The sequence below is a fragment of the Mustela erminea genome, chromosome 5 (genome assembly GCF_009829155.1).
Source record: "Mustela erminea isolate mMusErm1 chromosome 5, mMusErm1.Pri, whole genome shotgun sequence".
NCBI classification, from domain to species: domain Eukaryota; kingdom Metazoa; phylum Chordata; class Mammalia; order Carnivora; family Mustelidae; genus Mustela; species Mustela erminea.
Window position 1 is genome coordinate 79,807,715 of NC_045618.1, and position 72,089 is coordinate 79,879,803.

The 72,089-nt window shown below is 39.0% G+C and overlaps 1 protein-coding gene, 2 long non-coding RNA genes and 1 pseudogene across 5 annotated transcripts; 2 read left to right on the forward strand and 2 right to left on the reverse strand.

Moving 5' to 3' along the window:
• Positions 1-13,294: 13,294 nt before the first annotated feature.
• On the reverse strand, positions 13,295-20,908 carry LOC116591229. The gene is made up of 3 exons (XR_004285888.1): positions 20,873-20,908; positions 18,899-19,013; positions 13,295-14,086 (listed from the first exon to the last, which is right to left on the reverse strand). It is a non-coding gene; the product is annotated as an uncharacterized LOC116591229 (long non-coding RNA).
• Positions 20,909-21,894: 986 nt separating this feature from the next.
• FOXG1 (forkhead box G1) lies at positions 21,895-27,441 on the forward strand. The gene has a single exon (XM_032343990.1). The coding sequence runs from the start codon at positions 23,847-23,849 to the stop codon at positions 25,317-25,319; it is 1,473 nt and encodes a 490-aa protein (XP_032199881.1). The 5' UTR covers positions 21,895-23,846; the 3' UTR covers positions 25,320-27,441.
• Positions 27,442-29,263: 1,822 nt separating this feature from the next.
• On the forward strand, positions 29,264-48,153 carry LOC116591226. 3 transcript variants are annotated; one of them, XR_004285885.1, is made up of 5 exons: positions 29,264-29,594; positions 30,076-30,146; positions 30,667-30,791; positions 37,620-37,763; positions 47,771-48,153. It is a non-coding gene; the product is annotated as an uncharacterized LOC116591226 (long non-coding RNA). The 3 variants fall into 3 exon arrangements; XR_004285886.1 differs by lacking the exon at positions 30,667-30,791 and having other exon boundaries at positions 29,272-29,594; XR_004285884.1 differs by lacking the exons at positions 30,667-30,791; positions 37,620-37,763 and having other exon boundaries at positions 29,324-29,594.
• Positions 48,154-68,275: 20,122 nt separating this feature from the next.
• Positions 68,276-69,121, reverse strand: LOC116590197 (annotated as a pseudogene).
• Positions 69,122-72,089: the final 2,968 nt, after the last annotated feature.

The window sequence follows — 72,089 nt, forward strand, 5'->3', positions numbered from 1 at the left end:
CAGAGAGCCCGATGCAGGGCTCGATCCTAGGACTCAGACCATGACCTGAGCCGAAGGCAGAGGCTTTAACCCACTGAGCCACCCAGGCGCCCCCTCCATTCATTTTTAATTATCACTTAAGGGACTTTCATCTTCACCATTCTATGAATCTGTTCCCCTCATGGAGGTCCCCATGACCTCCATTGTGCCAAGTCAAATCAGTTTTCTGTTTTTATCTTACTGGACCCATCAGCAGCACTTGATATAATTGACTACCCATATTCCTTTCTTGGCTTCTAAGTCACTGTGTGCTCTTGGTTTTTATCTAACATCAGCTACTGCTTTTTCTCACTGTCCTAGTCATTCTCCCCTTTTCCCTAGCTTTTACTATTAGCATCTGAGGGACTCAGTTCTTGGTCTTCTTCTCTATTTACTACTCCCTTTGTGATCTCATCTAGATTTGCTGGCTTTAAATGTCTTCTATTTGTGCTAAAAACTCACAAATGTGTATCTCCAATCCAGAACTAATTATGAAGTCCAGACTCACATATCTGTCACTTGACATTTCTACTTGGATGTCAACTATACATCTTAAACTTAACATAGCCAAAACCAATAATCTGATGTCATGTCCAAATCTGATGCCCCAAAGTCTCATTTTCAGTAAACTGAAACTCTAGTTTCCCCATTGTTCAAGCCAAAGTTTTCTAATCAATGTTAACAATGTTGATACCTCTCTTTCCTTCACATCTCATATTTATCCCATCAGGCAAATATATCAACCCTGCCCTCATAATACCTACAAAACACAAACTTTTTTTAAGTTTAGATATTTTGTTTTCAACTTTTATCTACCAAAATTATTTGCCATACTTAAAAATACATATATATAAATCACATGCAGGAAATGCTATGAAAATAAGGAGCCAAGTCTTAAAGAACATATTTTCTTCCCTTATCCTGCTTCTAAACTTGACTTTAAAAATTAATATGGTTAGCAAATATCTGCACCCTACAGATGGAACATTTAATAGCAAGACCAAATAGACAAATGCTCGCCACCTGCCCATGCCCTCTTGCAATCATTCAGGACTATCTTAACAAAGCAACCAAAATACAGTGATTAGTTAAAGGAATTAGATCACCCGAGTTATTCACCGTATTCTGGTCAAATGGGTCGAAAACAACAGGATTGTGCCTGCCTAACCCACAGACTTTTTTCTTTTAACCATTTCCACCGCTAATGACCTAGTCCAAAATCCCCATAATGCTCACATGAAGTTTTGCAGTATCTTCTAACTTGTCCACCAGCTTCCCACACTGATCCTCCATAGTTTATTCTCAGTAGGGCAGCAGCAGGAATTATTTTAAACTGTTAGATTATATTACTCAACTGCTCAAAATCCTCCACAACGTCCTCATCCATGCATCAATTTTAGTCATATTAAAGTTGAAGTCTTTACAATGACCTACAAGAGTCGACAATGTCTCTTATCTCCTCAGTGTTTCTATTATGCTACACAGATGTCCCTCTCCAAACTTGCTGTTCTTTAAGCATGCCACACCCTTCAAATTCTTGGTCCTGCGAGGGTTATTCTTTCTGCCTGGAATACATTTCCCCCAGTTACACACATGACTCATTCTAAATCCCTTAATGTCTGCTCAACTATCATTTTTAGGCAACTATCATTTAGTTAGGCAACTATCATTTAGTTTAGGCAACTATCATTTAGGCAAGATTCTAAGAAGTCCCCAAGACTTCTGCCCCCTGGAATAACACCTACTGTGTAATTGCCTTCCCTTGAGTGTGGGTGGATTTATGAATACAATGAAGTATCACTCATGATTGAGTTTTTAAGCAGTTGACTATCAGTTAATCAAGAGTGTTTATTCAGATTATGAGATGTGGGCCTAATGTAACAAGCTTTTTAAAGAAAGTGAAGTGTCAAAGACATGCTCTAGCAGGCCTTAAAGAAGATACAAACCATTGTCATGAATAATTGCCCATGAGAGTCGCATGCCAATAAAATGTGGGTGGCCTCCAGGAGATGGGAGTGACTTCAGTCAAGAGATGGCAAGAAAACAGGCACTTCAGCCCTACAACCACCAGGAACAGAATACTACCAATAACCAGAACAACCTGGGAAAATGACCCTGAGTTGAGGATGAGAACCATGAGAACCAGAACACAGTTAACACCTCTATTTCAGCCTTGCGAGGCTTTGAGCAAAAGATCCAGGTTGCCTGTGCCTGAACTTTTAACCTGACCCACAGAAAATATAAAGTAATAGACTTGTGTTGTTTTAAGCTTCTAAGTCTGTGGTAATTTTTCGACAGCAATAGAAATCTAATACAATCATGGTCACTCCTGCCTAACCTACTAGGGGGAAATTATATATTTATTTACTTGACACAGAGAGAAAGTGAGAGAGGGAACACAAGCCAAGGGAGATGGAGAGGGAAAAGAAGGCTTTCGGCTAAGCAAACAGCCTGACCAGGGGTTAGATCCCAGGACCCTGGAATCATGACCTGACCCGAAGGCAAACACTTAACAACTGAGCTACCCTAATCTACTGAAAATTTTAAGCACTCTCTCTTACACTCCTTATCCCCCTCTATTCTTCATTACATGTTTCATGACACTAATTCATTTTGTCTCTCCTAAATAGAATATAAGCTCCACAAAAGCAAAGTTGTTTATCTGTCTTATTCACTATTTGTTCAACTGGTACATAGAAGTTTAATAAATATATCTTGAATGGATGAACAAAATTGTTAGACACATGAACAAAAAGACATAATAGTATTTCCCCCAGAATAATCAAATTAAACATTTATTTATTTAACTCAGAAGACTGTATCCAAGGGGTAACCTGAATGGCTCAGTAATTAAGTCTCCCCCTTCAGAGCAGGTCATGATCCCAGGGTCCTGGGATCTAGCCCTTCATCAGGCTCTCTGCTCAGTGGGGAGTCCTCTTCTCCCTCTACCACTCCCCATGCCTGTGCTCCCTCTCTCATTGTGTCTCTGTCAAATAAATAAATAATCTTAAAAAAAAATAATCCAAAACCTCAGCTAAATTTTAAGTTTAATTAACAAAATGTATTAGTACTTAACTTACCTCTGGATGTGTGAAATATTATCTTTTATTATTGAAAGCAATGAAAAATCTTTAAAATCATAAAGTTGAACACTATAAGCAATAATGCAAATGACAAATGCTTATTTTGTGCTCACCATTTCCCTATTACTTACTAAGTACCTTCTTTATAATTTTTAAGTTATTTTATCCTCATAAAGACATCTTGAGATAGTTACCATTATTATCCTCATTTTACACTTAGTGAAACTAAAGCACAGAGAGGTTTAACAATTTACCTAAGATCACATTCCAGTGATGGAATCAGACTCAAAGCCTGACAGTGTAATCCTAAAGCTTGAGCCTTTTAGCCACCATGCTTTTAAACTTTGAGGTTTTAACCTCATTAAGTTTTGAACATCTGAATGCACATAACACTCATATTTTTCTATAACCAAAAGTATAAATTGAAAAGACCAATGAAAATTTGTTAAACAGATTTAGGCTAGTTGACAAAGGGTTAATATTCTTTATTAGAAAACCCTTAAAAATTAATAATGAAATCATAATGTTTTAACAAAAAAAGACCAAACAGCACAAAAATAGACAAAAGATATAAAGATAGATCACAGAAAAAGAAAGAAAAATGTGAATAACAATGGAAAAACTTTATTTAATCTTTTTTTTTTAAAGATTTATATATTTATTTATTTATTTATTTATTTGACAGAGATCACAAGTAGGCAGAGAGGCAGGTAGAAAGAGAGAGAGGAGGAAGCAGGCTCTCCGCGGAGCGGACAGCCCGATGCGGGGCTCGATCCCAGTACCCTGGGATCATGACCTGAGCCGAAGGCAGAGGCTTTAACCCACTGAGCCACCCAGGTGCCCCAAACTTTATTTAATCTTGTTGGTAGGGAAAGAAATACACATTAAAACGCGTTTTAGAGGGACGCCTGGGTGGCTCAGTTGGTTAAGCAGCTGCCTTCGGCTCAGGTCATGATCCCAGTGTCCTGGGATTGAGTCCCACATCGGGCTCCTTGCTTGGCAGGGAGCCTGCTTCTCCCTCTGCCTCTGCCTCTGCCTGCCTCTCTGTCTGCCTGTGCTCGCTCGCTCTCTCTCCCTCTATCCCTGACAAATAAATAAATAAAATCTTTAAAAAAAAAGAAAAAAACACGTTTTAGATATTTTTCCCTCTTAAACTGACAAGAGTTAGTATTTAATAATGGTTTAATAAGACAGATACTTTGATAGATTGCCAATGTAAGATACATTAGTGCAACTCTAATGAAATATAGTTGAACAATATGTGGCAACTGTCTTTTAAAAATTCATACTGTGAGACCCAAAAAATTCATCCCCTAAAAAAATCTATTAAAAAGAAATAGAGTTGTAGAAACATCTGTAGTCATTTTTAATGATGAAAAAGTAGAAACAAACTAAATATGAATCAATGGTAATACTATCCATTTCCAATACATAAATTAATGTAAACATGCTAAACCATAAGTTAATAGTAGTTTTCAAAAATGAAAATAGTGATGGGGAAATCCTCATAAAACACTAAATGAAAAAAATGGAACACAAAGCATATGTAAAGGACAACCAAATTATTTAAAATGTACCACATAGTATGATACACCTATACATAGGGAAAGGCCTGGGTTTTAAAAATTATGTAGGGGCACCTGGGTGACTTAGTGGGTTCAAGCCTCTGCCTTCGGCTCAGGTCATGATCTCAGGGTCCTGGGATCGAGCCCCGCATCGGGCTCTCTGCTCAGCAGGAGGCCTGCTTCTCTTCCTCTCTCTCTCTCTGCCTACCTCTCTGCCTACTTGTGATCTCTGTCTGTCAAATAAATAAATAAAATCTTTAAAAATTATGTAAAATGATAGCTGGGTTTGTTTCCATAGGCAATTTATATTTATTTATATTTATGTTCTTCTTCATAATATACTAAAAACTTCTATATAGCGAGTCTGTGCTAAGCTGAAATCAGAAGTAAGCAAAAATGAAGATTTAATAAAATAATTTATTAAAAAATATACACTTCTAGGGCACCTGGGTGGCTCAGTGGGTTAAGCCTCTGCCTTCAGCTTGGGTCATGGTCTCAGGGTCCTGGGATCAAGGCCTGCATCGGGCTCTCTGCTCAGCGGGGACCCTGCTTCCCCTTCTCTCTGCCTGCCTCTCTGCCTACTTGTGATCTCTCTCTCTCTGTCAAATAAATAAATAAAATCTTTAAAAAATATATGCACTTCTAACTCATATACAAGGACAGAAAAAGAGACTTTAGCTTCTTACCTGCTGCCCTGATCCACAAGTTGCAGATAGTAGCATGTCTCCCTAATAGAAGACCATACCATAAACTACACCATAATAACAAACCCAGAAAGTTCCACTCAGAAAAACCTCCAAGGGGAGGATGATGCTTCTTACCCAACAACCCAGAATCAGTTTAATATTATGAAATATGGATAATTTTTTCTTTTAATGTAAAGATATTACTTAGAAACTCAGAGATTTCTCAGAATTCCTATTAAGAATTAAAGATTTTCCAGCAATTATTTTTTTATATGTCTGAGAACATGCTGAAATTTATAATTGTCATATTATGAAGATTTTTTTGTTGTCATAGTTTGTGGTTCTTCACATTGTTGTAGTCAATATGCATTTTTACTAGAAATATCTTCCCAAAAAGCTATGCTATCATTGTACCTGAATCCATCTCAAAGCAGATAAAGAAATACCACACTGCATGCTGTTATGAGATGTACATATTTTAACATCTATGAAGTGTGCATGCATCTCATAATTTATGGCACATCACAGATAATTTGCAGCACTTGTTTTTCTTTCTTTATGATCTATAAAACAATGGTGCACCTTACAATGGACAATGTATTCAGTTCAACTAAACAAATGAACCACACTTCAAATCACTAATGTAAAACCCTGATTATCTAAACACCAAACTGCCAAGCCCCCTATAATTTAAGAACATCTTCTAAGTTCAGAGCTCTTTTCTCAAAAATAATAAACTACTTAACTTGACCAAAAAGTACTGATTTCTGGTACAAAGAACAAGGGGACATATACCAATATGTTGTTTCACAGTCTCTGCAAGGAAAGTGCCCATGCAGCTATATAAACATTAGTTTTTATAAGTTAGTTATGAATTATATGGAAATACCGTTAATATCTATGGCCAAAGACATTTTGTAAGTGTCAAGGCCAGCTCTGGCTGAGACCCTGAAACTGAACAGCTATGCTCACTAAGAAATAAGAGTATGAAACCATCTAAATTTCATATTCAACTAGGAGAGCTACAGACTGCTTTTCTGACAAGGAGTTGATGCTTCTCTGGCAAATCACTCAGAACCTGGGTGAGGGCTATAGCGTTATTTCTGAGGAAGGACAGCAACTTGTTGCAACCCTGGGCTCCTGATACCACAGTCACAAGAACTCTTCAACTAATGTAGCGTTTTATAAAACATGTATGTGTAATCAATGCCAATACTAGTTTGTTTACTTTGTTTTTGTTTTGTTTTCTTTCCAAACAAACTGTTTTTTCCAAACTTTTCACCTGGGAAAAACACTCCTTTCAAACAGACCTGGTAGGATGTGAGGGTGATCTGGCTGCTACATCTGTCACCGCATTGATCGCCAGGGTTGATTTTGGCTGATCTGGCTGGCTAGGCGGGTGTCCCCTTTCTCCCTCGCCGCTCCGTGTGCATCCCTCCCGAAGCTGCATGCTCTGTCAAAGAGGACGACCTTCCCTGATAGAGGAGAGGACGGTTCTTCGGTCAAGGGTATATGAGTAGGTTCTTTGGTCAAGGGTATATGAGTAGCTGCATTCCCCTGCTAGAACCTCCAAACAAGCTCTCAAACAGACCTGGTAGAGAGGAGAAGAGGTAATTGTACCTGCTTCATTGTGTTTGACAGTTCTGCCGTATAGGCAAGGAAAAACTTATTCTGTTTGGCCAGTGGTATCTATTAGAGCTAATCTGTGAGAAAAAGTAAAAGACATAGAAAGAAAATGTAATAAAAACAAAGGGATAAAGAAAGACGGTAACAGAGCCCACCACGGAGGGCAGCAATAGCAGGGGCTTCCCTGACAGCTATTACAGGGGCTGACAAGGTGGCGATCACCAGACATTTTAACATGACAGAAGATTGCAAGAGCATCAAAAGATGAAACATCTTCACAGCTTGAGAGATCCATATTCTCATCTGCATCAATTACTTTTATAGGCCCATCCTATATACACAGTAAATTTATGAATGAATGAATGAATGAATGAATGAAAAACACTGAACATTTGTAGCATACAGAGCCCCTGTCTAGCCTCTGATCATGCCTCTCTTAATCTTAATACCAACATTCTTAAAAACATGGAATCATTATTGTGCATTTACAATAAGAAAGAAATATGGTAATACTGTATTTCCTTAAAGAACATTTTCCTTATATTAATTTGTTTAATGTTTATCTTTCCCAACTAAGAAGCAAGCTCAATAAAGGCAGAGCATTATTTTGCTTTGTTTTGTTTTGTGTAGGTGTTTTCCTTTTTTTTTTTTTTTTTTTGTCTCCTTTTTCCAATGCTGTATTCTCAGCACCAAGAATAGTGCCTGGCATATATCATAACATATGTAGTGTCTGATAGATGTTTGTTGAATAAATGAGAAAGTGTACATATTACTTAGGGACTTCGTAAAATTCACAGCATCTTTATAATGTTAAAGATAAAATGTTTAATATTCCTTATGTCTGAGTAAGTACAAGTTCAGAAGTTTATGGCCTAGTCTTATGTCAGCTTATGTGTATTTCTGCTTGACAAATGAAAAAAAAAAAGGTTTATGCTTTCAAGAAGTCCTTCTAAATACTCTAGCACAATTCCTCAACTAAAGTCAGATACACTCCTTCACATCCCATCAGCAAACTTGCAGGATGTGAGAATGTGGGGTATAAAAAGACACAGACGGGCCTGGGTTCTATATTTTAGTGCTACAAAAGCCACGTATAGTGTGGTTAGTAAAGCTCGGGTCTCTCATTTGAAGCCAGGGATGCTCTGAGTTAGTAAACAGGAGTATAGTGTGGTTAGTAAAGCTCGGGTTCTCATTTGAAGTCAGGGATGCTCTGAGTTAGCACAGATGCAGCAGGCTAGCTAGCTCTAGTGGCTGAATGCCAGTGGAGGGCAGCAGAGAGCTACTTGAGAGACAATACATTCAAGAGGAAGATTTCACAGCTCCCAGCTGAGACTACAGTCCTTAGCCAGATTTACACAGCGCTACTCAAGAGGCGGCCCTTTTGGAAAACCAGACCACAGGGCAGCCAGCACGAATGGAGTTCCCAATTACATTAATGTAGGAAGCCAAGAAGCAAAGGAGATGGGCAGGAAACAATATCGGGATACTCAGGATAATCTGGATTCCATCTAAGCACAACTCCCAGGAGCCACTGATTTGGACAGTGATCTCTCTGCAGAGCTACTGAAACAGATGATCTCTTACATTCATTCTACCTCCAAAATCTTGGGTCCCAAGACATTAACAACATGTTTTGAGTATAATATTTTTACAAAAATTTCCTCTCCTGTAGAAAACATTAATATAAATAATACAAAATTGTGAACATTAAGAGGATAAAATCATACATGAATGAAGAGTAGCAAGCACAGACTCTCTCCTGTTCAAGGAGTTCCTAGAATCCTCTGAACGTTGAAACTTCTCAAATATCTGTGGCGGAATCTTAAGTGGCCTGATCAGTTACCCTGGTCTCGGTGAGAGGGCCCCCACCCTGAAGACAACGACAAGTGAGATGCAGCCTCTCCAAGGCCAGGACTCATGTTCCTTTTCTGTGTTTTCCTAGTGGTGTGAGCTTATTGTGAGTCATTTAGCCTCTCTAGGTCAGTTTCCTCACTTCTAACATAAAATAATACCTGTCTCTACTGGTCCTAAAGGAATTCACAGAAGAAAGCATGCTTTGTTAATTTTATACAAATACAGTATTTTGTATAAATACAGTATCAAATACAGATTGTTTATCAACAGTCTGAGTAGTAGGAAGAGCAGGAAGATATCTGGAGAACAGAAAGACATCTACAAACTAAACCTTTGGCAGATTCAGAATCTTCTTTGTAATGAACCCTGTTCCTTCTACAAATCCAGGTCAGCATAGTTCTGATTCTTCTTGCATATATGTCTTCAGCCTCACTGGGACTCACATTAAATGAGGAGTACAATTGCATTACGGAGGAATATTTGCCTCCTGTTAACGGTCTTCTCCTTCCTAAATGTGTGTAACAATGTGGTAAGCCAGAGAGAAGTGGGAGATATTTTTTTGCCACCTCCTGAAGGAATTTATTCATATGGCCACAGAAACAAGGAGGAAATGTAAGCTGCTCACAGCCAGAAGGCTTTGGCTCTGGTTCCCCCCCACCGCCACCAAAAATTAATAGTAATAATAATCATTACTATAAGGATATGGGAACATGTTACAGAAACTCAAATACAGCTGCCTCATCTTTGTCTTCAGTTTAGTCCCATTCCTATGCTGTGATTTTTCTGGATGCGCAGCAAGAGAGAGCTGAGTGCATGCCAATGCCTGAGTGAATGTTAACATGAAAGTCTAAGATTTCTGTCATTTTTATCAAACAAAGGGGAAGATAGGAGGGACATGAAGAAGATTTCGTCAATTCTTCGATTCTTATTTCTGATGGAATGCCTAACTAGAAATATCAGAGTTGACACTGAAGAGTCACAAATGACAACAGAGCCAACAGCAGAGGGGCTTGCCAAATAAAGGTTGATGATTTATTGATTTATAGGTCTTTTGAGCTATAAGGGACAATGAAGAGTTCAACTTTCTCATTTTGTATATGGGGAAACTAAGGTTAAGAGAAGTGGTATGACCAGCTCAAATTCTCCAGTTATCTTCTTATTTTAGAATACTACCTGGCTGAGATAGCTAGCACAACACTCAGTGACCAAACTCCACAGGAAAAGCAGAGAAAATGTTGGTCAAAAATAAGATGGAATAAACAAAATTGGCTTCCTTAAAAGTTACAAATATGGATCCATATATTCCAATAGTCATCAGCTGCTTTGCTACTAGGAAATTAAACACACTTATGCTTCAGTGAGTGCATGTACAAACTACGCCTACACACATGGCCAATTTATAAAGTCATAGGGAATGAGATGAATTCTTCCTTTACCTCTGTCTAAAGTGTTAAATGCCAAGCAAGTGCTAAAATTGCTATTCTGAAAAGTCTTGGACCATCGCTAAGTCTCTGCCATTGTTAAAACTTCACCCATGCCCAGATATTCCATTTAATCTTTGCTATAAAAAGAAGAGATAGAATCCATCCTGGAATGGAAATCCCATTTCTTTGAATTTCAAAAATATTTTGAGCAAAGGTGATACAGGCAGAGCATACTTGGGTCGACTTAAAGGAAAGGTTATCTTTAATCAGTTTCCTGATATTGGCTAGACAGTAATCTCAAATCAACTAAATGATAGATCCTGACAGAAGGAAATCTCAGAAATTTCTACCTTTTCCTATTTCACTAAGTATTTATGCATTAAGATACTTGATTATAATTTGGAAAATTTGTTAAATAAAGTACAACCCACAAAATTATTTTTTAGAACTAGTATCCTAACATGGAATTTAAAGCATGAGAACAACACAAATCGTTCATACAAATTATAATTGCCCAGTGTGCAGACTTGAGGTAAACATCTTTTCCTTTCTTTATATTATTACCATAGTATGAGCACAGTAAAAGATCCTTTGATATCAAGAGAGTACTGTTTTTCAGACAATCAAGATTTATTAGAAAAACTATGATGTCTCTCTCCTGCGAAAACCCATTCCTGGGGTGCCTGGGTGGCTCAGTTGGTTGGGTGTAAGCTCAGGTTAGGATCCCGGGGTCCTGAAAATGAGCCCTGCATCAGGCTCCTTGCTCAGCAGGAGCTGTTTCTCCCTCTCCCTCTGCCTGCTGCTTCCCTGGCTTGTGTTCTCTCTCTGTCAAATAAACAAATAAAATCTTAAAAGAAAAGAAAACAAACAAACAAACAAACAAAAAAAAACATTTTTCAGTTAACTATCCCACACCTTCATCACTACTGTTGAGTATTACGATCACTAGATGTCGCTGCTGTCGTTTGAATAAGATTTTCTTCAGCTTCCTTGCACATTCCGCCCCCCCAAAAGAATTCTTATGGTTTTGGGAATTGTTTTTTATTGTTGTTGAGATTTTGGTAAGTGGATGCTATTTTATATATTAATGGATACAGCTCACTTACTTCTCAAATGAGGAGAGAAAGAACTAGAATGCTGATGTAACTTGCCTAAGAATCCATAGGAAGAGAGTGGTAGACCCAGTGTTGTAGAACTGTGTTCTCATGTCTATTATAGGCTTTTAAAGAGCAAAAATGTTCCAGATGGGAGCCATGAAGACAATCATCTTTTTAAACTAAGACCCAATGAATAATACTTACTACATATTAAGTTAGTTTTGTGGTATTTTTTTCCCTGATGACCTTCTCCTTGGAAACTAGATATGTATGAATCATGAAATCACAAGATTTTCCCAGGCCAGACTTTAAAAAGTAAGAGAACATGACATAAGCCATCATCTAGGTTCAGGTGATTCCTTCCTTCAGAGGTCTCCTTTATAAAGTTATTAAAACTAGACAAACATACAAGACACACACAATCCTAGACAGAGAACATCTCCAATCAGCCTTTCCAGCCAGGAGGAAAAAGGAAACTAGCACTTTTCTTCAGAAGACTAGAGCTAAGAAGGATACAGAGGCAGCTGTGAGAGCAATCCTGAGCTGCTTTCACAAGCTGAAGTGAGGAGGAAAAAAGGAAAGATGAAGGCAACTTAACTGACAGGCAACTAAGTGCCATGGCTGAAGCTTCCATTTATTCCTGCTCCTAAGGAAAACCAAAAATTCACAACCCCTTGGGTGGGTTGGCAGGCAAGAGATAGAGGAGGGAGCTCTCACACACTTGCTCAAAGTTGTTGGACCCCCTTTTTTCAGACTCCGAAGTGGGAGGGAGGAATGGACGTGCCCTGAAAAGAAAAGAAAAAGGAGCCGGCATCGCTACCAGCCTTGGGAAAATCTCCACAGATGAGCATTTTTGTTGCGTTAAGTGGCCCGCATTAGCAGCCTAAACACGTAGGGGAAGGCTAACATCGCCTGTTAATATGATGCGGGAGAGCAATGACAGACCTGGCATTTGAGAGTGGAAGCGCCAGTTTTACATAAAACAAAATGAAACATTTCTGAGGATTTAAGTTCTTAGGGTTTGGGTGGAGTGAGTTTTGGGGCATGCCTCATTCCATAGGCAAGGCATGTGCTGGGACATTCGTTTGAGAGGCTTGTTACATTATATATTACACACACACACACACAGACACACACACACACATACTTATTTCAACTATCTTTAAAACAATAATTTCTACAGTATGGAAAAAGCTTCTCAGTCGGTGGTTCTGGGGTTGCCACTAAGAGAAAGGATAGGAAGAGTCATCCCCCTGATGTCTCCTTTAAACTCCAGCGTGGGGACTGAGAACTGACAGGGCGATTCTGAAACCCCGCATGAAAATGGTTACCTCCACCCTTCTCAAGCTGCTGGTTTTCTCTCTCACGCGCAGAGATACGGATAGGGATAGGGACAGGGACAGGAATACAGATAGGGATAGGGGATGGGGAAGCGGAAGAAGTGAGAGGGGACAGAAGGGAAAGGTGAAAAATCAAAAAAAGAAAGTAAGAAAAAGAAGGAAGGGGAAACTGAAGAAATTAAACCCAATTGAATTCCAATTATTTATGAGGTTTTTTTCCTCCCCCCCAAACTATTTAAACTTGCTTGTTCCTTCCTCGCCTTTCTAGCAAACTTCCAGCTTCCACAGTGTTCCAGATTCATGAACGCAAAACAAAACAAAACTTTGAACGGGCTGGGGGGGTGGGGGGTGGGTAGAAATGACTGAAAACCCGCGCGCTGATGTCAACAGTCTGCTTGCTGCTCGGATGTCAACCAGTCGTGGAGCGCACGGATCGTCCTCGTTACTTTTCTTTCCAGAGCCCCTTCACCCTCCCTTAGCATCTCCTTTCTCCAAGACTGGCTTCGGAGCAGCCAGGCAAGGTCTGGAGTGAGGCCGGCTTTTTCTGCCAAAGAAGCCGATAGGATCCACCGGGACTAAAATGCGGAAAGGCCTCCTCGTCCCTGCGGGCCCAGCCTCAAATTTCCCCGCACGCTGTGAAAGTTTTTCGAAACTCCGCGACTCAATGTAAAGACCAGGGGTTTCTCCTGGGTTGGTCTCCCAGGCCACAGGGGTCACCTATCCAAATCTAGTCTCCCCTTTAATGCCTTTATCTCAGTACATCAAGCAACCCATTTGGAAAAAGCGAAGACCCTTTGGGCTCCAAGAACTAACTGGAGAGAGCCGGGATCTCAGATCTTCGTGTCTGGGAGTGGAGGGGAGCATGGACGCACGAGAAGTCGGAAAAAGCCCCGCAGTAAGCAACTGGCCGACAGAGGAATCTGGGCTGTTTTCTCTAAGAGAGCCCTAAAAAAGCACTGGAGTGTGGTGGTGTCGGCAGCAGACGCTGCTTTATGAGACCCGAATTCAGGCTGCTCTAGACGAATTTTGGATAAAAATGGTTTATGGCTTCAGACCCAAATATTCCCTGACCTGTTTCCCAACGCGCTCTGGCGCTTTGCTGGGAGAGCGCCGCGCTGCCGGAGACTTGGCGCTTCTGTCAATTGCACAGAGCAATTACTAAGAAAATATTGTGACGATGTTGTAGGGCGGAAGGGGATGTGAGGGGGTGTGGGAGGGGGGAGTTAGTTTGGAGAGCGATTTGCAAAGGAATATTAAGTTTGATTCCCGAGGTCACCGCGGGAAAACGGGTTGGCGTTGGGTGAGCTGCAGAGCTCTTCCTCTAGGTGGCGGACGTTGGTACCCAACGACAGTTAGGCGGGTGCTGACTCCAAACACAGGATTAAGCTTCTTGCTGGTTAAAAGAAAAAAAAAAATAAATAATAGTAATAATATAGAGGTGTGGGGCTGTTTTTCCCCCTTTTGGATATTTATTTATTGTAGGGAAAAGTCATTGATTTTCCTAAGCAAACTGTGTTTCTCCTTCACTTGGTGGAAAATAAAAACTGTTTGAATAAATAAGTTATTTCTGAACATTTTGTTGTCAAAGTGTTAAATGTTCCCGTCATTTTTATTCAAACACTAACATGATTACAGCCAATTATATATTCACCAGTGTTCTTTATTTTAGAGTAATTGTACTTGTCACTAATAAAACAGAGGCATAATGGATCGCTACTGTTCTGGATTTTCAAGCAATTTTGTGTAATTTGATTGAATTATACATCTTATCTGCTACTTTTTTATTTTTATATTTGGGGATCCTATTTTCTTGAAAATTGCAGCTCTATGCTTGGTTTGTTGTTTCTCCAGTAACGTACACTTCGGTAACACTGATAAATAGAAAGAGTCCTTTTGAAATGTCGAAAATCAGCTGTTTCTTTCGCCATCCCTATCCCCACCCCCTCTCTGCACTTCAGCTCGGGGAAGACCTGAACTGTGGCTGCCAGGCAGTCAGAACCAGTGGCTGCGCTTACCCAAAAAGTCCAATGCCAAGACAAACTCCCCATTCACCCCAAAGGCAGCCATCTCCCTGCCTGGAGTCTTTGGGGTTTTGTTTCTTTCCTGTAATGATACTGTTGGGTGTCTGGAGCTTCAAACATGCCAAGACAAGCCGACCATGGGTTCAGTTCGTGTGCAATATGTATCAAGGGAAAGAGTATGCACAGCACAGCCGAAGGATAAACTGTATATATTACTCTAATTACACAACCCCCAAATGTCTTACTTACCCAACAAGCACCACCAGGAAACCCCTACCCAGCCCATAATTACAATTATCTGTCTATTCGCCTATGTTTTTTTTGGTTTCAGATATACCTAGAGAACAAGGATCAATAGTTTCTCCCTCTTTTTTAAAAGACAATTTCAATAAAAAGATACATGAAAAGACACATGCATCTACCCAATGTTCACATATCTGAACAAATCAAGAAATAAACGTGACAGCAGACAGGACATAGGATTTTGAGAGACCATCTCTGCAACTGAAGAAACAGAGAATGTTCAATTCTTCTCCCAATAAATCCCTTCAGTTCCCAGGACACGACTCAAACGCCCCGCTAGGAGCTGCAGCTGCGAGATTGAGCCAAAGTCTCTGACAAGTGCCTTGTGTATGACCCAATATTTATCAATAACAACAACAACAAAATCAAGTGAAACCAAGGCTGGGGATTTTGAACTGTTTCTAAAACCCTGGCGGGGATGCGCACGTGGGCGAAAAACATCGCTGGAGAGGAGTTGGCTCCATTTGTCCGCCCTGGGGAGCAGTCTTGGGGCAAAATCCACTGCTAATTGATCCCAACCAGCTACACTATCAGCTGAGAATGCTTGAGGAGACAAAGAATGAGGAGTGTGTCCTAAAGATACTCTACGCATTTTTCAAGTAAATCGCCGTACCTAATCAATAGCGTGTATATACATATAAATAGAGAAAGGGAATTACTTCTAATTAATGAGGAAAATAACGTTTCATGTGTAACTCTAGACTTTTCGAAAATCCAGTGCCTCCCATCCTTTGCTTGTTTTGTGGTCGGACTTCCACCTTCCTCCAGGAAAACCTGCGGGCCCAGTTTAGTATTCGGAGCTGAAAAGCAGACACTCAGCCCAATTAGGGGCCTTCTCGCATCTTCTGGGTTGTTTACTCCAAGGCCAAAGGGTAGGCTGCTTGGGCAGCGATCCCAGCGCAGTGTTGGGTGTCGCCCGCGGCCGCGGAGGCAGGATTTGGGACAGCTCCTGAACAAGCCCTGCGCCGCTCAGCTCCTAGACAGCGCTCCGCCGCCTGCCAGGCTGCTCTCCAAAGGAGATGGGCTTTTTCAGCGTTTCCACTTCCCCGTGGCCTCATCTATCTTATCTAACAAGTTCACGCTCCAAAGAGAAAAGGAAACAGTGAGGGGGGGGGGGACCTCTTCACCGTGGTGATTCATAGTTCACACGTTCACGAGCCCAACTTTGCCGACCGAGCTTTTTTCCCTGAACATTACTTTCTCTCCTGCACGCCTTAGGACAAACCCAGAAGGAAGATACTAAAATTGGTAAACAAGAATCTAGGATTGTCTTTAAAATAAAAGTGACCATCCCCACCCCCCACTACCTTTGTTGTAGATTCTGAAACGGAGGAGTCGGGGTGTTTTGTCTTCACACGCTAACGGAAACTTGTTCCTGACGCGATTCTGCGTCTAGCTTGCCCTGGCCGCTCCTCTCCTCCCTGCACGCGGCTCCTTCCAAAGGGCAGGAGAGAAATAGGAGTATAACTGGTCTCCCCTAGTGGGTTCAACACCCCCTCCATGAAACTGAATATTCGCATTAACTTCACCTGCACGTACCCTGGTCCTTTAACTCTGAGCTGTGCTTTATACAAATAACAAGCTTAAAACCATTAACTGGTCTCATTTTTTTTTTCTCCGCGTTCGTCGTAGCACATGACCTCTTAGCCCAAAAATATTGATCTGTGTGCATGCTTTCGGCGTGATGAGCAAACACGAGACACCTCGTCTGGAAAGGTAACTATAAAGGGGGAAAATCTAGAAACGAAACCTAAAAGCAAGTCCTCTAGCTTGATTGCGCTCGGCAGGCTCCGCGACAAAGGAGCTTCGGGCAGGCGCGCGGGTGTGCACGGGGAGGAGCGGCGGGCCCAGGACTCCGCGACCCTCCTCACCGGGAACTGTCCGGGTTAAAGCCTCCCAGGGTGAGCGTGGGGGGGGGGGGGAGGTGTGTGGAGAGGGGGAGATCGGGACCTTTTGGGAAACGCTGCTCCAATAGATATTCCTTCGCTATTAGGAGGGGGAGGAGGGAGACTACAGGAACCGCAGTTCGAGAGTGAGGGGGCAGGTGGGTATGAGATAGGCAGGAAGTCAAAACTGGCTCATGGGTTTGTCCATCTGGGTTTTTAGAAAGGGAGTTGATGTACTGGATTAGCAAACAGTTTACTTTCTCTCATTTGACTTTCCCCATGAGAAGAGCGACTCTGTGATGGAGGGTTCTCTGCATGCCTTCTGCCCTGCCCACCCCAACGCTTGCAGTTTTCTCTCTTCTCATTCCTTCACAGACCATTAGTGGGCATGAACAGTTTCTCAAATACACTCATCACTCTCCTATAGGGACCCCGGGCTGTTCAGTGCTCTCCTTGTACCTTTGAGAGTGGACCATCTAAAAACCTCAACTAGCACCAATCCACACACCAATCCTCTCACAACGACTGGAGTTTGGGGGGCCTGTTAGAAGGGTGCTTCAAAATAGTGGAGACTGGATGCGCCACATTCTCCGAAGAGTGCTATAACACTTCCCAAAGTAGATTATTCAGGCTCCTATGGGAAATCAAATTGAAGCTCCAACTAATTAAGGAGAATAGTGACAGGATAGTTAGGAGCTCAGCATTTTGAGGCCTGTAAGTTCTCCTTTCAGCCTGATATATATTTATGAAGTCTTTCTTTTTCTCCCTCTTTTGGTGTCCCACTGATGGAAAATCCATTATCTTGTGTGCTGACTTTTGCCAAGTCTCAATTCCTCCCTTTTCAGATAGATTCCAGGCTTAAAGCTAAAGACCTCCATCATTCTCGTCATTCTCCTTTACCATAACCCCTCCAACTCTTTGTTTTTCCCTTTAGCATTTCTTGACCCCTTTGAAAGAAGAGCTGTGCCATTTCCTTGGGCAAGGAGAGGAGAAAAACCTCTCAGAGCACCTTGCCCAAAAGGTGTAGGATCAGACCTCCCAATTGGATCAAGTCAAGAAATGGAACTGGCTTGCCCTTAAACTATTAGAGACTCAACTCCTTCCAAAAATTGTCTACCCTGCCCCCAAGGTCTTGAGGGGCTGGCAAAAAAAGGGGAAACAAGTAAAGGGTAGTGGGCATTTTATTTACAAAATACGTGTAGAGTATTTGACTGAAAGGCTCCAAGAGACTTTTTAAAAGTCCTTGGCCCTGGGGTGATAATATTTCATTGTCCTTCTCTCTGCCTGGCTCTCCAATGGGAAGAAGCTACTCCCAAGCGTATTTTGTTGCAGATCTCCTGCGGTTTCTTTGGATGAGTATGTACTTGCCTTCAGAGAGCTTGGGACCTCTGACAGCATCTCAGAAACCTGTCTGGGGAGTCACAGGGGTCTCTATGCAGGCCTTCTTCTTTCTCCACCTTGGACTTTCTCGCTTCCGAAGCAGCTTCGATAGCTTATACCAGTTAAACATTTCGATTCTCAAATACGGGGCTCTCCCATAGTTTTTTTTTTTTTTTTTTCCTCAAGGTTCTCAAGCAAAATTGCCGGTGCCACAATGTTATGATGGAAGGATGCTGAAATGACAGGCCTAGTAGACGCTTGTCTTAATCATCGGCTTCTTAATTTAGTTTTAGTGCAGTGTGTGTGTGTGTGTGTGTGTGTGTGCTTATGCGCGCGCACACATGCTCGCACACATGTGCGCGCCCCCGGAGATATTGGGGGTGCGCGCGTGCGTGGTGAGAGCAACCGCTTGACAACCTGCAGCTCCCTAATGAGTGACGAGGCAGGGCTGCTGCAGAAAAGTAACACTTCCCTGGTGTGAAGACCTCTTACTGAGAAGTTTAGTTCACTACTGTTCTCGCAAACCTAATCGTATAACCTGTAACCAAAACCCACAGAACAAGGATACAACACGCTAAAGAGTAACTTATAATCACTAAATGTTAGCACCATTACCTGCTGTTAGGAAGGGATTGCAGACCTCTCTCTTCAGTCTCTGGAAATACCTGGATGCCTCTGCATGAGTTCCACTTGTTCCCAAACGTCACAGGGCCAGGGACTCCCTATGCATCTGCAGGAAGAGAGCTTTAGCCAGAGCTTGGTGCCACTCCAAGGACACTCTGTCCAGGGAGCTGAAAGCAAAGTGGATTTTAGGTTAAGAATGGCCCTCCCTTCTTTAACCAGCAGGTAACACGGGAAAAAAGAAGTGAAAAACTGACAGAAAGCAGGAAAAGGGCCTTAAGGAAGACTTAATGTAACACCGCCAAATGAAAAAAACTAAATGTGCGGCTCCCTACTCAGATACAATAGGCTATGGAGCCTTGGTTATTAATTAAAACTAGAGATGAAAAAATCTAACTCATTACCCAAGCAATTCTTCTGTTGGAACTTCTCACTCTTTACAAGGCCTGTCCTCTTTTGGGGGGAGGTGGTCGGGTAGGACAGCAGACAGAGAGGGAGAGATGTTTACCATTTTATATACCAGAAAATTACATTTGCTCTGACTTATGCTTTGATTCATTAACAGTGTACATTTATAGATGTTCATATGTGAGAGATGAAGATTAAGCTGATGATGGGAAACTAGTAGAATGATATAGAATTTGTTTTAGATCTGAGACCACTGGATGCCCTCTGTCTTCTGAAAGTAATCATAGGGACTGAGTGAGGTAGAAATAGAGTTGGGGCTTCATATGTTTAGGACAGAAGCCCGAGGTGGACGTGGGCAGTCCTTCAAATCCAATTTGCACCCAAATTGACCGGTAGGATTTACAAAGCTCCATCCAGGGACTTTCAACTTGCACAATGCTCTGCCCAAAGTACCCCCTCCCCCTCCATTTCATCTAGTAGCAGCTCTAAAAAGAAGCCATTGCTGAGACAAATGTGGGCTGCTGAGTAAATAGTGCATGTTTTGTTGAACAAGCCTACCCCCACACCTATATATATATAGTACTCTATCTCACCATGAAGTCCATTAAAATTATTAAAAGGATAATAAAATCATTTCCCCCCAGATTGCAAATGACCTCTGTTATTAGGGAGAATAGATCTTTACAGTGATTGTATTAAAGTATAATCTATTTATTCTTACAAAAATATCCTATTCTGAGACTTGCATCCATGTAATCCTTAAAATAATATAACACGTTCTTAATTTGCATGCAAAATATTTTCCCAGTCAATATAAGCTCCTGGCACATCAAACAAGATTATTACAGCTCTCATTAGCAGACCCCAGTTTTTGCTTTTTGAAAGTAAACAAAAGAAAAACTTATTTTCACCTGCTAAAATTTTATGCAAGATTACAAAACAATGCACACTCAGCTTTGACCTAAGAAACACCTTTAAAACATTAAAAATTCATCAGTCAGTGCTGGTGTTGTATTCAAGGAATGCTCCTCCAGTTTGCTGCTGAGCTCAGATTTGAATAAAATGTCCAATGTTAACAAACAATACCCACGTTTGGCACTTTGTGTATTAAATTGATCAAACAGATTTTAGGAGGCACAATGCACAATTTGTACAGACCTGATTGAGTTAATATAATATCAGCAAATTTTACATCGAAATGATTCTGTTTCTTTTCTTTGTGTTTAAAACCAGCACAGATTACAAATTTTAATGATCTGAAAATGTTTGGTATACAAAATCATGCTTATTTCAGTATTAGCAAAAACACAAGAAATTTTTCAACACAAACACCCAGCTGTGTCTATTTTAAAAGCAGTTCAATGACAGCTTGCACTTATGAGCATGCAATCAGCTAATTTCGCTTTTTTTTCTTCTGTGTTAATCAACACTTTCCTTCCTGCATATCAGAGTACAAATAGTATAGTTACTCCACATCAGTAAATGTTTACGTAACCTGTCCTTTCCCAAGAATCCGGTTACACCGAATCATTTCACGCTAGACCGACTACGAAAACGTACCGGGCCGTCCACCTCAGAGGGAGCCCTTGTGTGCCATTATAAGTGGTGATGAGAAGGGGGGTTGTGGGGGGAGAAATGGGGAGGAGTAGGTGGAGGAATGGAGTGAGGGAGAGGAATAGACTGAGGGGAAGGGGGGGTAGTGAGTGGGGAGGAGGGGGAAGAAGAGAGGAGGGAGGAAAGTGAGTTGAGGAAGAGTAGCAATAAGAGGCCTGGGGGTGGGGGGGAGAGTGAAAGGAGGAAAGTAAGCAGAAAGAAGAGGAAGGCTCACAGATCTCTCCAACCAGTCCCCAAAGCCCATTAGCTCACCCAGCTCTGTAAGAAATTGGAGCTTAGAAGTCAGTGTTTGGGGCCATGTCACTATCAAGGTTTATAGTTGGGACCCTTGAACTTTCCCACATGTAAATATAGCTTAAGTAAGGTAATATGTAGAAATGGGAGGGGGGATACATACATACAGTGGAAGGATAGATGAGGTTAGTCCAATAGTCAAAGTTTCTTTACGGTATTCCTAATAGAGATTTTAAAAAATCACTAGCTATTTGTAATTGTTTGTTATTCTCTTCAGATTTTATTCTCGCTTACTCTTCCTCTCGATTTCAAGGCAGGGAGTGGGGTGGGGAGAGTGCAATAACTCCATATTAACCTGAGTATTCTTGTATTCATCAACTGCATTCTTTATATTAGAATTGAACTTTAACATCACACATAGGCATTGCTTTTTCTTCCTTTTCCTAAATACTAAATCTGCCAGACAATTTGATAGTTTATCAAAGTTAGTAAATGTTTACATTTTATGATTATCTTACAGAGGAGGGGGAAAGTGCCTTTCGTTTATACTTCTCCTCCACCTCCCTCTTCTCTAGGGCTACATCCTCCGTAAAATGTGGTATGTTTCATACCCATGTGGGATGAAACAGCCTTTGATCAGTGTGCTCCGCACCAAATTCCAATCCCTGGGAAATGCTGGGCCTTAGCCCTGCCCCTGGCCACGGGATCCTTTTAAAGCCCCCGAATCACAATCTCCCCACTCACTTCAGCCCTCAACCGAACCTTCCCAGTTCTAAAGCCCAAGAAGCTGGGATTGTGGGACCCACGTACCCAAGGCTTCTAGTTGCCTTCCATCTGCATTCAGAGTGGGAATGGGCTGGCTTCAGCATGCGGTTATTTCAGCATTAAGGCCCCCAAAAATCAAAAGCATTTGAGAAAAGGAAAGAAAAAAAAGAAAACGGGGGGGTGAAAACAGGAAGGCTTTAAAAAAAAAAAAAAAACGGAAAGAAATAGCCGCCCACCCTTATTTTCCCTCCAATGTCAACAAGCAAAATGAAACATTTCCAGGGTGATCGCTCGCGGCTACTCGCTTCCAATTCGGATTAGAAGCTGAGGAGACGCTCGAGCGGCGAAGAGAAAACGACACCGAGTCACCCAGCGTGTGAGCGACGGTCTGGAGCAGGAAAGAAGGGGAAGGAAGAGACACATATACATAGCATGTGTTACCTGGTTTATTTCGAGATTGTTTGGTATTGTTTTCTCTCTGAGCACCCCTCCTTTCGGAAGGCTCTCATAGGCGCCCACCACTGAGCCGCCCCCGCCCGCCGCCGCAGCGCCGGGACCCCAGGCCCGGCTTCCCCGCGGCGCCCGAGCTCCGAGCTCGCCGCCGCCCGGCCGCAGGAACTGAGTAAGTAACCCCTGTTTGGCCCCCGCGCTCGCCAGCCCACTTCCTCCTCCTCATCCCTTCGTTTCCAAACCCCATCCAGACCCTCCTCCCCCCAAGGTGCAGGACACCCCCCTCCCCACAGCAGGGGTGGGCCTTCCCTCCCCAACCATCCAAAGCCTCGCTGGAGTGTTACCTACAAGGGGCACAATTTTCCTACGGGCTCAGAAATGCCGCCCCGGGCCTGCAGGGCCGACTCGGGAAAGGAGCGCCTCGCCTCTTCCTCCTCCATTTCCTGCCCTGTCCTTGCATCCTCTCCCTGCACTCCCACTCTTCGCTCCACCACCGCTGCCGCCGCCGCCCCCGCTTTAAAAAAAAAAAATAAAATTGAATACAAACTTTAATCAATAACGACAAATATTGACGCTCAAAAGAAAATGACCCAAGACAGTGAGAAGGCAGCCAGAAGTGTGAGATATTTGTCCTAAGAGGGGGATTTCGGTTGGGCAGACCCGCAGGGTGGAGGGGGTGGAGGGGGCGCAGAGAAGGGCCGCGGCGCAGCGTGCTCCCGGCGGCGTATCCCTGCGCGGCTCCGCGCGGCCGCGAGGCCCAGGCCCGCGGTGAGGGGGAGGCGAGCGCCGAGGGGGCGGGAGCCAGCGGGCGGGGCGGGGGTGGGTGGGCCCAGATCCGCCGATTGGTCGACGGCAGGAGAGACGCTCCCGCACGCCGCCAGCTCTGATTGGCCCAGCGGTAGGAAAGGTTAAACCAAAAATTTTTTTACAGCCCTAGTGTGCGCCTGTAGCTCGGAAAATTAATTGTGGCTATAGCCGCCTCGATCGCTGTCTCCCCAGCCTCGCCGCGGCCGCTCCGGGACGCGCCCGCCCGCCGCCCGGCTCTCCCCCCCTTTGGGCTGCTGCTGCTGCTGCTGTGACTGCTGCTGCGAGAGGAGGAGGAGGAGGAAGCAGCAGAAGGGGGGGGGAGCGGGGGGTGGGGGGGAGACCAAGAAGTAGAGTTGGGAGCGAGGGAGCTTCACCCCCGGGGCGGTGGTTGTTTCTTTTTTCTCTTTCTTTCTTTTTTTCTTTTCCTTTTTTTTTTTTTTTTTTTTTTCTTCTAATTCCTGAGGGGTGGTTGCTGCTTTTGCTACATGACTTGCCAGCGCCGGAGCCTGCGGTCCAACTGCGCTGCTGCCGGAGCGCTCAGCGCCACCGCCGCCGCCCGCGCCGCCCGCGCCCCGCTCGGCACCCACCGGTCGCCGCCGCCCGCCGCGCCGCTGTCCCGCTCCCGCGCCGCCGCCGCCGCCGTTTCCCCCCCGACGACTGGGTGATGCTGGACATGGGAGATAGGAAAGAGGTGAAAATGATCCCCAAGTCCTCGTTCAGCATCAACAGCCTGGTGCCAGAGGCGGTCCAGAACGACAACCACCACGCGAGCCACGGCCACCACAACAGCCACCACCCCCAGCACCACCACCACCACCACCACCACCACCATCACCCGCCGCCGCCCGCCCCGCAACCGCCACCGCCACCGCAGCAGCAGCCGCCGCCGCCGCCGCCGCCGCCCCAGGCACCGCAGCCCCCCCAGGCGCGGGGCGCCCCGGCAGCCGACGACGACAAGGGCCCCCAGCAGCTGCTGCTCCCGCCGCCGCCGCCGCCGCCGCCGGCCGCCGCCCTGGACGGGGCCAAAGCGGACGGGCTGGGCGGCAAGGGCGAGCCGGGCGGCGGGCCCGGGGAGCTGGCGCCCGTCGGGCCGGACGAGAAAGAGAAGGGCGCCGGCGCCGGGGGGGAGGAGAAGAAGGGGGCGGGCGAGGGCGGCAAGGACGGGGAGGGGGGCAAGGAGGGCGAGAAGAAGAACGGCAAGTACGAGAAGCCGCCGTTCAGCTACAACGCACTCATCATGATGGCCATCCGGCAGAGCCCGGAGAAGCGGCTCACGCTCAACGGCATCTACGAGTTCATCATGAAGAACTTCCCCTACTACCGCGAGAACAAGCAGGGCTGGCAGAACTCCATCCGCCACAACCTGTCCCTCAACAAGTGCTTCGTGAAGGTGCCCCGCCACTACGACGACCCGGGCAAGGGCAACTACTGGATGCTGGACCCGTCGAGCGACGACGTGTTCATCGGCGGCACCACGGGCAAGCTGCGGCGCCGCTCCACCACGTCGCGGGCCAAGCTGGCCTTCAAGCGCGGGGCGCGCCTCACCTCCACCGGCCTCACCTTCATGGACCGCGCCGGCTCCCTCTACTGGCCCATGTCGCCCTTCCTGTCCCTGCACCACCCCCGCGCCAGCAGCACTTTGAGTTACAACGGCACCACGTCGGCCTACCCCAGCCACCCCATGCCCTACAGCTCCGTGTTGACTCAGAACTCGCTGGGCAACAACCACTCCTTCTCCACGGCCAACGGCCTGAGCGTGGACCGGCTGGTCAACGGGGAGATCCCGTACGCCACGCACCACCTCACGGCCGCCGCGCTCGCTGCCTCGGTGCCCTGCGGCCTGTCGGTGCCCTGCTCCGGGACCTACTCCCTCAACCCTTGCTCGGTCAACCTGCTTGCGGGCCAGACCAGTTACTTTTTCCCCCACGTCCCGCACCCGTCAATGACTTCGCAGAGCAGCACGTCCATGAGCGCCCGGGCCGCGTCCTCCTCCACATCTCCGCAGGCCCCCTCGACCCTGCCCTGTGAGTCTTTAAGACCCTCTTTGCCAAGTTTCACGACGGGACTGTCCGGGGGACTGTCTGATTATTTCACACATCAAAATCAGGGGTCTTCTTCCAACCCTTTAATACATTAACATCCCGGGGACCAGACTGTAAGTGAACGTTTTACACACATTTGCATTGTAAATGATAATTAAAAAATAAGTCCAGGTATTTTTTATTAAGCCCCCCCCCATTTCTGTACGTTTGTTCAGTCTTTAGGATTGTTTATTATTCTAACAAGGTGTGGAGTGTCAGCGAGGTGCAATGTGGGGAGAATACACTGTAGAATATAAGGTTTGGAAGTCAAAATTATAGTAGAATGTGTATCTAAATAGTGACTGCTTTGCCATTTCATTCAAACCTGACAAGTCTGTCTCTTAAGAGCCACCAGATTTCCATGTGTGCAGTATTATAAGTTATCATGGATCTTTATGGTGGACGCAGACCTTGAGAACAACCTAAATTATGGGGAGAGTTTTAAAATGTTAAACTGTAATTTGTATTTAAGAAGCATTCGTAGTAAAGGTGCCCAGGAAATTATTTTGGCCATTTATTGTTTTGTCCTTTTCTTTAAAAAACTGTTTTTTTTTCCTTTTGTTTACTTTTAGACCAAAGATTGGGTTCTAAAATGCACTTGGTATGCTAAGTATTAAAAAAAAAAAAAACAAAAAAACAAAAAAAAAAACAAAAAAAGGAAAGTTGTTTCAGTTGGCAGCACTGCCCATTCAAATGAATCGGAAGGGGACAAAATTAATGATTGCCTTCAGTTTGTGTTGTGTATATTTTGATGTATGTGGTCACTAACAGGTCACTTTTATTTTTTCTAAATGTAGTGAAATGTTAATACCTATTGTACTTATAGGTAAACCTTGCAAATATGTAACCTGTGTTGCGCAAATGCCGCATAAATTTGAGTGATTGTTAATGTTGTCTTAAAATTTCTTGATTGTGATACTGTGGTCATATGCCCGTGTTTGTCACTTACAAAAATGTTTACTATGAACACACAGAAATAAAAAATAGGCTAAATTCATATATATCTTGATACTTTTGTCTCTTTTATTAAATAGAGCTAATTTTTAAAAGACCATTAAAGTTCTAGGGAATTCAGAGGCTTTTTCAGCCAACTAAAATTTAACTGCTCCTTCATTTGAATTGAGACTTTAAAAATTAAAATAGTATTTTTTTCCATTGTGGAATCAAATTTTACAAGGAGCAGGCTATTTAATAAACACAGCTTTAAAGAAAGTATAGGCTTTTCAGCTGATATCTTCAAGTTTCTGTAGATATACAGCAAAAAAAAATGATAATTTTATGTGCATAGCTATTTACCTTGTGTTTATTTTCAAATCAGTTGATAGAATGCTTTTTATATATTTTGTTTCAGGTATCTTGTTTATAGCATTTGGCAAATTATAAATAAATATATGTATATGGTTAGATAGAAGTGAATATAATGCACACATATGTAATATATATATAGACACACAGAGCCCTTCAGTTCAGGTACAATTTGCGCTATGAATGCTGCAAATATTTTTGTTTAAATATTTGTATTTATACTTTCTAAGTCAGCATTTATTTTTGTGGCTGTTTACCCACAATGAAAGAGTTCTAATAAAGATGTGCTGAAGTTGCAATATAGATTTGCTGAAGTGATCACCTGTTGTAATGACTTTCAGATCAATGTTTATATTTTATTTTTAATTATAACAACTTAAAATTCTAGATGTTCAGAAGAAGTAAAATGCCTCTCTCTCCTTTTCTTTCATTTTTACAACATAGAGGTATTTATTTGATTCCCTTTTAAATGTCTGTATAATTTAATCTAGAGATTTGTTCCTTTTGCTTACAGTCATAATTTTGTTTCAACTTACAGTATACATATGCATGCATATATATGCATATATATCAATCTGAAACAAAAAACATTTTTTGAATTGTTTCAGCATCCCAATTGCTATGGCTCCAGAAAATAATTAGAAAACCTAAGTAAAAGGTTTAGTAACTAATTGGATCCTGTGGAGAGTCTATGGAGGACAAGTTGTTCATTTGTTACAATTGTATAGTCTGAAATGTGTTCTGCAGTAATGCAATAAGCTGGCTACTTCTTACAATGGGCCCAATGAAAAATAATCTGTCCCCAAGATGTTATCGGCAAACACTTAAGAGAGTTGCTCAGGGGGAAAAAAAAAAGGAAGAAAAAAGAAAAAGCTTAGGAGAAGCAAGCTGACTTAAATGGATTGAAATAGAAATGCAGAATAGTTAATATTGGGACATAGGGATGGGTGGGTTGTGGAAGGGAGAGACAGAGGAAGAGAGAGACAGAAGAAAGGGAAAAAGGATCTGGGGGGGGGCATCTCCTACTACCAAAAAGAAAGAAAGAAAAAGAAAGAAAGAAAGAAAGAAAGGAAGAAAGAAAGAAAGAAAGAAAAAAAGAAAGAAAGAAAGAAAGAGGAAGGAAGGAAAAGAAAGAAAGAAGGAAAGAAAGAAAGAAAAGAGTGCTCTCAAAGAAAGATAGAAAGATAAAGTCCAGGAAAATTAAAAGAGGTGGAACCAAATATACACAAATGGGAAATAGACTAAAATATACCAAGACAGCTAGTTTAATTATCTCCTTTAAGCAGACTGGACATGATTTTATTTTCTTAGTAAGAGAGCAGTTGCAAGCAGAGGTCCAACTTCTTGATATCTAACAGTTCTTCAAAATGAAGCATAAAAGAAAATTCCACAAATAAATTGTTTTAGAAGCTAAATTTATGACTGACATTAAAAATAGTAATAGAGTCCAAGTGAATGAGGTTAGGCAAGGGAAATCCCCATTACATATTTGTGAACCAAAACAGCTCAACGAAAAGCATGTGTTTACACTAAAAAAGGTGATGATGTATTGTTTGCTATTACCATGGATTTTATTTGTGGAATAAGAATGTATTGGCACAGAAGAAATAGTTTTTGCCTATCAAAAGTTAAAAAGAAAGTTTAACTCTTGTATTGTGGTAAAAGGGACATAGAGAAGAAAGAGTTCCTCCATGAGTGTTTTTTTTTTTTTTTCCTGGCCATATTAAATGAGTATACTTATTTGTGATAAATGTTTATTTGCATGATTTGAGAAATCGAATTTCAATGACAAACTTCATACTTTGAGGTCAAGCTTAAAACTGACTTCTTTGAATTCATAGGACCTAAAGACTGGAGTGGAAGTTCTCTTTGGATACATCTCCAAGTTACATATATAATGGATGAGACTAGAAGTAAAAATAGCTTGTTGAATAGGCATACAAGATAGGAAGAAGGATATACAGAGAGAGAAATTTATGAAGGCCTCCTGAAGCCCAATATGAACATTTCATTTATCTCAATCTGTTCCATCATCTCTCAAGTTATCTTTTTCAAAGGCATTCAGTGTTCTAGCATGACATTTAATAGGTTCTTTTTTTTGCAACAAATTGGTTGTAATGTTGTGTTGATATTTGTTATCACCAACTTTTTCCAGTTAAAATTAGCTTATGCCAGAAAAACACTTCAAAACTTTTAGAAGCTTTTTTTTTTTCTTCTTTCATACTAATGATTATTTTTAATGAGAGGAAGTTTGCTCTTTTTGACATTTTGGAACTGAAAATGATCACAGCTTAAAACTTGAATTATCAAACTGCAGTTTATCTCCAGGTTAAAGTATTTTACTTGAATGTGTCTGATACAAAGTTAATATAGATTATTGATATATAAAACATTGAGAAAATCATTTAAACTAGAGCAGTGAGAGAATTCTTCCAAATACGTTTCTCCAACTTGTTACAAAATTGGAAGTCAAGTGAACATGAAGTCCAGAACTAATAAAATTCAATTCAAGTATCTTTATGGCAATGGAAGATTTCATGTGGTTTATATGACTTGCATAAAATCAAGTGTAGAGAGACCAAAAAATGAGTCCTGTATTGATATAATTGTATATATTTAAGTTGGTGGATATTTCACCCAAATAGGTGGATAAATTGAATATATTTAGAGCTCTAAATATATAAAAGTGGTTTTTAAAAACTGTTTCCTACAACATTGTTGAGGAATTTGTGTTGAAATAATTTTGCTTTTGAGATATTAATTTTATAAATATCTAAAATGGCTAGTTGTGTTTGGAACTAAATGCCTGCTGGAGAAATAGGCTAACAAAGGGTGAAGGTGAAGATCATTAGAGGTTTTAGAGCTGGCTGAGACGGGTTGCTGGGGTTGTATAACTGTGCCTAGAGGGCGGGGTTCCTGTACATTCCTACTTCACCAGATAACCTGCCCCCAACACCACTCCAGCTTCTGCCAGACAGATGGAACTCTCCAACGTGAAAATCTGCGCAGCCATTCCAACAAGCGGGGTAGGTGAAATTTGAATTAAAATTCTCCCCTTTCCCACTCCCCCCCCCCACACTTGAAGCCAACTGAGGCCAAATCCTGGAGATAAGGAAAGAATAGGGGTCATCTAGATTTTCCTTTCGCGAGTACACACGTCTGCATTCTTCCTAAAAACTACCTACCTGTAAGAGTTCAAAAGGGCTTTCATTCTCGATTTTCTTTTGCGTGTTTTTCTTTTTGCGTGTTCTCATCCCAGCCATCCGCCTTTCCCTACCCTCCTTTTAGGGCCTCCCCTCCCCCAACCACCAGCAGTTAAAATAATCCACCTCTTAGGTTTTTGGCCCCCAAACCGACCTTTTCCCCACTCCAGCGGTCAGTTTGCCTGGACCATGTCCTGAGGATGTAGGCCAAAGTGGCTCTGGGGAATATACGGTGTAGTGTTGTGTTATGTTTGAGTCTCTTTTCTCCCTTCCGATTTCTGTCTGTTTTTTCCCTTCACCCAAGACTGCCTGGTGTTGGCCGAAGGATGCCGAAGAAAAAGATTTAAGGACTGGGACACTCTTACCCCAAGATTGGTAAGTGCAAGTGCTTTTCGGAGGGAGGAGAGCTATGCCAGATTGCTTTTTACTAAGGCTTAAACCGCGTCTTTGAGGTCCGGGGCTAAAGTGCTCTTCTTTTGGAAAAATTTTCTTAGCGGGCGCGCTCTCAACAGAAGTAGATGAGAGAATGCATGATTTTTCCACGTCGGCAGAAAGGCACCGTGGATCCCTAAGTAAAGAGGATGAAGAGATGGCAAAGAGGGATGAAGAGAAAACGAGTCGAATTTATGCGTAGGAGGGGTAGTGGGAGACTGAAATAGGTCCCAAAGTGCGAGTAATTCAATTGGTGGAAATAAGATTTCTGAGTCTTGCCGCAGCTTCCAGAATACCCTAACGGACCTTTCTTAACGTTCAAACTCTTAGGCATTTGTTCTCCCTATTTGAGACAGAGCTCTTTGCTCCAGAGCCAAGGACTTGTCTAATTCTGAAGTTCTTTTTTCTTTTCTTCTCTTTCTCTACCCACCCCCCCACTTTTTTTTTTTTTTTTTTTTTTGAGTACGCCCCTCCTCCCTCTATTTTCACACTAACTTTGCCAACCTCTCCCAGATCTGGCCCTCCGCCCCCAGCTCCTTGGCCTGGGTCAGGCGAGGGTCCCCGCGGGATTTAGCGGAACAGCTCCAGGTACAGTGCGGCGGGACCGGGGTGGGGGGCTACTCCTCCGCCTGTTCGGAGGACTCGGGAAAAGCGCACCGTTCTGGGATTGACTTTGTCCCTGATGGGAATATCCCAGTTCCCGGCTTTGGGAATCTCAGGCAAATAATTGATTCTTAATGCACACTTAAGAGATGGCAGTGCGAGCTCGAGAGCCTGGCTGTCCCGAGAGTGCCCGGGGCGCGCCAGACACAGGTTAGTTTCACCCGAAGTGTATTCGGGGCCCTCGCCGAGATTTCCTATTAGCCTTCCCGGCGCCTCAGGAACTCCTGGGTGAAGCTGGAGAAGGGCACGGTGGCGCGTCAAGAATCCAGCCGCGTTGTTTTCTCGGCCTTTGGAATCAAGTAGAAAAGTGATTTGGGCTGCTGAGTCCGGGCGGCGCTGGCGGCCGGTAGCCGGGTAGGAGAGGCGCTTCGGGAAGTGGCGGCCGAGATTCCCGCGGACGCGAAGCCCGACGCTGAGCAGGGAGCAACAAGGTGAGGGCGCTCTTGCCCAGGACAAGGAGAGCTTAGAGTTTGGTAGCTCACACTGCCTGATGCCAGGAAAATTGACTCCACAGCCTTGGCTGGCGCGCTTCCCCACCTTTTTTCTTTTTATTCTTGTCTGCCCCCCCGCTTTTCCTCCCTGAAAGTTGTTTCTTTTTATTTACCTGGTGCGGTTTCAGATCTCAGCACTTATCTGCTAGTTGATAAAACTGTTTTCTCTGTAATAGACATCTTTTCTCTTTTCCACTCCCTACTCCTGTTCTATTTCGCTCTCTACCCCATTTTCCCTTCTGCCCAAGCCTGTGGTCCAAGGTGAAGGGTTCTTAAAGGAAAAGAGCTAGCCTTGGATAAGAGTTACCTTAACATTAAGGGTTGGAGAGAGGGTGGCCGGGGTTTGGGTGGGCAGAGAGCATCCCGTGGGAGATTCTCTGGGGGTGCTTCAATTTGGAAAGACGATGATAAGAAAAGGACAGGCAGAATAGAGCTCGTCCACTTCCAGCTGCCCCCCGCCCAGACCCTCCATAAGACCTAATTTCGATGCTTTAACTCCACCCTCACCTGACCCTCTATTAAAACTTGAGGTAGGCAAAATCTTGAAATCATTGTCATCAGAAAAGGCATTTAAAATAATATTAAGTAATTCTCAAAATTGTGTCTGTAGGGGTGAGAGGGGAGATAAAATGCCCCACGTCCTTTTGGCAGTCCGTTGCTTAACCCATGTGATCCTCTCCCCTGGTCTTTGGCCTTGCGGAAAAGCTGCCTGGGAGGAAAGCACAGCGCACTTTGCGAGATTTGAGGATTCGTGTCCGAATGAAACAGTGTTCTGTTGCCAGACATGTTGGGGTATTCATTTTCGCCTTAGGTTGAATTTTCTTACAGAGCTAGCACTCCCTGAATTGTGTTGTCTTCTTCAGTTTGGCTACCCCCCCCTTTCTGCTCCCCTTACTGTCTCATTCTTTGAATCAGAGCACTTTTAAGGTACAAACATATCTTACTCTAGGTCTGCAGGGCAGACGTTGTTGATGCCGTTGATTGGGCAGAAAAACCCAAAACTGTAGTGGAGTTAGGGAGAGTTGTTTCTGGGTTCTTTCATTTTCTCATTGCTCTGAAATGTAATGACCTGATTGTTGTTGTTTGAAGTTAAATTATCTGTTAAATTAACCCTAAACAATAACTGATGATATTTTTTCCATTTGGGTCTGGTTGCCCTTGGATGGGAAGGAGAGGAGTTAGAGAATGCTTGGTCACATAGTAATATAACCAAAACCCATATTTAGGTGCTATTATGTAAGAAAGATCACTTTCAAAGAAGCTGAATTTCATAACTAAGAAATTCTTTTAAAGGCCTGTGCTCCAGAAGGACTACAGTAATTCAAGGATGAATGTAAATAAGCATCTTTGTTGATTAAGAGAAAAATATGAACACTGTATTTCATTACTCTTCAGAACCTAAATACTCAAAATCATCATACACTGGTTTTTGCTAACCTAAATTAATTCTGCCCTCCAAAGATAAATAGTCCCAAAAAGGAAATTTGATGTTAAGCAAAATCTGAACCATTCTAGATATCAGTTTCTAGAAATCTAAGGCATGTTTATTTCTTTTAGTCAGACACTGTTTTGCAATCATTGTAAGAAACAATTATGGAATAACGCAGATGCTTTTTCCCCCTTATTTCAGATTGCTTGTGTATGCAGGCATGGGTGTGAGAGCTTCAGGGTATATTGAAGAAATTAAATTTTTCTTATTTGTTTTAACAAAAGGACCAAAGAATCTTTAAACCCAAAGTGTCATAGTAGTTGGGGAAAAATCTTCAAAAATAGTAAGCACTAGTGTGTGTTTTTCCTATTAAAATGTGCTGAATAATTAGAGGGTATGATAAAGGTTGAAAAATTCAGAACAAGAAAAAGGAGGGAATTTTATTATTTGATACTTTTATGATTTTTATAATTAATAATGTTTTAAAGTTTGACAAAGCTTTCCTTAAAAAGTGGAATATTCCCACCCCTTCAGAAATACTCTAAATGGAATAAAGTAGGATCAGGTAAAACTGGCAGCAAGCACGGCTTGTTTATTTATTCATTTATTTTCCCAGTAGTAGTAGTAGTAGTAGTAGTAGTAGTAGTGGTAGAGTTGAAAATTTTACTTTTAATTATACGTTGCAAGCTCTGATTGCAGGTTGGAAGACTAAAATCGATCATTCCTACATCGATAGTGTTGTCTATTACTGCATTGATTTGTGTTTATTTATGCAGAGACTTTCAGTTATTTACTTACATATTTCAGCATCTGCCTCTTGATTATTATTGCAGGTTGGTTTTAATGAAAGAGCTTGTACAGGAAACACATTTGACAGATCAATTTTAAGTAAACTTGATAGTGAATTATAGCAACCCAAAGAGTTTACAAAATTACTTATCGTACTTGCTTTTTAGCAATTAGAAACCTGTTTCTGATTAGAACCTCATGATACTTGAAAACTTCCATTCTTCTCTTCACATATTATATGGATGTTTCAGTAAAATAGAAAAACAGATGATTTCATTATGTCAGATATGATAGGGTGAAACCAATGAGTGAGCCTTGCCTTTTTCTGTTGGCATAACTAGGTTTTTCTCATAATAAGCTGGCCGCTGGGTTTACTAAGGATGTAGATGAAAAATCAAGGGGCAGCGAGATTTGGATATAGAAATGGTATTGTTAACTTTAAGTTATTGGGGCTTTACTTCTTGTTAACTGGATATTTCAGAATTCTTCAGTATATATTAAATGCATTTCTACATTCATCTGTTGTTTTATTTAGTGTATATCTACAATCACACCTTAGGAATATAGGTCTTCTCTTGAACTAACAGCCCACATGTGAATGTTATATATCAAGGCTCATTTGAAGAAATACAACAGCTAAAGACCACGGGGTGTGTCTTTTATAGGTACAGGCAATTGTGAGAGATTGAGATTCATTCCTGTTTGTGCTTATTATCATCACAAAATATTGAAAGATGACTTGGAAATTGGGAAAAAAAGGTGGTCTAATTTATCGAGGGCTATTTACTCCTCGTTTTATAGAATTTTGCTTGCAGTTTGGAAGAGGAGTCTTTCTTCCCTAGTAATTTGGAAGACATCTACCAAATATGGTTAACAGTCATATTCTTCATCTCTTGCACCACCACCCCCCTCCCCGTTCCTGCCACCCCCTCCATTATTTAAGAGAAATATAGAAAGGAAAAGTAACCGAATTCTTTCTTGAGAAGGAAAGGGCATTGGGAGATGGAAAGGGAATTAATCTCTTCACCCTGGCGAGTGTTCCAGAAACTACTTATCCTCAGCTTCCGCGACGTGAGAGGTGGAGCCTCACAGTCCGGCAGCTGCAGGCAGAAGGTGGGCGAGCCCCGGGGACCTCAAGCTTTGCAGAAGGTTGAAAGGAGTGAAGGGAGAGATTTGAGTTTGTTTATTTGGTTTATTTTATTTTTCTATCCTGTGCCAAGCCCTTGAAGTTAACACAGCGACATAGCCTTTTAAGACTAAGCACTCTTGGCATTCTTTCGAGACTGAGATTCCAGAGCATCGAATGAACAGGACTTATAGCTAAGGCGTGTTCACCCACCCCTCCCTCCGTCTTTTTACGCACGCACCAGCTCGTCCTCACGTGCACGGGGTAGTGGACAGTGTTGACTTGAATTGCTCTCGCTTGCTCCAAGACTTTCCTGTGAATGAACCCGAAAACACTCGACAGGTCGTGAATAATCGTTTTAATGAGTGTGCAAAGCGTGCGACGGAGTGCACCGAGCTGTCGGGTTAAACAAACAACTTGTACCCTGACCAAATCCGATTGTTAAAGTGCAAAGTGATGTCAGTACCATTTCCATTGCCCTTCGGAAAACCACAGATCTGACACGCGGGAGTCCAATTTTCCCCATTAAAGAAAAATAACAATATTTTCCAACCGTGTATGTGATCTTCTTTAATATTAATCTGAGCCAAAGGAAACCTCATTTGAGAGTCAGAAAAGTAGTCATGTCACTGTTTCAAAAACAAATCAAAAGGGAAAATGAGGAAGAAATTAGAACAAATATAGTCTCAAAGAGGATTTCTTTCTGATAGCTCACATGTCATTACTGATCAATACTGTAAAAATCTTACATATATAAAAAATTTTACAGCTCACCACAAGCAAATATCAAGTGTATCTAACCAATTGGAGTTGGTAATTTGCTTCTGTACTAAGACTGAATCTCTATACCTGTAAAAACTTTTTCTACTGAAAATGTAACTAAAATATTTGCTGTTAAATATTAGCCTGTGAGAGAATGAAGGGACAAATAGTCTCCACATTTATGCTCTCAAGGAAAACAATTTGGAGGAAAGTAATGGGAAAGGAACCCTGATGGGCCACCATCTAAAACAATAACAAAAAGCACAAGTGAGCTCTTGATGGATCACACACTTTTCCCTTTCTTTGTACAACTGCACCGGGGAAATATTTTTGTTTCTTCCCATCCAGTTAAACGATCTATTTGGAATCAGCCACATGTTCTCCTTTCCTTGTTCATTCTCTTGTCTTCTTTCACAATTCCAAACACCAAAACCTACATGAAGAGTAAGAAAATTAAACCTCGAAAGATGTAAGAGAAATCCCTTTTACGTATGCCTTCTAAAATTTTTGTGGAAAAATGTGTAAAATGCTTCCCCTGCCAGCAACTCATACACACTTATGAGTCAAACAAAATGTCCAAGATGCTTGGAAACCAGTGTATTAGTTCCAAATAACTAGCTTCTTCAACTCAGTAACAATATGGGAAGATTAAAGTTTATACTTTCATTGGATTAAGAAATATAGGTTATGTATTTTTCTTTATTAAAGACTGAAAGTATATCATGTCCTATAGTCTGAGAGGTTATTTGTCCTCTTATAATTGTAACCAGCTTGTAGAAATGATATGGTAGGGATATGGCACATTTGAATATGGGAGTTCAGCAGCATTTGCTTACTTAACTTCTACTAGCCATATTGTCAACTACATCTTTCTTTCTGACCATCTATTTCACATATGAATATGTTAATATACAACCGATTGCAATTAAATCCACCTAAAACATGACTGAGGTGTTTGGATTAAAGAATTTCTATGGAAGTCATTGTAGTTTTGCCTATTATGGTTGCTAGTTTTTATACATCTGTGTTCATTTAGCACCAATTGGATAAAATGGAAGGTATTGAAATTCAGTTTCCATCATCAAAACTTGGAAAAGACAACCAGTAGTTTAGGACCATGTTTTTGTTGATTTTGACTGTTATCTAGTGAATGTCTGTATCAGAATATCAATTCAGACTATCCTTTATTTTCTAGGAAATTTGACAAAAAATGACTATCAAAATCTAGGGGCTTGCATTTTTTATTGTTTTAAATATTTCTGGGCACACAACAGACTGTGCAGTTATTACCTAAACAGATTTCTTCTCTGTGGGCTGACTGAGTTGAGGAATTTTAGGAGTCACTGAAAGAGCCACATCCATTTCTGTTTTAAATGTACAAACAGCAAAGCTAGAGGGTGCGTCTGTTTTTGTGTGTATATATGTAGTTAAAGAACTACACTATCAAAACATTAATTATATTTGAAAGAGAGCAGAGAGCTTGTTGTGGAGAGAATTGCATTATTGAATTTATATTCCATGGAATCTGTCTGTGGAGAGGGCTGAAATTGTATACCTGTCTTATATGATGCACCCTCTCCAGTGAGGTGCATAACTAGAGCAAAGAGAGGCAAACTTGGAGGGGAGTGAGCTTAGATATTTGGATGTCCTAAGCAAGGGAATCCACGTGCAAATGCAAATCACATGAAGAAAAAGCATGGGGTCTTTGTTCTCTGTCAACAAAAGCAAATATAGTATTTTTCCTCTATCAAGCAAATCACAGAATGATCTTAAGTTGAATTTGGAGGAGGGGGAGAGGTTGAGTGACTAAGAATATTTCAATTATCATATTTCTGATCCCCAAGTCCTGTTTATTTCACAGCTGCCAAATTTTGTATCCAAAATTTAGACTCTCTTCCTCCCAAATCCTACATTGGTATGAATCATCCCTGATCATTTTTAGTTTTTTGGCTTAATTACCAGTTTTCAGCTTTAAATTACCAATAAACTAATTAATCTGACTAATCTTTCTAAACTTCTACTGAATAGTATAATAGCTGCAACAACAACAAAAATAAAATAACAAAACTGCAGCAATAATGACAGAAATAAAATGTTAATAATAATGCAAACAATAATAGCAGAAACAATTTTAAAATAATTTCTTTGGTCGACAGGATGAAGATGGAATCCATTTCAGTCTGAAATGTGTTTCATGGCTGTAACGGGCATTCCTCTGAGTTCTTGTTTCACTGGTTAGATGGATGATCCATTCCAGTCCAACTCAAGTGTTCTAAAAAAGACTGCCTTGGTCTAATATGGTAGGTCTTTTTAATAGCACTAAGTACTTTTGTACCCATTCCTCTTCTTTGCTGTAGGCATGTCCCCCTTGGGCACCATTCCCAGGTAAATCAATCTGGGATGGAGACTGAGGTAGATGTATGAAGGGATTCTTGGGTAGAAAAACCTGGTGCTTTCTGGCTGGAGCCCTGCTGATGAATGGACAAATTGTTATATTTGGGAATCGTGTTCACAAAGTTGAGGAGTTTCAGAAGGACAAAGTAACTGAGGTTCCTTTGAGTCTAAAGAGAACACTGGCCCTGAGGAACTCAGCCCTAAGGGCAAGACACAAAAATCAGGAATTAGGTCTCCCTGATCATCAACTCTTTTGATTACTTTCGGGATGAAGGGACAGAAAGGGGACAATAAAATGAGGGGAGTAGAAGTGAAAGGAAGAACCCAGGATGAAGATGTTAATAACTAGTGGTGATCCAGCTAGTAAAGCTAAGCTTATCTCCTTAGGGGGAGGTAGAAGTGCTTTTGTCAATTGTAAACCTGCCAAGGTTTACTGTTCTACGTGCAAGAACAGCCATCAGTTCCTGAGTCTATGCTCTGAAGAATCTGCCAGTAAGTTCGTACCTGCAGGGATCTAATTCCTCTCAGCCGGAATGTTCTCTCCATCTCCCAAGCCCTTGCCCGCTACCCCCCCCCCCCACACCACCACCAAGAAAAAGGAAATGAAAGAAAATAAAAATCAGGTGGGGAGGGAATGAGACTCAATGCTTGTCTGGCAGATGTTGGGGTTAAAGCAGGTTGTCTGATAATTGCCTTCATTTGTGGAGGGGAAAGAAAGCTGGTTAGGAGATGAAGGGGAGCTACAGGAGAGGAGAGCAGGACTGAGACAGAAATTCCTCAGCAGCCCAGCAGCAGCTAAGACCAAATGGAAACAGACCTTAGTTACAGAAGAATGGACTGGGAGGAATCAAGGAAGGGTGACTTAAAGTTTTAGGCTTTGTTGTATTTTCCTGCAAATCAATGTAGCCCTGAACATTTACGAGAAAATAAGATCTGTGTACCTTCTTCAAAAACAAATTACAAAAGGCATAACTGTCAATAGCCAGTTTTGTTCTCTAGAAAACTTTTTTCTTTAGATACTGTCTTCAACTTCACATATGCACACAGTCCATAACTAAACCCAACAGTAGTTGAAGGAAGCAAGGGTGGGGAAGAAAGGGCCGGCCTCCCTGCTGGTAGTACCAGGCATCTATCTCTGCACCTTTCACAGCAGGGAGGCTGAACAATCTTTTTTCGTTTCTGTCTAGTTCTTTTTTTTTTAAGTACAAAAATATTCCTGTTCATGAGAATATTATTTCACTAAGAGCGACCAAGACTGAGGAGCTTTCATTTCTAGAGATAAATTCACTGAGGTGATGCTCACTCTGCAATGGTAGTAAGGCGACTTTGGCTAAAATTGTGTATCGCTTTGCTCTTCAATGGCTTCCCAGGCTTTCTCCGTGTACTAACAATAACTAAGAACTACTAAGTTCACTTAAGCTCTTCTGGAACTACAGCTCTGCAACTTGAAATCAGACTGGAGCTTTCCATATAAAATCCAGTTCTAATTAAAATAACATTTTAAGGAAAATATTGTTATTGCAATTTTTATTGGAAAATTTCCTTTGATTCAGAGATAAGTGCCATTCATTTCAATAAGAAAATTAAAAGAAATCAATATTTCCAGTAAAAGGGCCCTCAACTCTGTTACACACACCCCCAGAGTATGGCTTTTAAGAATTTATTTTCAAACACTTTGATTTTAATTGTATATAACTGAGAACCTCTGAGTCCTTGGAGACATGCCTAACTAAAAGACATTAAATTAATACTTTTATAATGGGAATATTTGATAGAAAGTAAAGATACACCAAAAACAGTTATTTCACAAAGTAGTAAAAGTCATGCAGACATTTGCGTGCACTCAGTTTATGCCTTTATTTAACAAAATATTCTATATCCCAATATCTTGAAAAATCTTTAACGTACATAAACCAGATATTTAAATGCTTATGCATTTATACACACATATATACACATTATATATGCCATGTTACATATAGTTCAAATGTGTATATTCATTCTTTATAGAAACTAAGATCTAAACAAATATTATCATTTGTAACTTTTTAACTACTACCAGTACCCAACTACCAGTAATTGGGGTTTATGATCTGTAAACAATGAGAGAAAGGCAGAACTACTACATTCTGCTTAGACAGTATTAAGAAGCAAATATAGGTTTCTTTCTGTCTTGGGGTGTTGCAAGAATAAGGAATTTAGGGATGAATGGAATTGCGATCTACATATGTTTTCAATAAACCAAGATGCAGTAATTTCATTCTTTAAACATTAACATCCTACTATTAAAGAAAAGACATATCTACAGTTTCGAAGATAGAAGAAGTAACCCCAAGACAAGTGATGATATTTGGAAAGGAATGGTTTCAAATGATGCTAACATTTTTTTCCAACAAAGAACTTTTCAAGGCAGATAAAGCCAGATCCGTTGCACAAGTGGCAAAGCAAACATTTTTAGTAATGGGCTGAGTGTGTGTGTGTGGGGGGGTATTTAATGGACTGACACACTTTGAATATTTATGAAGAGTAATATTTCTTTGAAGAAGGTCATGATTGTCCATCATGTTCCTTAAAAACTGGTAATAGGTGGCAAAGGAAGTTTGGGGGAGGAAAAGTTCAAGCATTCTAACTATTGCTAATGGTGAAAGAATATGACCTGTGTAGAACAGGAAAGGATTCTATGCACGAGAGAAGTTGCAAAAGTCTTTGGTCCTATCATGTTTAGTCTCTTCTAGATACACATTTCAAAAACATATCCTCTCCACTAGGCTCTCATCTGCAGTTATGGCTCACAGACAGCAGCCAGTTTGTATTAAAGTGTAGTCCGATGCATCAGTGCAGTTTTGAAAACAGTGGATGGGAAAAATAAAGGTACAGTTTTATCAATGAAATTCTCATTGGCAGTTGAAGAACAGGAAAGAGGGAGGCTTCAAAACAGGGTGGTGGGAGGAGAGTAATATTCTTTAGGTGAGTTTTGGGAAGATGCTAAGTAAAATGCTGTTCAGAAATTGGGATTAATCGAGCAGTTTAAATACAAATCTGCCGGAAATCATGCTCTGTGCGAATGAAAATGAAGGAATTTATGCATATTCTAATTTTCCCTCTTTGGCTGCTATTTTGGAGGAAGAGACTTCTTTTGCTGATGGTGGGACTTTTTTGTTCCGCACAGGAAATGTGTAAATGAACACAAATGTTATATTTTTTTTCTCCTTTCCATTTCTCTCCTCCCCTCCTCCTCCCTCTTTCAACAATTATAACTTGTTAGGGACCTCAGTTCCGCGGCCACAGATCCCAGGGTGTCCTCCCCATTTCCAGGATGCCTGAGGGCAGGCAGTGCAGGGAAGGGGAGTCGGGGTTCCTCTGGGTCCTTAGACCTTTGGAAATTAACCTATAGCTCCCATTTCATTTTCGGACATTCAAAGACGGTAGAGAGAGAGAAGTCATACGTCTAATGTGATGAACATTCATCTCAAACGCTGTTTCCTCTCACGACTGAATTCTCAGTGAAACTGGACTGAGGAGAACTTAAAAGTGATCTCATAAACCAAGTTGTGAAGATCTTTTGACCTTCGGCGCGGAGTCGAGCTATTTTCTCCCTCATGCCCTTGGGAACAAACCGTACTGGTGCATTTTAATAAATATTAAGACCAGCAAGAGACTCTCTTGGTTAGCCTATGCTGATGTAAGGCGCCTAATGCTGAGGGGAAGTGAAGTGGAACGCTGTGGTCGTTCTGTGTTTGGGGGCGTATCTAAGGGACTCCTGAGGCGGTTCATCGAGGTGCGTGGGGTGAAGGTAGAGGCGGGGGCGATTCCGTCCGCGGGGAAAGAAAGAGGCCGCGGGAGCCGAGGAGCCTGAGGGAGAGGAAAAGAGGCGCTCTCTTTCCCCCGGGTCACGCATTGTCAGTCCACGCTGAGAGCTCCAGAATTAATTCCGGAACGGGGAAGACAAACTGACACTCCGGGTTTCTAGCTCCTTGACTACCCTCTGGATAAAAGTCTCGGAGCCAACGCTATTCTTAGCTATTTAATTTGAAAAGAGCCCCGTGGTGCACTCCCCACTCCCCCCGCCCCCGGCTCCCTCAGCCGCCCACACAGCGCCGCCCCAGCCGGAGCGTCCGCAGAGGCCGGAGCGCGCGCCTCAGTCCGCTTCACCGGCAGCCCCGCGAACCCGGCCGAAGCCTCCGCGAAGGAGGGCGGCGAGAACGAAGCCCCACCTCCCCCCACCCCCCCGCCATCCCCGCCCCACCCCTAGCTCGAGCCCCTTCCTCGCACCCACGTTCAGTGCCCCCATGGGAGCGTCGGGGCCCCGGCGTGCCTGCTTTCTAACATCCCCTACGCCGGGACCCCGTCCCGCCTCCCACTTCAGTCTTCCTCTCTCAGGAAGGGGGCGCCGCGCGGCAGGCTCCGGGCAGGTCCGCACGCCGCTCGTGTGACTCGAGGACGAACGCCCGTTCCCCTCCCCGTAGGGGTGAGGGGGGTGCAGAGTCGCCGAGCAAAAAGCTGCGAGAGGCGCGCGGCCCCTTCCCTGCACAACTCACGTCAAGCTTACAGCCACATTTAGGAACTCGAAAATCCCCATTTTGCGGAAAGCCTGTTAAGGACGTGATGGGACCGCGTGGTCCGAGAAACCTCTGAGAGGCTTCAAACGACCTCGGTTCTAGAGTCAAACCCTGCTCAGGGCAATTTCTCCCGCGCACTCCAGATCCTGCACTTCCGGTCCCCCTGTGGGGTCCGGACCGTCCCCTACGCCCGCACTTCCGCAGAATCACGTGGCTCAGGGATGTGTGGAGAGCCGTTTCCAAGACCTTTCTGGAGCTGCTGGGGCCTTCACCTGTTCCCGTCATTTCTCTTTATTCTGAATTTCCTTTAATTTCGTTGCTTCCCTCTGTGGGAAATGGAGTGGAGGAGGGCCAGTGGTTGAGAGAAAATGCCCACACTGAAGATAATCGTGTTTTGTTGTTGTTGTTTGTTTGTTGTTGGTGTTTTGTTTTGTTTGGCTTTTTAGATCACGTGCCCCTTTCTGAATTTCCTGGATGAATTCACATCAGCAACTAAGACTCAGGCATCTTTGTTTTCCCACAGGGCCTACATCAGTGTCTGCACTTAGTAGGCATGCAATGAATGTTGAAAGAAGTACGAATAAATATGCTGCCTCTTTGGGCACATGTGGTTAGGGTTAGTGAATAGCCTCAGAAATCAACTGACCTTTGACTTGTGTTTTGTTGAAGTCAGCTGAGAGGTTGATAGATAAATGATTTTTATAGGCATTTTGATTTTCTTTTGAAGGGTCTTCCCCAAAGTAGTAAAAGGAAATCATCTCGAGTTGTTGAAAATGTTTTCCTGGACTTACTCGTGTGAATGAAGTAAAAAGCTGTGATTTTTAGAATTTGGGGGTTTATCAGCCCTTCTGTGGCTTTTCCATTTTGCTTTCTTTTTAAAGTTTTACTTACTATGACGAGAGGTCAAGGTCTGTGAAGGTAATCTCTTGTACCCAATTTGAGGCAGTAACTAATTTCTCTTTTGCTTTCCTGCTATGTCATAATTTAACCCTTGAAAACCTTAATTCACTTCTGCGTTGTGTCTTCTGCATCCTTCAGCTATTCTTGTTCAGAAAAACACTTTTTTTTAAAGGCCATAACAACTTTAGAAACAGGAGATAAATTTTGTAGTTGTGAAGTTGTATGGCTGAATTCAGTCAGCATATATTAAATGAATGTTTTACTAATCTATGGTTGTGTAACCATAGATTAGTCCCTAGAGTATTTAATGTGCCATTTTCATTGACTATAAAATAGTGAAAATATATAACCAACAAGTTAATAACCAGGAATGGAATTTGAAAGGTTATAATTGCTAATCAAATTTAAAACATTTATTAGCATCATTATTAAGAGGGATACAAATAAGACCTGTTCTTATCCTCTGGGGACTTACAGTCTAGTTGAGCATAAATAATGTAAACATAAATTGATAGAAATAGCTACTAAGTAATATTCAGTGTGGCATATTGAAAACATTCAGTAAACAGTTGACTCACATATTAACTTGCAGTCATGCCATTCTTCTAACAGAAATATGATATTGATAAGAAATAAAGGAAGGATTAATTAGGAAAACTTTCATGGAGAAAATGAGTTTGTCCTTTATGTGTCACATAGGAAGATGATCATATGCAAGATGTTTGTGTTTGAGGGGGTAAAGGTGATATAAGTAGAAAATGAGAAAGATGTTTGGTGAGATGGAGTTTGGCGGTAATTTGTAAGACCACGTAAGAGGAGTTTGTATTTGATAACAGAAGTGATAGAGACCTATTGTGGTGCTATGGGCAGAGGATGGCTTTATTAAAACTCAGATTTATATTTAGATGATTCTAGTCAGCACTTGAGTATAGTGAAAACTGAGGTAAAAAGAGTAGGAGAAAAGGCTTTGGTGCAGTTCTGGAATGGGATACTACAACAGAGACAGAACTATGACAACGCCCTTTCTCACCAAGTTTTTAAACAGTGGGAATTACATTGAAATGATAAGATCAATAACGAGCTTTGAATGGAGCAAGAGCCACAGCACCCCTGAAATCAGTACTACTCCTTTATTCTTCATTGTTGGTGGTGCTAGGATATATTAGGTGTTGACTGATGGAAACAGTGTCATGATATCTTCTTCTCCAATTAAGCTCAAGATACCTTTCTTACAGCATCTTTACTCATTATTCATCTGTAGTAGTTCTTAACTGTCTCAACTGGGTGTGATTTCTGACACCCTACAACCTTCCCTGTCCCCACCTCAGGCACATTTGGCAATGTTGGGAGACATATTTTTAGTTTTAACAATGAGGAGGCCACTACTGGCATCTAGCAAGTAGAAGCCCAGGATAATTATTGCGAAAGTCTTACAATGCATGGGAGAACCCCCCAGGGCAACAAAGTATCTAGTCCAAAAAGTCAATAGGGCTGAGGCTGAGAAACCTTCAGTTATGGGAATGAAGCATGAGCTCTCAGAGCTGCACAATGAGTCCCAGAACCTAACTTCTATTATATAACAACTTCAATTGACAAAATGTTTTATTTGTTTAGTGAGTCTGATGTACCTCTGAAGACGACAGTGCCTCTGTCTAGCTCTGAGGCTCAGAAACAGGAAAATCAGAAGGGTACCTGCTTGGATTTTCTACTTTTTATAAAATGGAGTTAGAAATCTCTCTTAAGGATTTGTCATCTAAATGTTATTTATTAAATTGATAAAATGTGCCTTTGGAGTTGCTTAGCAACTTATGGAAAGCTTGCTTTTTAGAAGTTCATTTGTTTGTTTAAAACTAGGGTAGGTTGCATATTATTAGCTACATTACATAAATCAACAAAGAAATGTACACTGAAAATGGAATAAGATGTTTCAACACATTTTCTGCTCTCCGTGTCTGGCAATTAAAACACTCTAATTGTCTGGTAGAATTGCATGAAGTATTTGACAAACATTATTTATGTATGAAACTTCAACATAATATTGAGTATGTAAGAGAACCAAAGGGGAAAAATTAAGCAGGTTTGTCATAAAGTATGTGTTTATCTTAACCTTTCTTCTTCAAAAATCTTATCTACTAAGTACTTTTATCAGACACTAATTATACTCTTTCAGAAAAGAATTTCTCCCAACACCCTTCAGTGCCTGCACCCTTTAATCATATCTCATTACATCTACCTAATCCATATCTTTTTCACATTGCCAGGGCTCATTAACAGTTTTAAAAGCCAATCTTGGACATTATTATTCCTTGTAATCGAGATGAAAATAATGCCAATAATATTTTATTTCTAAAATGTAATGGATCATTTAAAATTTGTTCTGAAGCCATTTCTACTTTAAATATTAATGAGAAATTAACTTTCAAACATGCATTAAGCTAGCAGGAATGGTGAGATGTGTCTGAAAACCCTGAAGCACCTTTTTGAAGGAGAAGTTATTTTTATAAGCTGTTTTAACAGTGGATCATCAGTCACTTTGAAGGGAAGTGATCCTTGATTAACAGTTGGCTGATACTGTGCTTCCACAGATGTGTAGCAGCAATACAGGTGCTACCTATGAAACAGGACAGGTAATTCTCAAGACCTGAGCATCTTCTCTTTATTTATTTATTTATTTTTTAAGATTTTACTTATTTACTTGAGAGAGAAAGAGAGAGAAAGCAGGAGGGGGAGATGGTCAGAGGGAGAAGCAGGCTTCCCGCTGAGCAAGGAGCCTTGGAGTGGGACTCAATCCTGGGACTTTGGGATCATGACCCCAACCAGAGGCAGTGGTTTAACAAACTGGAGCCACCGAGGCACTGATAAGCATCTTCTTTTTCTGATTGAAAAGGTAAAAAAGTTTGAATGGGCCTTCATTTTTGTGTATTGCCTCAATTGTTGTAGACGAGACAAACGAAATGTCTCAAATAATGAACTATACATCGACACCATGTTTCCCGTATATTTAAAGAAAAGATTGTAAGTATGGCTAGTCCTTTATTCTTTTTGTTATCCCATTTTTAGAAAAGGAAACCTGGATCAAATTTGCAGTTACATGGCTAAAGTAGAGCCTCTTGATAATGACTTTCTAGGACTTGACAGCCAAATCCTGCCTCGTGGGATATAGCTACATAGGACTAATACATTATTCTCAAAAATGGAAGCTTCCTCCACCATTATAATTGAGTTTGAGATTCTTTCTTGAAAATTATCATTAGCAGTCTTACTAAAAGGGTGGCTGAGCCTGGGTGGCTCAGTCAGTTGTGCATCTACCATCAGCTCAGGTCATGATCCCAGGGTCCTGGGATCAAGCCCCGTATTGAGCTCCCCCCCTCCGTGAGGAGCCTGCTTCTTTCTCTCCCTATCCCTCTCCCTCTGCCTGTTGCTCCACCTGCTAGTGCTCTCTCTCTGTCAAATAAATAGAGTAAATCTTTTTTTTTTTTTAAAGAGTCTTAGGAAAAGCTTAATGGTCCATTATTCATTTATTGTGCATTTACTATTAATCTATAATGTTTGGAAAAAGAAACACAAACCCAAAGTCATTATTCCAAAAAAGCCCAGGTTTTGTACAAGTACCTCAAGCTGCTTTCTAGTAGCAAAGGAGATGTAATAAAACTTTCATTTAGCTTTGATTTTTTTTTCATTTATTAGTTCTGCCAGACAGTAATTAGCTCTTATTTGGAGTATTTTATTTGACATTTTTAGAGTTTTTTCTTTGGAATATATACACACACACACACACACACACACACATACATACATACACACACATATATACATATTTTTTTTGTCTTTTGGAGTTTTATGTTTCTTTTGATTTCTCTCCACTACTATGGTACAGTTTGTTGTTGACTATAGTAAACTATTAAGAAGAACCAAGTGAAACCATATGATAGTTGGTGAGTTTGGTGTGCTGTGTCTTATCTCTCACAGTTGTTAAAGTAAGATAATTAGAATTTTAGGATCCCTCATATTAAAAAATACTCGACCTTTTTTCTTTTAAATTCTTTAAAATTTTTTATTCATAATTTTTGGAAGGGTAACTTTGTGTATGCTCAATTATACACAATTTTTCATTTTGTTTTGTATTTTCTTTTTGTTTTACTGAAATAGTTTGTGTATTGAGATCTTACCGAACCTTTACGGTGACACCATAGACCATAGACGATGCTTACTTAAATGGCATTTCCCTCCTTTTATTATCAATTAGTTCTACTAATGAAAATAAAATTTGGTGAATGTAACAACATGCTATAACACTACAAGAATTTTAAAAATTACAAATATGGTATTAATATGGTTTAAAATTACTTTTGCTTTTGTAACCTAATTTTTATCTTTGTTTATCTCTTCTTATTAGAAGTTTTGCCTTTTCTCTATTGATCATTTTTTTTTTATTCTTTTCATGTTATTTTCAGAGGTTTCTCATTGGCCAGTACTATGAAGGTTGATGGCATGATCATTCACTTCACATCAAAGGATATCTACTCATCAGTGTGCTGTTGTCAGTCAGAGGTTTCCAAATATGTGTTCTCCAACTCAAGGAAAAGTAGCTGGATCCAGGCAGAAACGTGTCTAGGAACTCCCTAACTATGCATGCTGTGTCTCCAGAAAAAGCTGCTTCAGCATTCCTCCTGGTTTTTGTTTTTGTAATACTTTTCTCGACAGCATTCTCCAGACTCTAAACTACTAGAATAGTTCCTAAGTTCATCCAGATCTTTCCCATGTCTGAATTCTTGGTCCTCTTCCCACCCCCTGGCTCACAGATAAAAAAGAAACAACAATAAAGGAATAAAAATTGTTTGTTTCTGTCTGACTGAATCATTCCAGTCTTGAAGCACCCTGGTGGTTTAATTAACCTTGTTATTGCATTTACTATCTCCCACATACTTGTTTGTGGGAAAGTGCTCTTCTTGGCATTCTCTTAGTTAGAAAAAGGAACACCAGGACTGTGACACTGAACTTTGCTCTTGAAGTGCATGGCATGGTGGCAGCAAAAAGCTTAAACAAGCTTAGTTTTTCATTGATGGGGTGCAACTGGCAAAGCACCATCTTTCCTTGACACTGTATGACAGCTTTGATGAATTCTAGGCCATTCTTCCTTCCAGAGCAACAGTTCTAGCCTAGCATGGGGTTTGGAACCATTATAAAGAGAAACATGGTGGCTCTTGTAAGAGGAGTTTGGAAAGTTTTACCCCAGCAATCAAGATGTATGTTAAAATGATTAACTGAATCCTGTGGATACACTGCTTCGACATTATGTAAAAGAAAAAGAGAACATCTGTTATTATTTATCCTCACTAGTTCCTCATAAATAAGATTTTTCAGTGAGCACTATCTTATCCTGGAATTAATTCTTTCAATTCTTGTCATTTTTTCTTATTCTTATAGACTATTATGAGAGAGATATTGGCAAAAGATTTGAAATAAAGGACACAAGATGCGGTTGCCTTTGGATTGTTGAATTTCAAGAGCAGCACAAAACAGATCAGTAAAAGGATGTGCAAAGTTCTCTTAAAAAAACAGATATATTCCTGTCCGGCAGGGTTTGACATAAACTAGTTGAAGGTTTTGACATATCCACAGAAGGAATTTTAGTCATGGAAGCAGATAACAGGAAAGTCAGAAGCAATATGGGCTAAAGCCTATCCAAGTATGGTTCAGAGATGAGGGAGTGAAACTTCATTCCATTGAACCTCAGTACCAAAGACAAGGCTGTTCATATGGTGAATGAGTATCAGGCTATTTATACTTGAAGCTATTAAACATTCTATTTACAAAAATATCTTCATTCTAAATCCATGTTTTTCAAGTAATATTCTACTATTTGGCTTCCAAAGTATCTCTGCTCCAAGAATATATATACTAATCACATAGATTTCATATATATCATTTATCATATATATATGTGTGTGTGTGTGTGTGTGTGTGTGTGTGTGTGTGTGTGTGTGTGTGTGTTTAAGTAGGCTCCATGTCCAGTGTGGAGCCCAACACAGGGCTTGAACTCAGGACCCTGAGAAAAGACCTGAGCTGAGATCAAGAGTCAGATTCTTAACTGACTAAGCCACCCAGGTGCCCCTCATGTATATCATTTATAAGAGTAGTTATCTTGGGGTGCTTGGGTGGCTCAGTGGGTTAAAGCCTCTGCCTTCAGCTCAGGTCATGATTCCAGGGTCCTGGGATCGAGGCCCATATCAGGCTCATTGCTCAGCAGGGAGCCTGCTTCCTCCTCTCTCTCTGCCTGCCTCTCTGCCTACTTGTGATCTCTCTCTGTCAAATAAATAAATAAAATCTTAAAAAAAAGAATAGTTATCTTTAGGTGAGTAATTAACTATATTCCTTCAGTGAAGTTTTTTTTTCATTTAAATTATTCATCATAAATGAATAATTTGATTTATGGGTCAAAACATTAGTGATTACTGTGCATCTGCCCTTAATAGATGGATGGATTTTTGGCATGTTGATAAAATCAGGGTGTAAGGTTTTCACTATGAGGGGCAGATCCAGGATTATAATATATTTGCTAAGATCACCTTTTCCTTTTGGCCTTTTTTGTGATGTACAACATGAACATACAACAAATGGATTGTTTGTGGGTGGGAAAGTAGTTGAAGTAAATTATTATTGCTCAAGCAGTACTTGTTTGAAATAAAATATTACACTTAATGCATTGTTGTATAATAATAGGGTGGCTACAGAGTCAAAAAGACCTTCTGAATTCTGGATTCACCACTTACTAGCTGTGAGATCACCTTAACTTTCATGGACATCAGTTTCCTCTCTAAAATGAGTATATTGTTAAAACTCTCTCATAGGGTAGCTTTGAAATTAAATGAGATAATTCATAAAAAGTGCTAAGTGAGGTGCTCAGAGTATGGCAAGAAATGAGTGGTAGCTAATGTTTTGAGCATCTGTCACTAAAATTTATAATATTATCATAATAATATGATGTAAATTAAGCATATGACTGGGGAAGCAAGAGTTTGACAGAACCAATTGCAGAATACTTGTGATCATATACAATTGAGCCTTGAACAATGCAGGGGTCAGGGGCATCAACACCAGTGCAGTCGAATATCTGTGTCTAACTTTTGACTCCTCCAAAATTTGACCAAACACCCTACTGTTTGTTGACTGGGTGGATGCCTTACTGATAAATAAACAGTCAAGTAATACATGTTTTGTATGTTACATGTATTATATATACTCTATTCTTGTAATAAAATAAGCTAGAGAAAATAAAATGTTATTAAGAAAATCATAAGGAAAATACATTTATAGCACTGTACTGTATTTATATAAAAAAAAGTCCACATATAAGTGAACCTGTGTAGTTCAAATCTGTATTGTTCAAGGATGAACTTGTATTTGTACTTGTATTCAAATCTGTATTGTTCAAGTAGTTCCTAAAAACTATTCCTAATCTAATATTTAGATCAGTACAATTACCATCTCTGCCCTCCTCCCCAGTACAAAATTTTATTTTTAATCCCCACTAATTCTTATTATTCATACTATTTGAGAAACAGATACAATAATGAATGAATAATCTTCTAGATGTTCTCAAGTTTCAGTGGCCTAATACTGTAAAGATTTATTACTCCTTTATGTCACATTCCAGTGTGGGTCAGATAGATAGTGGGGGTGGGTCTTTATTCCAATATGTCACTCAGAGCCCACTCTGCCATCTTCTAGAGCCCTGGAGTCCTCCATTAGATACTCTGTACTAGATAGGGAGGGAAGAAAGCTTGTTGAGGATTCTGAAAGATAATATCTTATCCACTGGCCCAAAGTCAGTCACATGGCCCAAGCTAATCACATAGGAGGTTTGGGAATGTAATTTAGTTATGTGTTAAGGAAGGAAAATAAATGGGTTTGCTGAACATATAGCATTATCTCTGCTTTACCAACCATTCAAACACTTCCATCAACAAAACTAAGTTTTATGATTCTTCTCTAAGTTTTCATTAATTAACAATGGTAAGGAACTTCTGCTTACAAAATTTATTTGCACATAATTTTGTAGAGCAAAATATCCATATTAGAAAGACTTTATCAATAGGGACTGGTATCTCAGAAGGTTTTCTACTCACTTTGATAGATTTTTGTTCTATAGGAATTCTCTGGGTAACTTTTTGTGGAACATTTCTCCTACTTCTTCATGTCTACTTAAGGCTCATATATGTGAAAGAGATTATATCCTCAAGTGAGCATTTTCCTTACTTTTATCATCTTGTGTCATTATCTCCACATTCTTTTATTATAGTTGTTATTGAGAGCATACTTTCAGATTTAGCATGGAGATTAACTGTAAAATAAGTAAATAGTGAATTGTTTTGTTAGAATGAAGTGTAGAAAGTCAATGCTTTTAAGAGGTTTTTTCATTGTTAACTGCTAATTCTGAGTACAATACTAAAAAAACTGCAGATTGACAACCTTAGATTTAAGAATTTTTTTCTATGAAGAACTGCTATGACACTAAAATTTACACACGGTGCAAGCTTTGCTATGATACTGCAAAATATGACTTTTTCTAAAGTTTCACTTTACTGATAAGAGTTCCTTATATAAAAACCTGTGTAGCACATGGGTTCCCAGGCATTCTCCAAAGGATAGACTTAAAATGTTTTTTTGAGGTGTTTATTCATCATGGCTAAGTAAATAGAAGAGAGCTTCCTATTTATTTTACTTTTTTTTTGTAATTTTATTTTTTTCAGTGTTCCAATATTCATTGTTTACACTTTACCCACAATTTACAAATAATGGCAGCTAACACTCACCACTCACATTTTAGTAATACTAATAATCTGTTGGAGACTGGTTATGTATATTAATGATTTCATTTCCACTAAGTATTTTAAATTATATTGATACTATTTATTTAGGAGGTATAAATATTTCAATTATTTTCTCATAATTTATATGCATATGTGAAATTGGTCTTTTGTGCTGACATTTTATTAGAAATCAAAATAAAGCTTAAAAAGAAACTATCCCTTATTCTTGTTTTTTTTTAATTTTAAAAAAAATATTTTACTTCTTTATTTGAGAGAGAGAGCGAGCAGAGCAAGAGAGGGAGAGAGAGAGAACACAAATAGGGGTGTGGGGCAAAGGGAGAGGGACAAGTAAAGTCCCTGCTGAGCTCCATCCCAGGATCCTGAGATGATGACCTGAGCTGAAGACAGATGCTTAACAGTGTGCCCCTCCCTTATTCTTGTTTAATCAGAAGACATATTTGTGATACTCATTAAGGTACATTCTTAAATGGCCATTTGATTTTTTTAACCTTTATTAAATTTTAAAAAAGACTTTAATTAATTAATTTATTTTAAAATTTATTTTCAGCATAACAGTATTCATTGTTTTTGCACCACACCCAGTGCTCCATGCAATCCGTGCTCTCTCTAATACCCACCACCTAGTTCCCCCAACCTCCCAGCCCCCGTCCCTTCAAAAACCTCAGATTGTTTTTCAGAGTCCATAGTCTCTCATGGTTCACCTCCCCTTCCAATTTCCCCCAACTCCCTTCTCCTCTCTAACTCCTCTTGTCCTCCATGCTATTTGTTATGCTCCACAAATAAGTGAAACCATATGATAATTGACTCTCTCTGCTTGACTTATTTATTTTTAAGTAGGCTCCATGTCCAACATGGTGTTCAAAAATCAACGATCCTGAGATCAAGCATTGTATGCTTTACCGACTAAACCAGTCAGGTGCCCTTAAATGGCCATTTTAGTAATTAAGTGAAGTTAAAGATTGACATTCTTTGGATGATTACATATTTATGCACTAACTTCCATTTTTAATGGTTATTACACTAATAAGTAATTCTTACATTAAACATTTGTTGTTTTCCAACTGTTTTTTGAGTTGCATTCTATAATTTTTTTCTGTAATTACCTGTTTGCAAATTAAAAGGTTATAGAATTGAAAATAACATCATGATTTTAAAAAAAAAAAGATTTATTTATTTAATTGAGAGAGAGAGAATGCACATGGGAGAAGGAGCAGAGAGAGAGAATCTCCAAGCAGATTTTCTGGTGAGTGTTGTGTCCTATGTGGGGCTGGGGCTTGATCTGATGACCCATGAGATCATGAACTGAGCTGAAACTAAGAGTCATTCACTTATCCAACTGAGCCACCCAGATACCCCTAATATCATAATTTTTATGTCCATGATAGTCTAAGCAAATTTAGTTTTTATTAAATAAATAAATTTAGGAAAATCAGTATCCATAACTCTATTAGTTCTTTATTGGAAATGCATATTATCTAATAGAACATCTCTATGAGAGAAAATGTTTGCAAATATATATTCAAAAAAGTAGAAAATGGCATTTTTAGTATTTTATTAAGTAAAATAAGTTATTGTGTAGTCATAGAAGAACTATGATTAAATATTTTAGATGTTATATATTATAAATTCAGTTGTCTTTCATTATCTGTCATTGTATATAGGCTTTTATTAATTATATTGTGTTCTATAAATAGTTTTCTTTATATTTTAGAATAATAATTGCTGAAAATGAAGAAGCATTTACTGAGAAAATAATTTCAGTTATTTTAACCTTTACACAAGTTTTCTAAATCTTTAATTTCATTTACTCTAGTAAATGTGAAGCTCTAGAAAAATTTCTAAGTTTTCGTCTACTTGGACATAGAAGTTACTGAATATTCATATAAGAAATTATCACCTTGAGTGCTGCATATTCTTTAGGAGATTTAATATCATGTATTAAAGGTTATGAAGGTTTAGGTGCTCTAGACTTTAGACTGTTTTGTTCCTTTTGTTTCATAACTTAAGTTGGTATTACAAATGCTGCATTTATATCATCAAACTTTTATATTATAGGACTTAGACATTTTAGCTTAAGGTTTTATGCATATTTGACAAAAATAACTTTAGTCCCATAGTAGTTAAGCACAAATTGTTTAGCATTTGCAGTTGTAACATAAATGCTAATTATAATTCATTGGCAAACCATTTAAGATTTTATGTAAGTTGACTCCAAGACATTTTCTTCCAAAACAGTTGTTACATTTCCCCATGTTTCCTGCATGGTGGATTTTGAATTTAGCATCTGACATGTTTTCTCAACTACTGGTTTATAATGAAAACATGTAGGTACTCGAGGGAATGTGTTAAAAGCAAAAATTCTATGATCCTTGAAAGGTAAATGACAGCGCTGAGATTGTCACATCTGGATCAGAAATGTCTCATCTATTTATCTATCTAAACAAACACAAATAGGATAATTAAGATCCTAACCATGCATGTTTTGAAAAACAACTTATGGTTTTGATTAGGTCAGAACCCAGTGACTTTTAAAAAATTTTTCTTTGTTCCCACATATGAGTAAAAATGGGTTGACCTTCAATAATAAGTGCCTCTGAATAATCACAGCAAATCTATTATTTCATATTTTGAAATATGAAAGTAAAATTAATCTTCAGCTTTTAAACAATCATATATATATCTCATATACTTAAACATAGATGTTTATATACATATACACATAAATATACATGCATATACACATATATAATTATTCAGCTAAATTTACCTTACCATATTTTCCTTCTTATTAGAATAGAGCTAATCTATTTCAGAGTTTCTAACCTATGGCAGTAAAAAGTCAGTCACATACAAAAGCAAAATGAATCACTTGGAAAATCACAATTGTTTACATTTAAATTTTTAGCGTCATAGTAAGCTGTTTCTTGACTTTTAAATTTAGCTTTGTATGTAGATTATTAAGTTAAAGAAGAAATTTTAATGTAAGCTAATATGTTCTAAAATGCATTAGTTTAACTCCTAAAAATACCTATTTTGATATTTCAAAGATAGGAAATTAAAATATTTGTTTACATTCTAATAAATTTTAATTTAGTATAATTATACTTTCTTGCTGAATTGCAAACATTTTCTTTAAATTCTAGTCATATGGCTTGCTATTTAATATAATCATACTCTCTTGTTCAGGTAGTAGTAAAGTAGTTGTTTAATTAAACATGTCATTTGTTTATAATGTAGTGTTTCAGAAATGCTAGTTCAAAAGCTAGGATAAGGATTTATATCAAACATTTCAATCTGACAAGTAAATTACATTTCTTCCACCTATAAATAGGAAAGCAGAAAACTCTAGCAGTGATGAAAAGACATATTCTTATTACTTAGAGATATGATATGAACCAGTCTACAAAATTTGAACTTTCCCACCTTCAAGATTAAGACAAAATCTCGACAACCACAAAAACAAGGCACTGTCTTGAATTTTAGTGTTTTAAATATTATATTAAAATTGTCCCTCCTTTTCTTAGTCAACTCAGAAGGTCAGAAAAATAGGATGGATTTTGGTATGAAAATCTGGATAAAATTAAATCCATGAGTTATTGTACATATATGAAAAACGAAAAGTCTCAGTCAATGCCATTCAAAATGTCTCCCACTTGCCAAAGCAGAATTAGAATTGTTTATATTTTATTACAATTTATATTTTGTTAGGTAGCCTTTGTTGTAATTTCTCCTTTACATAGAATATTTGTTGTTATAGCCGTTACCATCACTTTTACTACAGTAAAAGGATTCGCCTTTTAGTTAAACTTCTGAAGTGAAAAAAGCTCAATAAAAATTATATATTTAAAGTAAAAATTTTACAGAGTGCTTAACCGCAAAGAAATTTGGATAATCTTCTAAAGCCCTATGGAACCAGAGAACAGGTTTTATGTTTTGGTTATCTTTTATGTAACTGAAGCATAATTGTTCCTGAAAAAGTATTTCTGGTTTTCATTTTCTCATCAGAATTAAAACATTATATGGGAAAACTAAAAGATTGCTAATAGTTATGAATAAATTTCTAGTTTATTGGAACAAAGCAAACTGATGGTACTGTGTCATAAAACATAAACAATCTGATTTTCTGTTCTTCACTCAAAGTTCAGCTATCATGAGCTTGTTAAAATGTTTTCAAAATTACTGAAATATTGCCTCTTTATGAATTCAAGGTAAATATAAACATCCATTTCTTCATTTTCTATGAGATTTTCTCTCTCCTTCTGTTAGGTTTTAAAAATTATTTTGATAGGAACATTGATATTAACTAATATTTATTGAGTGATTATTATGTGCAAGACACTTTACATATGTTTACTATTTGGATACATTTGGTCATATCTTCATACATACACATTGTTATACTCATGACATACTTGTATTTTGTTGAACAGATTAAAATTATATATAAAAGAGAAATTAAGAGCCAGTCTTTTAGAATTAACAAAAAGGGATGTTAAAAATGTGGTAAAACAAATCTGGTACTTTTTTTTTTTTTTTGGCAGTTATATTTTTTCTCTCCTCAGTGAACCACAAAGGAAGAAGATGCGTATAATTTTTACAGGGGTGAAATAGGTTGTCTGTCAGTTGGGTTTAGGCGACAGTCTGTCTGCAAGCCGTAAGATGATCTGCTGAGCACCAGAGGAAAGCAGGCAGGATTCCTGGCTTGCAAGAATAGATATTGATCTACCTTAGCCACCTAAACAATGCCTCACCTGTTTGCCTTGTCCATACCTTATTTTACGCAGTCTAATGCTTGTTTTGTTTGACTTTTCTTTTATTTCTCTGGATCTGAGCTTTGATACACTTTGGGGAGTACATAAACACAGTGTTGTACTTGAACATCACCATACTTCTGAGTCCTCTGGTGGTTTAGGACCACCCCTCCCTCTTGAATAGCTCTGTTATTGAAAATTATGAACCAGAGCTAAATTACTAGGCCTCATACAGAAGCAGTTGATCCAGCAGCCTAGTGTCCAATAACACTGAATGTGAGATGCTACTAATTACTGCCCTATGGACCTTGTTGAAAATTTCTTAAATTTCAGCTGGTAAAAGGCTTTATTATTATTAATTCCTTTTTTTCCTCAGCAGATACTTGAAAGATAAGTTACTACAGTATTTAGAATTCTATCCATTTTTTTTTTTTTTTTGGAGCACAACTATGTTACTATGTACTGCCTCAAGCACTAATGAAACACAAAACTACATTCAGCTTCCCAGTAAACTATAATATAAATATTTTACCAGCACTTATTATTAGTTTGCCATTTCCTGCTGACAGCTATTCCAACTTTGCCAGCAGGCACTGGATCTCACAATTGTATTATGTTTTGAACAAATAGCGACAAACACAAATTCTCACAAATAAATGAACAAGATTTCCTGGGAAAAAAAAACCTCTTCCAATGTTAAATGAATATTTCTTTCAAACTCTGACATGTAATATTATTTAATTTGCATATTGTACATTTCACTTTTACTGGAAAACAATTAAGTTAACGAGGAACTAAATACTGTGCACTCAGGGATAATTTAATATTACTTGTTATTTGATTTTAAGGTTTTTTTTTTTTTAAACTTTTGGCTGTTTTAGAGAAGCACACATCTGAATACTTATACTGATAATGGAGCCCTCTGGTTTTCAAATGATAACAGTTTAAAGAAAAAGCATGGAATAAAGCATCCTCTTTAGGACTACAAAATAAGAAGGTTCATATAAAACTTTGTGTTTTATATGAAACACAAAACTTAGCAATTGATGAGATCTGAAAGTGTTTAAAATATGTCTTGGCTTTAAACTGGAATAACTTTCTACTAATGCAACTTATATCAGCAAACCTGATCCACTCCTTTGCCCTACTCTTGCTTCCACCACCTTTGTTAGATCAAACCCTTAACATACTCAACATTTGCCCACTTGTAATTGACTGTGGCTGGAGAAGAAAAATACAAAACGATGTTAACTGATCTCAGCTTAAGTTTGGGGTCAATTTTTGTAACCAGATCTTTAATACCGTGTAGCACTCATACTACGTTTTCCTAGCTCATGCATAAGATGCAGACAATTATTTTTCATCTTCTCTCCTCAGTATCTCCAGCCTGTCTTTCTTCATCTTTATCCTATACTGCTGACTATAGTTTCCGCCCCACTAAGAATGAAACAAACAAAAGAGTATTTCTATGAGCTCATACTTCTTTTCTTTAAGTTTCGTTAGCCAACATGTACTACATTATTGGTTTCAGATATAGTGTTCAATAATTCATCAGTTGCATATAACACCAAGTGCTCATCACATCACATGCCCTCCTTAATGCCCATCACCCAATTACCCCATCTCCCCACTCCCCTCCCCTCCAGCAACCCTCAGTTTGTATCCTATAGTTAAGAGTCTCTCATGGTTTTCTTCCCTCTCTGATGACTTCCCGTTCGGTTTTCTTCCCTTCCCCTACGATCCTCTGTGCTCTTTCTTATGTTCCACATATGAATGAAACCATATGATAATTGTCTTTCTCTGCTTGACTTATTTCACTTAACTTATTTCACTCAGCATAGTACCTTCCAGTTTTATCCACAGTATAAGTGGTAAATATTCATCCTTTTTGATGGCTGAGTAGTATTCCTGTGTGTGTGTGTGTGTGTGTGTGTGTGTGTGTGTATACCCCATCTTTTTTTTCTTCATCTGTCGATAGACATCTCATATGAGCTCCTACTTCTACCTATCTCTCTTTGTGCAAATTTACTTGAATTTTTTTTATTAACATACTTCTAGAAAAAGTCTAGCTCTCTACTTTTTACTAGATCCTACCCTTCTGTCCCCCGCTCTACAACATGAATGTAGCAATTCTCTCTTCTCCTTTTTGCACCAGACATACTTCCCTTGCTACTGGGTAGTTCACTTCAGCACATACACACACGTTATTTCTTGTACTTCTAAAAAACTCACTTTTGATTACACTTCTCTTTCTGGCTCATTCTCTTTACAAACTTTCCTCTTCTCTCATTTCTTTTAAAAAAAAATCCCTGAAACAGAGTTTTTATATGCAGTTTCCAATTTCTACCTCTGATTCTATAATCCAAACAGACTTTTACTGCCGAAACTTCACTGAAATGGCTTTTATCAAGGTTGTCAGTGAACTCCATGTTACTAAATCAAATGGTCAATTTTCAAGCCTCATCTGACTTGAACTCTCATTTGATTTGACAAAATCAATCACTATCTCGTTCTCACAACACTTGCTTTATTTGGTTTGTAGGAAGACAAACTTACATGTTGTTTTGTTTTACATTTGTTTGTTTTCCTACCTCTGCATGTTCCATCTCAGATTTTTTGATATTTCCTTCCAGTTTCCCTGACTTCTAAATATTACATGTTTCTGGGTTCAGTACTCACATCTATTCGTTTTTTGACCCTTAATAATTAATTTGTTGAAGTCACCCACTTGCAAGGCTTTGATATGCTGATTTAATATATAATGTATAAATTATATATATAAATCTACAATACAAAAACATCCAAATATGTTACATAAAATATATTTATATTGTAAAATATATAAATACATAGTATATAAACCTATAAACATGTTATATATAAATCAGCATATAAATATATGATCGATTCAGATTTCTTTTGTGAATTACATTCTTTACAGCTACCCACAAAGACATGTCCCCCTGGATAGCAAATATACATCTTAAGTTTAACATGTCCAAAGATAACCTTTTGGTATCCTCTCCTAACCTGCTCTTCACCCATTCTTCTTCTGTTCAGGGAAAGTCAACTCCACTATTCTAATTACACAAACTAAAATTCCTTAGCATGGCCTTCAGCTATTACCTTTCTTTCACATACCACATCCAGTCTGTCAGTGATTTATGTTTATGTCATGTTATGTTAGTCCTATTCTCAAAATGTATCCAAAAGCCAGCCATTCCTTGCCACCCTCACTGGCACACCTTGGGTCCAAGCCATTCATCGTATCTCCCTGGATTATTACAAAAGCCTCTGCTTCTGCCCTTGTCTCTCTTTAGTTTTTAGTTTTATTCAACCAGTAGCCAGGAAATGTTCAAATCTAACTCAGCTAATCTCAGTTTTCTGTTCAACTTCCTATTGCTTTCTTATTTCAGTCAGGCTAAAAGCAAAAGTCCTTGCAAAGATTATAAGGCATTGCGTGACCTGTGCTCTTCCTCACCCCTCTGAATTCATAGCCATTTCCTCTCTTCGTCCATCACTCTGTCTGGCCACTTTGGCCTACTACCTGTTTCTCAAAGGTACAAACATTGTTCCCATAGCAGGACCTTTGCATTTCCTATCCCCTCTGCTGAGAAGGCTCCCCTTGCCCCAGCCACACACACACATATAACAAACAAATGGCTAACTTTCCACTTCCTTTACACAGATTTCAATGAGTCCTTCCTAGACTGTACTATCAAAAATTTTAAGCCTTCTTCCACACTTCCCATGACTTTCCCCTATTTTATTTTTCTCCTTATCATTTAACTAACATACTATATATTTTACTTATTTATCTTGTTTATTGTTTCTCTTTCTCACTTGAATGCAAGCTCCATGATGTCAGGGGTTTTGTCTTTTCATCTTATTTTGTCTGCGATAAATCTTCAGTGCTTAAAACATGTCCTAAGATAAGGTTGATAAGTATCTGATTAATGAATATATGAACAAATGAATAAATAATGAATAAGTGAAGATTTGGGGAAAGTTGCATAAAGAAAATATTTTATTAAACTTCATTTTTTGGGTAATTATTTATAAATTGTGAGATGTCTGATGAATTGAGGAAACAATAATGTATTTTTCTTCTCTGATTCTTCTGGTCTGACCTGCCAATTCTGCCATTGCACTCATTGATTTCAAAGGCTTTGATATTAAGCATGTAATAATTTAATCTTCTTTTATATCCCAGATTTCCCACTTAAAAAAATGCCAGTTAGTGCCTATTTATAAAATACATTATGGATGAATGAAAGTAATTTAAAATGACCTATTCTGGAATTTAAAAAATTATAGTCAGAAGGAATGTGTAATGATCTCTTTCTCCTCTGGACTTTTGTATATATATTTCTTTGGGCCCAGTATGCTTTTACTCCTTTCTCAACTTTTCATTCTCTGACCTTGAAGTCTCAGCTTAGATGTCACTTTCTTGATAATATCTTCTCTGCAAATGGGATTAAGGACCATACTTACCTCTATCATGACACTATACATTGGTGAAAAAGTTTATTGTTCAGTCTCGTAATAAATAGACTTCAAATGAATTGAAGGCAAGTCTCTTGTCTTATTTTGTTTTGTATACGTCTCACAAAACTTCATGGCTAAAATATGAACAAACATTTAATAATAAGGGTACTTCTGCCCTCTAGAGATAGGACTTAATCAGTTAAATTGAGACATGTGAGAATGAAACAGGAGCTGTGTCTGTTTTGATCATTTTTGCATTTCGTGTTTGTGCATAGTAAGTGTTTAATACATGGTGCTGAATGCAGTTCTATGTAGTGAAATTAATAATGAATATAAGCACATGCCATTGCTTTCTACTGTCTGTGTTGGTAAGATCCAAAATGTCTTCAAGAATCATCACCTAATAAATGTACTCTGTTAACACAGAACAAGCTTATCACATTGACCTGGGTTTTTGGTACTTTCCTTTACCAGAATCTATTTGAGGAAGATCATTTTCCCAAAAGCCAATTTGTAGAAGGATGATTTGTCAAGTTTGTTCCTTTTAACTTTTCAGTGTTAGCAGTCAAGTTTTTATTTTGTCATTATAATAGCATTTTAAGTAATGTCCAAATGCTATCTCAGCTCCCTTTTGGCATATGTAGACTAAGGGGCAGAGAGTGGAAGAGATAGATTAGAGAATGTGGAGAAACTGAGGAAAACTCAAAATTTCTTTTCATCAACTTCGTATTATTTGTGTAACCTGAAAACAACCACATTACTCGACTGCAGAAACTGGATTTGCTCTGTTCTAGTCTCAAGTGAAAGATAATTCCCAAGTGAATCAATATCTCTTCCCAGAAGCTAGCTCCCACAATCATTTCCCAAAGCTCCAACCTAAAAATGTAAATAAATTTTAGGTTAAAAGAATATTCTAACCCACAGGTTGGGAGAAAATATAAATAACATATATAACAAAGAACATGAATCTAGAATATACCAAGAACTCTTACAACTACACAATAAAAATTAGCTGATTTTAAAAGATGGACAAAAAATTTGAATAGATGTTTCTCTAAAGGTGTGGCCAATATTCAAATGGCCAATAGCCATGAAAAGATGTCTAACAAAATTAGTCACTAGGGAAATGCAAATCAAAACCACTATGAGATACACCACTTCACACCCATGAGGATGGCTAAAGTAAAAAAGATGGACCATAAGAAGTGTTGATGAGTATGTGGAGAAATTGGGACTCTCATATATTGCTGGAGGAGTGGTAAAATGGTACAGCACTTTGTAAAATAATCTGGCAATTCCTCAAAATGTTACCTTTGTTTCTTTCCTGAATTTGACTCCCTGTTTATGGATTTCTAGACTCCGTTTTCTTGACTCATTTCTTTGAGGAATAGGTCCTTTAATAGCTTCCTGAGAAAGGCTACCTGGAAGGTAAGTTATTTGAGATACTATCTGGAAAGACAATATTCTATTCTTATATTTGATTGATAGTCCTGTAGGAAAACTTTTTTCTCAGTATTTTTAAGCTATTTTTCTATTGTTTTCCACTTCCTATTGTTGAATCTTATTTGTGTTTTAACTGCTCTTTGTTGTTTACTTGTTTATACAACAAAATATAATTAATGCACCTAATTTCTCTTGTGCAGATCTACTCATTCAAAGTGAAGTGGAACAATTCTACAATGATGGAGAATGTGGGATACTTTAAAATCTAATTTAGTAGTCTAGACAATGTATATTCCTCACTGAATTTGTCCAATAAAACTAATTTGACTTTTCTAACTTTTGCTGGCTTTATTGGCATTTCTTTTGATATGCGTTAGAAGACATTTTAATTCCACTTAGAATAGTGGTCAGATGGTAGTTAACACGTGGTGGGAGACCATAAATGAAATGAAATCCTCTTCTGTAAAGCACTTTTTCTTTAAAGTTATGACAAAGTCATTCCATGGGGGGAAAAAAAGCTTTCAACTGTGGAAGCAAAGTGAGAAGGGAACAGCAGTTTAGAGCAAATACTAAAAAAAGAAGAAAATTTTGAATTGACAACCCATTTATTTATATTTACCAGATAATTGCTTTACCTCCTGCAACACTTTGATTATGAAATAAAGGACTGAGGAAATTAACTGGATTAATTCAGTCAAGTAAATTGTCAGTTTTTATTTAAATTGTTTCCAGAGGTTTTCAATCAGGTGGTAGGTGAAAAGATATTCTCATCCTTCTGCCCTGGGATTATATCAGAACCTCAGCAATGGGAGTTAAGAATATAGGGCTATATGGGTAAGAGGAGAAGGACATATATTTTCTAAGAATTCCACGGGGCTTTGGATACAACTCCATGCTGGTTTAACCAATCCAGACTTGTATTTCTACTTTACAGTAGCCACTTTACTCAGTCTCTCAACTGCCTTTTATCTACCTAGCCCCGCTACTACTTCCCCCTCCTTTCCATTTTCGGAAGGGAAACTAATTGTGATAAAGTGAGACATTTTGTAGTGAAAAGGATACAGTTTTAATACTTTTAAAACATTTCAAAAAGCAATACAATTAGCTAAGCACTTATGTTTTATTAGTAATAGCAAGCAAAATTAATAAGTAAATTCAACTAAAAATGATTATGTGTCAGAGTGTATAGTTTTTACATTGACATTTCACATAATCTGACTTTGCTTAGAAGAGAAATCACTCGGCTGTTAAAATTACTTTTAAAGAGCTGTCAAAATTGGAAAACCTGCTGTCAAAAATATGATGAGAAAAGTTTAAAAATGGTAAAGTATGTTGACTTAGACAAAAAATATTACCTTCATGAAGGAAAACTTGAATATTTATCATGATCTTCAAAAGGGATGATTTCCCCCCCTGAAATTGGACATCTTTGTTTTAAAATTTATATCTTGACACGTTTATTTTCACTTTAATAGCAACATGAATGAAACCATTTATATTTGTACCACGATGAGAACATGTCTAGGTGCTAGAAAATACTAAAATATTAATGCCATCTATGATCCTTCTTACTATTATATATTTTGCTTCATTTAAAAAAAAAAAGATTTTATTTATTTTGACAGAGAAGGAGTGTGAGTGAGGGGAGGGGCAGAAGGAGAGGTAGAGAGATCATCTGAAGCAGACTCTCAGCTGAGCATGGAGCCAAGACCAGGCTTGATCTCACAACCCTGAGATCATGACCTGAGCCAAAGGCAGATACTTAACCCACTGAGCCACCCAAGCATCCCTATTTTGGTTCATTTTTTTTTTTTCTTTTTAAGATTTTATTTATTTATTTGACAGACAGAGATCACAAGTAGGCAGAGAGGCAGGCAGAGAGAGAGGAAGGCAAGCAGGCTCCCTGCTGAGCAGAGAGCCCGACGCGGGGCTCGATCCCAGGACCCCGAGATCATGACCCGAGCCAAAGGCAGAGGCTTTAACTCACTGAGCCACCCAAGCGTCCCTATTTTGGTTCATTTTTAATTGAAGAGGAATTTTAACCCTGTCCTTGTTTTCAGCTTCTTGGACTTCTTATATATGTATTTATGAAATAAAAACATCTTAATCAATAGAAGGATGGAAATTATGTTTTTTGGAAAGCTTGGTGAGATTTTTATATTTTTATTCTGCCCATTAAAATTACAAGAAAATAATATTATCTCCCATATGCCAGATGCTCAGTTATGCACCACTGAATTTGAATTCCAAATGGTTAACTTTGAAACTTCACACTAGTCTTCACTTAAAGATTGATCCTTCTGTCCGTATCATAATATAATTCAAAAGACATAAATATTTGAGGGCCCTGGAATTGAGGAAAGATACATTAGTAAAACTGAGCCTCTTTTAAACTCTTTCCATTTTACCATGAGTAAAATCTGTCAATAATTTAAACCTCAAAGACTTGAATTTCTCTTTGAAATAGATACTAGAATTCTCCAGAATATGTTAAACATTAGATTATCATTTCTTAACAAAAATAAATAAGGATTGTATTTAGGTGACTAAAATATATGAATATGAAATAAAACACAAGATTCCCCCCCTATTTTTCTGCCTTTATAATATAAGGCTTTAAGTTGGTAGGCTGAGTGACTACTTTGTCCATTTGTTACTGTTGTGTGACCTTAGGTATTTGCCTCTTTCTCCATTTATATACTACAACTAATCAGAATTGTCCTCAATCTGGTACATTCACAAAAATGTTACAAGGATAAGCTTAAAAATGATAATAAAGAACTTTGTAAATGTACCTGTTTAAATAGCCCTGTTTTATAAAGAAGGAAAACAAAGTAAAGATACAACTATAATGGAGTGGATTACTTGAGCTGGAATTGTGGAAGAAAAAAATTTTCTCTGCAAAAGGAATAAAAATACAATCATTCCTGATGAGCAAAGAATATTGTTTTATGATAGTTACTTATGTGAAATAACTTAGGGTTGGCTATTAGACATCCTTATTTTTATATAACCTTCTATTTTATTGCCACTAGATTTAATCATGAAAATTTTAAAAATTGAATTTCATGAACCACATAATACATGTATCCTAAAACATACAAGCTTAAACAATAAAGGAAAGGTACTTAAAAACATTGCCATGAGTGAGAGAAATGTAATTTCATGGCATTGCCTTGAATGCCAGAATAATTTTAGTAGATGACAACTATATAGAAAATTAAGTGTGGGGCTTGCAAATTTAAACATATTTGAATCTGAATATATAAATCTCATTGTTCTCAGAATCATGTTGACATACCCTTATTACATATATGCATAGGAAACTGTAAATTTAGAACTCTAACTGGTAATCCAAAATACAGTATGTGTACATTGAAGAAAAGTTTGTGTTGCTATGGGAACTTTGGCTTTGTTTATATTATATTGCAAACTATATTATGTGCCTTGGTTCACCTTAATGACTACCTTCAGATATTGCTAATTATACTATTTTCCCTCATTCACTCTGATGATTAACTCCTTAAGGTTAATATTGCTCATCTTTATTGAGTTAGTTCATATTTTTCTTGAATACAGAAATATGAACTTACATTTACCTTCATTTGTGAAAATTGCATTATGCATGTCGCCATCACCTGTTCATTACATTAAGTAAAAGGAGTTTTAGCTTTTATGAAATTTGCAAAATTACATTTATGAAAATTATAAGCTTGACCTTGTTTGCCTATAGGGTATAACATATTCTAAATTGTAGAAAATAAAATTTGTGAACATTTCTTGTTTTGGATATAAAAATGTATAATTTCCCTATTCAGAATTTTTTGTAGCATTTTAAAAAGAGGAAATCTAGGCCATTAAAAAAATTGTTCACACTTTCAATGTATAGGCAAAGACATGATGAAATATTCATTATGTATATGCAGAATCTCTATAGAGATAGTAATGAATGTGTTACATTATAAATATACCTATAGAACAGATGTTGAATCTCAAAGCTTTAGTTACCTTTCCACATTTCCCAATTAAGAAACTGGAAAATCAGAAAAATTTTAGAATGAAAACTATGTATGGGTTATTTATTATTTTTAAAGATTTTATTTATTTATTTGACAGAGAGAGAGAGATCACAAGTAGGCAGAGAGGCAGGCAGAGAGAGAGAGAGAGAGGAGGTAGCAGGCTCCCTGCTAAGTAGAGAGCCCGATGTGGGGCTCAATTCCAAGACTCTGAGATCATGACCTGAGCCAAAGGGAGAGGCTTAACCCACTGAGCCACCCAGGTGCCCTGTATGGGTTATTTTAATTAGGAGAAACTGGGATTGCTATCTTTATTCAGAAATTGTCCCTGGGTTTCTACTGTGTGCTAGATATGTGCTGGACATGGGCATTCCTGGTAATATAGATAAGCTCTCATAAGGTTATAAATATCCAAGGAAGCAAATACAATATAGCCATTCAGATCCTGTATTTTATAAAGCTGTTGTTAAAACCCTTAGGATTTTTTTTTTTTTTTTTTTTTGCCTTCAGGAGTATATTTATTGTGTTTGAGATAATACATGAGGTAGTCTCTGAGCTACAAAGGGTAAAAAAATATTCTCTTATTATAAGTTGACATAAGTAAAAGGTAAAATGTTTTTTCCAACAGCATGAACCACAAAGAAAGAGATAGATGTTTACTATAAATAACCCTGAACCTCTATGTCTACCTTTGTAACTTCATGCAAATAATAAATTAAGTTAAAATGCAGTACAACACACACACAATTTTGTATAATATAGGATATAAAATGCACTATAATTATTGATAAAGTTCAGGACAAGTATCCTTAGTATACCACAATATGCATGTCAATATCCCAAAGACTGAAGACTAGTCTGTTTAAAATGTCTACTTGCAAAGCTACAGCTACAAAATTCTACTCTTAATGACATTTATCCTTTTGGGTAATATTTCAGTCTTCAAGGGATAAAAGCAGAGAAAAGAAGTATGTACACTATGAGGGTTCAGAAAAATTCTCCCCAAAATGTGCTACTTTGGCATGTGGACTATTTTGAGCTGAAGGCAATCAAGACACAGAAAACTCAAGAAAAATTTTTACCTCTCCCTTTAACTACCTAAAACAATTTATATAGGGGTCCTAACCCAGAGAAAGAGCTATAAACAAGAAAGAACTTTTTTATTTGAATGACTCATCTGTATGGGAGGACAAGCATCTGATTCCTAAACATCTGCACTTCTTATCCTGTGAATCACCCTCCTCCCTTATGAAGTCCATGGCCTCTATCACATTCCTTTAGTGAAGATGGCATATAAGCCTCAACTGCCTGACTTATCCCCATGTTTCATATTTTTATGGGATCTCCATATGTATATAATTAAGTTTGTTTTTCTCCCATTAATATTTTATGTTAATTTGATTATTAAACCAGACTAAAAAAACCTCCTAGAATGGTAGAAGGAAAATTTTTTCCTCCCCAACAACAGAAGTTGATATTATAAAGTTGATATTGTAAAGCCCATGTTGCATGCAGAGATTACTTAAAAATAAAATTAAAAAGTTTGCAGTACAGTAAGAAGGTGTCCCTATTCCTTCCCGTTGCATAGAAATTATGTGAATTAGGTTGCCTATTATCTTGCCATATTCTGCTTTGTTGGTCAAATACTGAGAAGCAATGCTTCCAACTTGAATATCTGCAGACTGCCAAAGGGAACAAGCCAGCAGCAAAATCTTTGAAATTGTCAAAGTGGGACTCCAGTTGTCTTTAAGGATATTTAGACAGGTCCTTGACTATTGATGTTTCAGCGATAGATTCTGGTGTGAAAAGTAACTTTTGGTCGCTTAAACAGATAATTGGATGAAAATGTGATGTCCAGAAAAACCATACCACCTTCATGCACACAACCTAGTGGACCAAATATAGCTAATTCCCATTCATAAATGTTATCTCTTTGAGCCCCAGGATGGCGGTAGGGTGGAGGAATGTGGATGACCTCAGTTAGCTCCTTCTGAAGTCTTCGCACTAGCAGATAATTCAGCAGCGTTTTTTTTTTTAGAGATTTGGGTGTTTTGTTTTGTTCTCCCCTGCCTGTCCCCCCTGCCGCTCCTCCCCTGTGACAAGATTTTCTTTATTCTTTTTCTTCAGGCTATCAGAGCAGTGAGGTCTCTCTGATCTGCATCTGAACTACCACTGCTGGTGCTCGGGTTATCATCATTGGATATTTACCTATCATTGGACACCTTGGTGAAGTTATTTCCTGGAAAATTCAACTGTTCATCTGAACTATTCATATAGTCCTACAGTGTGGGAGAAAGAGAGGGGTGGAAAAAAACCATTCCTTAAGGAAATGCAGGCAGCTGGGAGTGGGGGTTGAGGGATTAGGAAAAAAAAAAAAAAAAAGCCAAGGAGAAGCATGGAAAATCAAAAGTAGGGGGGATTATGCCCTTTAGGAACTTTTTTAAGGATAATAATTTTTTAAGGGTATGGCTATTAATATTTGCAGACAGGTTGGTTCAGGTCAAGAAGCAGGGGTTTGTGGAGAGAAGTTTTATGTATGATATAGGAATGATGGATACACAACATTCTGCCTTTGTCAAAACCCAGAGGACTTTTTATAGCACTAGAATGAATTTTAATGTATGCAAATAAAAAAATCTTTTAGAAGGTTGGGAGATCTCAGAATGGAATGCATATTGTCACAAAACAATCTAACTGTATGACATTAACAAAACAACCTCACAGCAGGGATGGATAGTAAAAGTCCTGCCTTAGGAAGTTTGAAAATGAGTGGAGTCTGTAAGACCAAAAGCAAAGGGATTCCACATAAACATTTATAACTTCAGTTAATATTTGTTTTCCATAAAGGTATGAGCTAACAATTCTGAAGCCACTATGCCTATATACTAAAATTGAACAGTTAGGTAGATGGATGGCATATAGTAGAAGCCAACAGTTTCTCACTGTTGGAACTGGAGAATACAGGCAAATAAGAAAAGGCTAGAATGAACTATTTGATAACATAGAGTGGAAGACATCAGCATAAACTAATTTTAGCTTAATACAGAGTCAGAAGGATACATACAGAAATATTTATAGATATGTTTATATACAAAACTTAATATAAACCCATATATTTCCTTACTCTATTAGATGAGAGGGCCTAGAAGCAAGGACAACCAATAGTGACAAGCACACTTAGCACACTTAATACATAGATCTTGGTTTCTAGAGCCACTCTGATCACAGGAACTAGGGCTCCTTGGAGAAAAGGCTGATTCTAGGGCTATGGCAGGGAATATACAAGATGAACCTGGAGAAACTTATAGTGTCAGAAAGTAAGGAAGTATTCAACACACACAACAGTGATATGTCAAAGAGATACAGTATGTCAAAGGGATACAGAAGCCAATTGAAATAGCTCCTGATGGCCAAAGCTGAAATTATTTGAGCATCAAAATAAAGTAGTATTGAATTATAATCCAAAGTATAAGATAAGTATCCATGAATCCATCCTGATAAAAATAAATGATTGGTAAGTAAACGAATGGGGGTGAATAGACATATCTCCTATGTAGTAACCCAATGATTTATGTAGAGACTCTACCCTCAAGAAGATGGAGTATAACTCCTTACACCTTCAGTGTGGGCTACATATAGCGACTTCCTTCCAAAGGGTACAGAATGAAAAGTTGGAGAAAAAGAGTAACTTTACAGTGGAGAAACCTGACCAATACCGCCTGAGCCAGGTGATCAAGGTTAACAAAAACAGTGACAAGTCATACCAATAATATGTATTCATGATATATGAAAAGAATGGCACTTTAGCCTTGAATCTTCCTCTCTAAAGCTCATAACCCTGCTTGAATAAAATACCTTACCAGTATTCCAATCTGGCATGATCATCAAACACAAGGAACGTCTGAGTAACTGCCACAACCAAGAGAAGGCTCAGGAGACCTGACAGCTAATGTGATGTCTTGGGTGGAATTGTGGCAAATAATAAGGAAATATGAATAAAATATGGGTTTTAGCTAAAAACGTATCAGTGTTTGTTCATTAATTGCAACATATGTACCATACTAATATAAGATGTTTATAATGGGAGACACAATATGTAGTATATGCTAGTTATCTGTACTACCTCTGAAACTTTGCAGTAAATCTAAAACTATTCTAAAATAAAAGGTTATATAGACAAATCTTTACTAATCACTCTATTGGATCCCATTCCTGCATTCTACCAAGACAGACTGTCTTTCAGTCTTTATTTCCAGTGAACCTTTGAGGTCTGCAGGTCTGGTTCAGTCAGATCAGTTCTCACCAAGGGTAAAGGGCATGTGAAAGCAGCTTACACTGACAGAGTCTATCATAGCAGGCTTTCTTTTAAAAAGATTCATGATGCTATGTGTCTTTCCTGTCTCTTCTGTTCTTCTCCTTCAGTTGCTTTATAACTTCTCATTGTTTGTAACTTTCTTGTCATGGAATGTTTACCATTATCTGCATCTATAGTCCTGATGGGGACTATTTGATGACTTTGTTTTTGTTTTGGGGGTTTTTTTTTTCCTTCAAATTTTTATTTAAATTCTAGTTAGTTAACATATAGTGTAATATTGGTTTAAGGAATAGAATTTAGTGATTCATCACTTACATATAACATCCAGTGTTCATCACACCAAGTGCCCTCCTTAATGCCCGTCATCCATTTAGCCCACTCCCCCACTCACCTCCCTTCAGCAACCCTCAGTTTGTTCTCTATAGTTAAGAGTCTCTTATGGTTTGCTTCCCTCTCTTTTTCCCCTTCCCTTATGTTCAACTCTTTTGTTTCTTAAATTCCACATAGGAGTGAGATCATATGGTATTTATCTTTCTCTGACTCATTTCACTTAGCATAATACACCCTAGCCCCATCCACATGGTTGCAAATGGCAAGATTTCATTCTTTTCGATGGCTGAGTAATACTCCAATGTATATGTATACCACCTTTTCTTTATCCATTCATCAGTTGATGGACATTTGTGCTCATTCCATAATTTGGCTATCGCTAATGATGCTTACTTGCAGACTTTGAATGTACTACATATTTAAACCTTTCTATTTAAGTAGAGGTATGTGTGTATGTGTGGTATTGCTAATGTTTTATTTATTTAAAGTCTCTTTCCTACCTCTCTCTATAGCATCCCTTTCTACCAGTTTTGAATATTTTTCTTGAATTTTTTTATTTCACTTCACCAAACAGACTTTCATCACATTACATCTTT

Excerpts from the sequence above, each read along its gene's own strand:
- FOXG1 (XM_032343990.1), top strand. The coding sequence starts at position 23,847 with ATGCTGGACATGGGAGATAGGAAAGAGGTGAAAATGATCCCCAAGTCC.